The following is a 72,089-nucleotide window of genomic DNA, read 5'->3' on the forward strand; positions in this document are numbered from 1 at the left end:
CGGAGAGTGAGAGAGAGAGAAGGAGACACACACGATGTGGGTGGGGAGACTCAAAAGAGTGAGCAGCCCCCTATACACTTATGCTATGTATAAGGTATACAAGTCAGTGGGCGCCCAGACTCTGGGCGGCCGGGCAAGGCACAGGCGCCTATACCCCAACAACCTCCCACTTAAAGGTGACTGTGCCTTTAAGCAAGGGAACCTAGTCTAAAGACTAGGTTTAGCTCCGTCATATAGAGCAAGACCGCTCTACCTGTCTATCCTGCATAGAAGTATCTCGCACAACTGACTCTCTGCTTTGCTCAGTCACTAGCAAAGCATGCATGTCTGACTCTGTCACCTCTCTGTGTGACTGCTCAAGTTGTGCCCCAACTGTGTGCACAACGAGCTCACTACTCTGCACTCCATGCAAAGTATCCTGCAACCCACAAGCAAAAGAGACTCGCTTGCTCTCTCGCTCTCTACCTGGCTGCGTGATCACAGAGACAACATCGGCTCTCGTGTGATCCACATGCAATGGGTAACGTGTACCACTCCTGGCACCTCTCACAATCACTAGCGAACCCAAATGCATCACAAAATCTCGCTCTCGTAGCGAAATCTGACATCCACTATCCCGTAACTGTCTGACTGAGATCAAATCCCATCTCAGATCTGGCACATAACGCACATGATGCAGGGTAAATCTCATACCAATGGGCAAGGACAAACATACGTCTCCTGCACCCTCAATGTCATACACAGTACCATCAGCCATGTGCACACAACCAAGTCTCCCACTAGAAAACGTGCTAAACCACTCACGATGAGACGTGACATGGAATGTAGCATCAGAATCTAGTAACCAATGTGAAGACAATGTGCAATCCGATATGCAATCTGTAGACATAAGATCTTCTGAAGACAAGCTAGATGTAAATGTGACATCGCCATCACAATCATACTCAGTAACCACCGTACTGATCTCACTAGCATCTGTCATGCCCAAATCTGCATCACGCATCTGTCGCCTCCGTTGTCTCAAACGCCTGAAACATCGACGCCTAATGTGCCCTCTATGTCCACAATGCCAACATGTCAAGTCTCTATGCCGTCGAGACTTGCGTGTGGGATCAATCTCTCCCATGGACATAGAAGTGGGACTAGACCTCCCTGTAGACATGGATGTCGCGTACATAGCATGTAAACTCTGCCATAAAGCATGAGTTGTAGTCTCCCTCGAGACCTGCCAGTAAACAGACTCAACCAGATGCAAACAAATCGTAGACATGGCTAACTCATCAAGATCCTGCCAATCATCATCACGCATAGAATTGGGCTTCGCCGATAAACCACGCAAGGGTTTATCCTGCCCCAAATCCGCCAATGCAACAAGCATATGCTCCTTCCAAGCAACAAAATCTGCACCATCAAACTGTGTCAGACCATAACGCTGGAAGTCAAATGAAAAATCAGCCATAATGCTCGCAAAAGAGCAACCAACAATGAGTAGCAAATGTCAACCAAATCAGCCCTAAACTGGCTCGAATTGCATCAACAAAAGTCTGCAAATATGGCTGCAAATCAGCCCCAAAATTCAGCTCTTAAACAGCTGCATAAACAAGTCACAAACGTGTCCCAGATCAGCCTACAACTGAGCCATACATGGACACCTGCAAAGAGGAAACAATGGCTGAAAATTCAGCGCCCAAATAAGCCCTCAAACCTGCCTGTAAACTTGTAAACCTGTAGCTGAAACCTGCTGAAAAACCTCAATCCATTAGTGCTCGAATCTGGCTACCTAGCTCGTAGCCACACAAGCATACATCACAATACTCACTCCTGTGAGTGTGCCAAGATAACTGTACGCCTGTCAAACCCGTGAGCTAATCACCAAGCCCACAATGTGCGGTATCGATGCATACACACGCACAAATCTCCCACCTGCAGAGAACACCGCACACAAATGCTGAGTGCAACCCGCAATCTCTACCTAGATCGCATAAATGATGCGCATAAAACTCCTGGGAAAATTTCGCCAGAGTTTCGTCAGTAAAACGGCCACAAAACCAGTAACCAAACTGACTGCACGCTCAAAACCATGAGCAACCAAAGCGTGTCAAATCACACTCCAAATGCATGCACCAATCTCCACATTTTGCATACATCATTGCAAGCACCTGCAAATCTAGTACACAAATATCTGCTCTACCTGTGACTGCCAAAAAACATGCTCGACGCATACATTGCCGAGCTCAAAATGCAATCACATTAGTCTCCCTAAGCATCAAACCACATAAGGCATACATCGTATCCTCCCACCTATCACTGTGTGTGTGTGAGAGAGTCGACCCACGCTCCGCATTGCGACTTCAAGTATAGGGAATCAGCTCTTTTGCTTGCATGCTTTTGCTTTTCAAAACATTGTCTCCAAGTGGTGATAAAGAGGATCTTTGGAAGGTTGTTGATACATTTGAAAAGAACCGGACTGTTGATGATGATAACTTGGATAGTGATGCTAGCACATAACAGAAGAGAAATTCCAAAATCAAAGCTCTTCCAGAAAGAAAGACAATGGTGATTTTTCAATGGTTTTGCTTCGAGCACTCAGTACATCAGCAAATGCTACATCATAAAGATCTCCTTCGAGGTTGCAGTACAAGATTTCACAAAGTATTTTACCAGTTCAGTATCATAAGATCTGTTATGTTTTGTCAACACAAATATGTTTTCTAGTCAAAGCCTCTTTTACATTACTTGTTGTCAGTCATTGTCATGCTTGTCAGTTATCATCATTGTACGGGTTATAGACACTGCCATCCATAAATGGTAAGACCTCCCAATTTTTGTCAGTTCTCAGCCTATTTTTTGTCCCACTTCTCGTGAGGTTACTGGGTACACCTTAAACCCAAGGTTTGGCAGTAAACCAAAAACTCCATTTTTGGTAGCTAACTTTTTTGACCTACACCCTATCTGTTCAAGGGGGGGTTATTGATCTAGCACCAGGTTATGGATAAACCAAAAATCCTTGGTTGTGAGAAAACCTAAAACTCACGGTTGACGAGTATACCAAAAACTCGAGGTATCATGAGTCACTTGTCTAGTTCGGGCTTGAGGGGGGGATTGTTGGGTATGCAAGCCCAATTATGGGAATGTCCGGTGTCTAGCTCGTGGGTACAGGCTTTATAGCATGCAGATCAACTTTAGTTGTAAGTCAAGTGGTGCATGGCTTTTTGCCTTTATATGTAAGGCTATACTTCAATAAACAATAGTGTGTGTTTTTCAGGGCCTAATCTCTGCTCTCCCTCTCTTTCTCTCGCTTCTGCAGCTGCATCCATCTCCAAGCTCGCCATGACTCCTCTCAGACGTCACCCGCCATAGCCCTCGTTACAACAGCAAGCCCTCTGGCTGGTGACGCGTGAACCTGGGTGTCCCGGAAGGGGTCTCTAGCGACGTGTCGATGGGGATATGGACGTCAGGTGTCTCCACCGGCGTCTGGGCCCCGAAGCGTGGAGTGTTGAGTGGGGTGGCTCCTGGCGGAGTAGGTAGAGGTGTGTAGCTTCTAGGAACAGTCAGCCGTGCAAAACCTGGAGTAGATGGCGATGCTGTGGCTGGTGTGGGGGCGGGCAAAGAAGGGGAGGGTAAAGATCCTCATCGAACACGAGGCGGTGTCGAGGCATCGGTGGCGGAATCCACACAACAACCGCCACCGCCACCACTAGAGCGCCGGTGTCTAGACGAGTGTGAAGCTCGTCTCGTCGACACCGAAGCTTCGGAGCGCGCCGAATGCTCCGAAAGAGAGGGAGATACGGATGGAGTAGGAACGCGCGATGATGCGCCAGAGCGATGACGCTCCACGTACCACTGTCTCTGCTGCGGTGACAAAGAAGAAAGAAACTCCTCATCATCCATACCTGCATTAAACACACGAATATTTAAACTTAATATTGAATGAATAGAGTAGACAATGACGCAAAGACCATTAAATACAATGACGTAATGACGCATATAAATACAATGACGCAATCAATTGAGTGATAGAAGAGGCAAGTCGAAAACTCAGAATTTTCAATCAAAAGATGTGAGCGCGAGTAGAAAAGAGCGTTATACACCATGGAAGGTACTTAGAGAGCCAGAGCTTTTACAACACGGAGCAAAATTGTTCAAATACAATATTTGTGGCTTTAAGAGATCTCTCTCTCATCCTCGCATAACTCAGCATAACTTCCTATATCTATATAGAGCTCTCCATTTAAACACATATCCTCTGTTTCATTTTGTAGCTCCTCTGCATGCACCCCATATAGAGTAGTAGCATCTTGATGCTCGTCTGGCACCACCGCAGCGGCTTCTGATTGAGCATCTTCTCTGATCTCCTCCATTGATGTCGTGATTGGCACATGGTAGCCTTCATACGTCCTTGCCCTACGAGGGGCTACCTCTATGACATACCACCAGTTTGATGTAGACTTTGTAGGATGAAATATTACCTGCCAGAGCCACATAACTTACATGAGAGCTTTCAAGCACATAACTTGTAAAAGGGGGATGTTAACTATTTACATACTTACTTGTTCACAATGCTCGGGTAGTACGAAAGTGTCTCTTAGGTCAGTCCATTTCTTAGTAGAATCCACCTCAAGAAAACCAGACTCTCCTCTACGCACAGTAGCGTTGCAACCCTCCATGATTATCTTGAACCATTGCACGTCAAACAAGTCGACAAAAAATCCTCTGTAATCGATCCTCAAGATCTCTTGCAGCGTGCCGAAGTAAGTGAGTTCCGCCACAACAGGATTTGCATCAGAGGAACGTCGTCGACTAGACTGTTCAAATTTTGCCATGATTCCACAATCTTGAGTAAAACGCTTTTTGTCGATTCGTTCCACCCTAAAATGTCGACCTTTACACCATGCTACTCGATATCTTTCGGAATCACATTTCGGACACTTCTCCATGTCTATGTATTCCCCTCTGAAAAGAATGCAGTCATTAGGACAAGCGTGGATAGAATTGTAATCCATCCCCAAGTTTCGCAAAATCTTTCTTGCTTCATCTCGAGAATCTGGCATCACATTGTCAGCTGGTAGTATGTGCTCTTTCAGCAATCTACACAACATAAAAATATGATACAGTCGTGTAAAAATCTATCAGATCATTATACATTTAGAGTTCTATTAAAGTAAACTAATTGTAATAGATCACCTAAAAAGCGTTGTGACGCTAGTGTCACTCCATCCAAACTTTGCCTGCATGTTGAGAAGAACCAGGAGTGCTTTCAATCTAGACATACGTGCTCCATTATACAATGGCGTATCGGCTTCACTTTTCATATCATCATAGATAAGCCTTTCTGAATCCATGATCGTCTCGATCATTTCATCAATCTCGGGCTCAAACATTGCCTCCTTGGGAATGTGCTCTGCATGATCATCCCCCGAGCTGTCAGAGGCTACATCTTGTGGCCTCACATATGCTGCTTGACCAAAGCGCCTGCGAACACGTCTATTGGGTTGCAAGATTGCTGCTTGTTGGCCAGCGTCAGAGTCCGATGAGTTATAATTGGCAACAACTCGATCTATAATAGATGGATTGAACTCGCCAAATTCGCGAACGTGCTGCAAAGAAACACGTCTTGTCCGTCGCACAGCATGCTTGCATTGATTACAAGGACATAAGACCCTCGTTGAGAGATAGGTGTTTCGGTTGGACGGTCCCACATCCTCGTCGCTACTCATAATGAGGATAAAAAACTTATAACCTGGACAACAAATTTAATATTCTATTGGCATTCTTCGTCTTATCTCTCTCTCTCTCTCTCTCTCTCTCTCTCTCTCTCTCTCTCTCTTTACCTCACATTCTCTAGTCATTTCCAATCCCCGCACACCTCGGTCTAGAGGTGCACGGAGATCAGAACCACCGGGTTATAATCTCGTCTTTATTGGTCAATACCTATATTTGTGGGTACAAGAAATCTACACACCCACGTCTACATGATACTGCATGTAGTGGACAAAACTCCTTTGCCTCTTCTCTAGCTGTAGCACTTCACAGCATCTTAACATCTTTTCACAGTAGATCTTTTCATTGTTCGTCTAACTCTAAACCCTAAACCGTAAGTAATTCTTGCGTGGACTCGATCTAACGTAAATAAGCGTAAATCTAAATAAACGTAAATCTAACTAAAAATAAAGCTAAATCTAATTTAACGTAAGTCTAATGACTAGAGGTTGTCTAGATGGTCATTGTGTCGAGGATGTAGTGACTCTTGCCGCCCTGAAGATCCACCTTCTTCCCTATCTTCTGAAGACATTTCACCAGTACTTTTGGATCGACGGAGCCCACCATGAGTGAAGGCAGCAATACCCTATATTCCATTGAGGGCTTTCTTCACCCGCTTCATGCAGGCATCGCAGTCTATGGAGACCTCAATCTAATCTAATATAACGTAAATCTAAATCTAGCTTAAATAAACGTAAATCTAGTTAAAAATAAACATAAATCTAATTTAATGTAAGTCTACATATAACCTAATCTTTAACGTCTTTTAAGATAGTTTCCTACGACGTTATAACTCTCTTCTTCTTGTGTGTGTGCGCGTGTGTGGATGTGTGTGCCAATAAAAAGAGATAAATGATATAACCTTTCTATCACCCATGCCAAGTATGATAGATTGATTATGCCATTTCCCTCTTGAATAATAGGTCTTGAGTTCAACTCCTCATCGGCTAGATCTTTAGGTCTTTTAATTTCAATTAGTTTCCTACGACGTTAAATTAGTTTCTCTCTCTTTCTCTCTCAATGTGTGTGCGTTTTTTTGGATCGTATGCATGTTTTCTCTCTCTTTTCCTCTCTCAGTGTGTGCGTTTTTTGTTTATGCATATTCTCTCTCTCTTTTCCTCTCTCAATGCGTGCATTTTTTGTTTATGCATGCTCTCTCTCTCTTTTTCTCTCTCAATGTGTGTGTGCATTCTTTGTTTATGTATGTGTGTGTGCGTTTTTGTTTTTGTTTGTACTCTCTCTCTCTCTCTCTCTCTCTCTCTCTCTCTCTCTCTCTCTCTCTCAAAAACACTATGTGTGTGTGTATGTGTGTGTGAGAGAGAGAGAGAGGGAGAGAGAAAGAGGGGAAGGGAACATGAGAATGAGGAGAGGGAAGGAGCATACCTGGCTCTCCTTCCTCTCCTCGTGTGTGTGTGTGTGTGTGGAGAAGAAAGAGAGAGAGAGAGAGAGAGAGAGTGAGGGAGAGCGTTACCTGTTCCTTGCTTGAGGGCGCCGAAAAACTCAGATCTGAGATCTGAGTTTTTAGGCGCGCTCGGTTAATTTTTTACCCCCTCCGGTGTCGCTATCAGCGTCGCTATGAGCGTCGCAAATTTACAAAGAAATTTGCGACGCTCATAGCGACGCTTATAGCGACGCCGGGAATTTTTTTTTTGAGCGTCGCTATGTGAGCGTCGCTAATATGAAGAGCCTCTTGTAGTGAAAGTCTACATTTTCAAATACCTTTTTTACTCTCAGATGATCTCTCACGGTGTTCATCTCTTGGAATTGTTTCTGGCCCTTGCCCCAATATCCAATCCCGTATGGAATACCCTTGGTATTTGGTTTGTTCTACCTCCTCAAGAGTCATCATAACAAAGTTGTTGTTATAACAATCCCTAAATAGGTAGGTTGGTAGGTCTGTTGATCCCTTATCTTTGATCTTGAAGATATAGATGATCTTCATGGCCGTTAATTTTCCTGGTTTGGCATGAGAAGTCCACAAAAGATCTTTTATGTTTCTATCTTCCCAACAATAGATTCCAATCCTAGGATTATCCGTACTAATCCGTTTCAAAGGCTTCAAGTCTACTTGATCGTATCCCTCGAATTCTAAAGTTGGTGTTCCTTCTTTTGCTGACATATCTGGGATTATAGTATTTACTTCTAACCCCCATTTTTCTATCACATCAGGGTTTTTGACTTGTAAATACTGAGTTCCATTTCGATCCATGTACATTTTTCCTTGTTTGTTTGTCCTAACCTCTTCTTCGAACTCAATACCATGGTCATCATGCGAATAGCATACTCCTCGTTAGGGTCCAAGTAAACCTGGACTCCATGACGGTTAGTCTTGTGAAAAGATAGTATATGCTTATAGCGCACTGTCATTCTGGTTTTCGAGTGAGTCGAGTAAGAAGACATTTCGGATGTTGAATCTGAAAAAGTGTTTGAGACTTCTTCAGGAATTGTGTGCAAGGAATTGCCTTGATTCGCACTTTCTTCGGTAGATACTCTACTAGTGGTTTCTGCGAGTATGCCCTGATTTCCTAGTATACGACCAGATCTAAGGTTCATATAGACTTATGAAGCCCTGGATAGAGTACTCACCTTTGGATTGACTTGTTGTCAATTTCCACTCGATTCAATTGCGACTTTCTGTCAAGCCACTGATTCCTCGTCTGCAACCTGATTCCTGTACAAATTTAATCAAGTTAGCTATTCTTCTATAAAGACAGTAGAGCTCTTGAGAACTCTCGTGATTGGTCTCTCTGTATCACTTCAAATCGAGCTATGGGAGTCAAAATTTGACTTTCAAATTCGACTTTAGCAGAATTCAAAGGTTTGATCTGCAATCTAGAAACTGAGTTTATCTGTACCAATTTTGATCTGATTGAACCCAAAATTGCCCTGTGGCTTTATATTATGTTGTTCTATCACTGTATAAGTTCAAAAGTAAAAAATGATGTCTCTGGATAGCAGAAGTAAATAATTGTGATTATTTACTTTTGTCAGTTTTTTGCACTTTTTTGATAGTTTTGGCAAGTATACAGCTTGTTAGAGTCCTTGGGCAAGTTTGAACAAGTTTGGAGAATTTTTTGTCAAATGGCCATCAATTATCAGTCTGTAGACTAACTTTGCAATTTTAGTCACAAATTTCACTCCAGTGGTCCAAATCTTACCAAACTTGGTTTGTGGGCTTATTACAACATGGTGAAGCTAGTGGTATGCAGGCTTGGTCAAAAAAGTTGAAAAATAGGGCAGATGTAACTAATCGTGATTATTTACTTATGATAAATTTTTGGTCAATTGAGTATATACACATATTTATCACATCAACATAAGCCTATGAAAAAAATTTCAACAAGTTTGAATAAATTTTTCCCAAATTTATACTCAAGATTCAAAAAGTCAATAAAAACTTTAGTTTTTACCCAATTTTTTGTCAGTTTAGTGATCCAAATCTTTTGGGCCTTTACAAAAGTTGTTTGTACACATGCAATGAGTCAATGGTATGAACCTTGGCCAATTTAGAGCACAAAGTTAATAATCGCGATTATTAACTTTAGGCTTGAAATGAGCACTTTTTTGCAATTTTCTCAAAGATAGTCTTTAAATGATGTATTTTAAGCCTATGAATCAAGTCAAAACTTAATTTGGCCTAAAATGTCAAGAAAAAGTAAAGAATTTGAGTTTTGGCCAACTCTTGAAATTTTTACCTCGAAGTGTCTTTGAGCTTATCCACTAGTTCGGACAACTCTTAGGCTTACTCTCCAGTCGGATTGAGTGGATTCGAGTCTTTTCAAACTATTTCTAGCCGTAGACCTGAAATTTTGCAACTTCCAATAACAACTCACACTTGATTCTTTTAGGGATAGCAATGTTCTGAGATCCACCTCGGATCCTACTTACCCTACTCCTAGATTCTCATGCAATAGGGTTGTGGAAAGTGTCCACAACACTCATTTTCTTGTGTTTTTTATGTTTTTCAGAGTCTTGATCTTAAGACTTGTCTCGGCTACCAATCATTCTCCAAATCCTAATCTAAATCTATAATCTTACAGTCCTATTGGTACTCAACAAGTATGATTACTTCCAAGCTACCTCTACACAGCAAAAGACGACAATCTTAAGCTATGCGGTTTCTAAAAGAAAGTTTTGAACTCTAGGCGGACCTAGAGGAAGTTAAAGGACAACTACACAAAACGCTTGTGTTTTTTCCTAGTTTAGGTCTGTTCGATCCCCGGCAGCGGCGCCAAATGTGGGACACATGTCTAACCTCACCATCCTATCTTATTGCAGTATTATCGAGAACCACGATTAATCTCTCAAACCATGGGACGAAGCTGACTTGACTAGTGCATAGAGGCTACAAGAGGTTGTCAATCTCTTAGAAAACAACTAACAACTTGCATATAACTCATGTTACACTCAAGTGACTGAAATCACCAAAAGCCAATCGCTCATCGGCAAGCAAATCACATCCGTTACAGCATCAAATGACATCCAAACGTAAGAAAACTTCTAGGACAAGTTTACAAGACCTAAGCACACATGCCTGTGGTCTCAACCCCACTTTAAGTCAAGTTCCAAAATCGCGATTATTAATAACAGTGGATTTTTGACCTAGTTGTTTTCGACCTAGAATGCATCTAAATGCTTAGCAATGATGCCCCAATACCCCGCCTATGCTTAGTTTTTGATTTAAAAGTGTAAATTCCTAGTTATGATGAAATTAGGCTGCGGGTCGGCGACACCAAAAGCTTCAAAATACTGTGAATGGCTTACGTCAATGCGTAGAGCTCTTACCTGCGGTTGCAATGCAACAAACGCATTCGCAATGTGAGGACCGGAGAGGGAGTAGGAAGCGCGAGAAGGAGAGAAGTGAGCGCCGTTAGCTCACGCTGTGTATTTCTTATCCAAAAACTTAGAAAGAACTTACAAAAATTGTCTTTTATACCTTAGCCAAGGTTTTTGGGTGGTCAAAGCTAATAATCTGGAGTTCTACCAAAGCTGGGAAATGACTCGCTGATACAATCTGGAAGCTTGTAAATCTAGTCTATCCGAGAAAATAGGAGTTACAATATTCCCGAATTATCAAAATAAAAAATGTTTTACAAGGAGAACTCCGAAAAATGGTGCAAAAATAGTGTCCACGTTAGCTTGCTGCTAACAACCACTTGAGAGAGCAGGTGAATGAACCTACTCAATACCTCACCTTTTGAATAAGAGAGACCAATTGCTTGGTCATAGTGGATGGGTGATGGTAAAGACACCAAAGCTTGAACTTTGCTTCGGTCAGCTTCAATACCTTTGGCCGAGACTACGTGGCCAAGAAGAATAACCTTGCTTTCACCAATGTGGCACTTTTCTACATTGAGTTGGCCACCCGAAGCCTATAACCTGGCTAAACCTTCATAAATTTCTCCAAATGAAGAGAGCAGGAGTTATAGATACAAAAGCCATCAATAAAAACACGGACTGATTCTCCGAAGAATGGCTGAAAAACAAATGTCACATAGCGCTGAAAAGTGCTTGGAGCATTTGTGAGATAAAAAGGCATAGCTCTATAAGCAGAACATACCCATGGTGTGATGAAAGTGATCTTCTTTTTATCTTCTTCAGTGATGCTAATCTAAAAGTATCCTAAGTAGTCATCACATGTCATGTAGTGCTCATGTCATACTACCTCATTGAGAATTTCATCTTGGAAAGGGAGAGAAAAATGGTCCCTCTTTGTGGTTGCATTAAGGGACTTGTAATCAACAAAAACCCTCTACTTACCATTCTTCTTTGGTGTGACTACCACTCGACAAACCCACTCTGAGCTTCAACAGGATAGATGGAACCTGCTTCTAACAATTTCATCACCTCCTTGAGCAAGGCCTCTTGTTGAATTACTCATATCCGTCTGAGCTTCTACACTACAGGTTTACTTCCCTCCTTGAGCTTGATGTGATGATGAACTACTGTGATGCCAGGGATTTTATCATATTCACCAATGAACAATGTGGTAAAAACTAGCATCTGAATATAATATTCACGCTCCTTCCCACACAACTCACTAGAGAGCATTCGGTGTAGTTTACTTGCTTCTACCAAAGGTTGTATACCAAAGGTTGTTTATGTTGATGCATCAAGTTACTTCATCGTCTTATGGTCCTTGAGAATGATGCCCATCCCCTCAATGCTATTGTTGCTTTCTTTGGTCATTGTTGACTTCTCGTCTGAAGTGGTTGAAGAGTCACTAGAAAACTCATCCTCGGAGGTTTCCAGATCCATGTTGATTGTTGACCTATCTTCGTGTCGTAAAGTACGTATTGGCTTCCCTTTTTCATCCTTCATCTACATTATACCGATGTCCCGGTCTTTTTTAGCTTTCATAGACATAAGCCAAGGCCTCCCTAGAATGATAGGATAGCCCTCCCTTTTATATATGTGGCATGACAAAGATGTCCACAATCACCTTGGTGTTGAACGCCTTTACCCTAACTGCATTCAAAATGCCAACACACTGAACTTTCACACTATTTGCCATTTTGGCTCGGCATGGTCCCGACCTTCTCACTTCTAAGCCTAAATGGTGCATCATTTTTTCACTCATGATGCATATTTGTGCACCACCATCAATGTAGATATTGGAGATGTGTTGCCCTTTGATATGAGCATCCATCATCGGTAGTCTATCCTCTAGGTTCCTCCAAGAGATAGCCCCAGCTATCTTTGGCTTTCTTCATCTTGTGCTAACCATCTTTGTTTGTTGTCTCCTCACCCTAGGTGCAAGGTGAAGTAGCAGGCCAAGTGATATTTGGGCAGTGCATAGAGAAATCTTGAGCCAAATCATACAGTTTAGAACATTCACTCAAAGAGAAATCTACAATTGTCAATTTTACATCGTGACTTGGACGTCTTTTTTCTAGATTCCCCCTTGGCTTTCATCTTTTCTTCCTTTTGTTTTGTCTCTCTCACTGATGCCCTAGAATTCAATCTAGAGTAAAAAACATACAATGATCTTGCATTAACACACAAAAGAGAGATTATGAGGGACGTAGGTGGAGTAAAAGATGCAAATTCATAGCCACTAGTGCAAGGTTATTTCAAATGAGTTTTATTGTGTGGTTACTTGATTACTTTTGATCCTTAAATGCCATCGCATTTGACATATGTATATATGTATGTGAAAATGTATGTGTGTGTGTGTGTGTGTGTGTGTGTGTGTGTGTGTGTGTGTGTGTGTGTGTGTGTAGGTTACAAGAGACCAAGGCTCTTCATATAGACAACACATGGGAAAAGTAGAACACCATTTTTGGTTTAGGAAAGAAAAATCTTTAATTATTGATCATGATAAAGAGGTATGTCATCAAAAAACCATAGAGATATCATTTTGCAGAAGCATTTAGGGTAAGGGTTTCCTCTATACCTGTCACCATCATAGCCAAAATGAAAAGTATGTTAGTCAGTGGGTGGAAGACAAATGTCACGAAACAAGCCCACATGTTATAGATGTCAACCATAAACACTATGCAAATTAAAATCCATATAGTAAGAAGCTGGAATGAGCAGAGCTCTCCATGGCTACTAGGTTATGCTAGATGTAGGAAAAAGGAACAATAGCTTTTCTGTGAAACCAAGAATTAATATTTCTATCATGCACGAGTACTTGTAGGTAGTATGTCTCCGTTTGCACGAAGTTTGAAAACATTACTTCTTTAAAAGCCATGGCTATGCATGTGAAAGAAGGTGGCAGAGTGGAGCCACGTCCCAAATAGGTAGCACCAAAAGAAGTTTATGTGGGGGCTAGTAATGCCTGCAAGTGATATCATATACTTATATGCTAAATTGGCCAAGTGTCTTCATTATTGCGCCCATATATGATGGCTCCTACACATTTTAGACATGCAAAAGATGATAATTCCTCAAGCCTATCAGGCCTTCTCATATTTTATTAAAGAGAATCCAAATTGTATGAGGAGTATCATATGGAAAAGGAGAATTTATCAAAATAGAGGTGAATAAGCCCGTTGTCATGATGCTCCACGTCGACAAGGTGAAGTTCAGACAAAACACAAGATTTTAGATATTTTCATTCCTCAGGTGGAATCATCATTATTGGGAAGATCTGCTCGGCATGGAAGTAGACAAAATGTATATCAAAGGTGGCATACTATGAGAAGCAGATCAAGTTTCAAAGTACTTTGGGTCATAAAGTATGCCAAGAGAGAGCCATGGGATGAGTTTTTTTTTCACGGACAAAGTGTTTGGAGAGCGTATTGCGACTGTTGTGGCAAGGAAGACCAAATGCGAGGCCTAAAAGCATTGCTCCATTATAGTTATCTATGCTTTCACCTTCACGATTGTGCTTGGTGAAGCTTTGGTTGATATCTGTGCCGAATGATGTGTGCTTAAAGAGCTAAGCTAGAGAAAGGCTATGGTGGTGATATAAATACTTTCTTGTTTGGACTAGTGGTGCTTAGCGATTCTTTGGTAGATATGTTTCCTACTTGGGCATTGCCTTGTTCGATAAGAATGTGTTCAGCATTGCCTTGGTTTTGGTGTATGCCAAATATGGCACAAGTTTGAAAGCAAGGCCATGAGGTGTGTGGGTATGGCCATTTGGGAAAAGCAAGCTATTAATAAGAAGTTAAAAAGGAAATAAAAAGCAGGGTTGTAAAAGCATGCAGAGATGGTCTACAAAAAAGGAGAGCTCTGCGAGCGAGAAGGAATCGAAACGCACTGGCAGTTAAGGGACGACATGCAGGCAAAAGGAGAGCTGCTGCCACCAGGAGTTGCAGCACGAGCTAAAGAGCGCCGAGGGCAGCAGTACAAGGATGAGTTGTGGCAGGGTTTGAGGAGGAAATTGGAGGGGCGTCTGGGTTGTCTTAGAAAAGGATAGCAGCGCAATTGAAGGAGACCAAAGCGGAGCCCCGCCGAGTTGAATGGGAGAAGTGATGGTTGCAGAGAAGGCCAGAGAGGAGAGTCGACGCTACGGAGACGAAGGAAAAAGGATTTTGTAGGGTCGGCGATCGAGGAGAGCAAAGACGAGAGCGAGTGAAGGAGTGGTGGCAGTTGAGGTGGCCAATAAGCAGGAACTGCAGGCGAGTCTGAGGCGTGCAAGGAGACAGGGAGCGTCGTCAATTGCAAAATAAGGAGGCCGAGAGGCAGAGTTGGCGGCAACTAAGGAACATGAGGAGTTGACGGCGAAATAAGGAGGCCAAGAGGTAGACAGCAGAGGAAGACGAGGAGTTGACGGCAACAAGACTTGGAGCCTCTGCGAGGACGTCTGGCATCATTACCCTGGAGGATAGGGTTATGTACCTGGCCTGGCCTGTCACAGTTGATCAACATATCATGTGATCTAGAGGAGTTTGAGATGCTAACAGATTACACGTTTTACAATGATGCAATAACTTTATGGGCTTCTAGATGGTTGTACTTCACAAACACGAATTTTTTGAATTGTCCTTTCGATCCTGGAGGATATAATACAGGTTGGCATAGACTTAGACTGGAGGCTGTGCACGTTCAGAGGTCGTGATGCTCCACGTCCACAAGGTGAAGTTTTGACAAAACACAAGATTTTAGGTATTATAATTATCATTCCTCATGCGGAATCATCGTTATTGGGAAGATATGCTCGGCATGGCACTAGACAAATGTAAATCAAAGGTGGCATACTTTGAGAAGTAGATCAAGTTTCAAAGTACTTTGGGTCATAGAGTATGCCAAGAGAGAGCCATGGGATAAGTTTTGTTTTCACGAACAAAGTGTTTGGAGAGCGTATTGCGACTGTTGTGGCAAGGAAAGACCAAATGCGGAGCCTGAAGGCATTCCTCCATTATAGTTAGCTATGCTTTCACCTTGACGATTGTGCTTGGCGAAGCTTTGGTCGATATTTTTGCCGATATGACGTGTGCTTAAAGAGCTGAGCTAGATCATTTCTACGGTGTTTATATAAATACTTTTTTGTTTGGACTAGCAGTGCTTACCGATTCTTTTGTAGATATGTATGCTACTTGGCATTGCCTTGGTCGATAAGAATGTGTTCGTCATTGCCTTGGTTTCAGTGTTTGCCAAATATGGGAGAAGTTCGAAGGCAAGGCCATGAGGTGTGCGTGAATGGCCACTTGGGAAAAGCAAGCTATTAATAAGAAGTTAAGAAGGAAATAAAAAGCGGTTTTAAAATCATGCGGAGGTGGTCTACAAAAAAGAGAGCTCTGCGAGCGAGAAGGAATCGAAACCACTGGCAGTTAAGGGCCGATAGGCAGGCAAAAGGAGAGCCGTCGTCGCGAGGAGTCGCAGCAGGAGCTAAAGAGGGCCGAGAGCAGCAGTACGAGGACGCTGTGGCAGGGTTTGATGAGGGCATTGCAGAGGAGGAAATTGGAGTAGCCTGCTGGGGATCGAGTCTGGGTTGTCTTACAAAATGATAGCAGTGCAATCCAAAGGGGAGCCATGCCGAATTGAATGGGAGAAGTGATGGTTGCAGAGAAGGCCAAAGAGGAGACTCGACCAAGGAAAAAGGATTCTCTAGAGTTGGCGGCCGAGGAAAGCAAAGACCAGAGTGAGTGGAGGAGCTGTGGCAGTTGAGGCGGCCAATAAGCAGGAACTGCGGGCCAGTCTGAGGCATGTGAGGAGACAGGGAGCGCCGTCAATTGCAAAATAAGGAGGCCAAGAGGCAGACAGCAGAGGAAGACGAGGAGTTGGCGGCAACGAAGGAAGATTTGGAGCATCTGGGAGGACGTCTGGCAGCGTTTTTTTTCTTATTACAAAGCTCAAGGTTCTTTAAAATCAATTGAGCGTTCCCACGGTGAGAGTCAGCTCTACAAGCAGTTAAAGGGTTCTTGGTGATAGGAGACAAACAGATCCAAATAGACCTTTCCGCACGACAATGAAGCATTAACATAAGAGTAAGGGAAGTCGAAAGAACCAGGGATGCTCATGTTAATGAAGAGCAAGACTTCAACCCATGTAGATCGACTTGTTTGATCTATTGAGTATTTTTGCTTTTACTATGTGCATTATGATTACTCTACTATATTGTATTTAATTAAAACTGTTTCATTACTTGAAAGGTGAGCTTGTAATTGGTATTTTCCTGATCAGTTGGACATCTATGTACATAACACCTCACTGTAGAAATATATTTGCATCTTGACCTGGCTGTTTACTTGAATGGAAACATATATGTGGATTATAACAACAATTATTTTCAAAAAAAATCACAATAATTTTTTTTGAAGAAAAATTCAACCATTGTAGATTTTTCCATAGTCTAGGAGTTTATTCTGCTTATTTTTCTTCACTTTCAAATTTTGACTCGGGGGACACTTTGGGAGCTAGTTCTAAGGATGTTAAGGTCCGAATTTGAAAAAGTTTTGTATGTAGGAAAAGTGAAACAAACACACATCCATGTGTTGAGTGGATAACAGCTTGCTTAGAACTCGTAAGTATGTGCATATATGCCTTGTCATCATGGCATAGTAGATGACAATTTGATATTGCGGTTGAAGGAACGATCCTAGGCTGATGTATGGATAGGACAAGCGCTCTCCTTTAAAGAAAAGTGTAGATGGCTATGATTGGTTGGTGGGCTCTCTCATTCTCTCTCTCTCTCTCTCTCTCTCTCTCTCTCTCTCTCTTTAGGGTCTTGAACTTGATTCCATGGAATAGATTTTTGAGATCTCATCGGTAGGATCATTCCTACAACGTTTTAGATTCTCCTCTTAACAAGAGGAGAGAGAAAGAGAGACAGAACCAAAAGAAAAAATAGGAATAACTTTATTCTCACCCAAGTTGTTGGATAGATCTTTGGGATTCACTTCATTTTCTTCTTCTTCTCCCTCTCTCTGGTTGTAGGCACCCTTGCTCCGCCTGTCAAGATTTAGAGAATTTATAGATTTTTTTTGGATGGGGCACAATTTAATTTCTAAAAATTAAAGGGACAAAATATTCAAGGGGGTGCCAATGCCAGGGTTGGTTTTTGTCGGGCATTTTACTCCTTTCAAGGCATTTTGCTTGATTTTTATAGGTGAAATATTAGCCACCCTTTAAAAAACACTTTAATGCAAAACATAATAATATCATGGAAAGTTGAAGGTCAAGGGTATCCTTGGTGAGTAAGGCCCATCCATGGTAAATCAATATGTGTGTGTGTGTGTGTGTGTGTGTGTGTGTGTGTGAGAGAGAGAGAGAGAGAGAGAGAGATACACACACACACACATGATCAATAACATGGATAACAATCCTTTCACTTGCATGTAGGTCCTTAAATCAAACAGCCCCAAGTCAATTCATAGATAATTAAGTCTTCTCCTTTTCTCCACCTCTTTAAAGAAATACAAACTTGCACAAATTTTTCAAAAATATCAATATTGGTTTTGAAAAAAGTCACTTCAAAAGACAAAGCCAAATATATCTTTAGAAACCATATTTTCACTTTTAAAAAGATATTTACCAAACTTATTTTTCTGTTAAGTCCACTTATATTAGTACATTTCTTCTATGTAGGGTATAAATTCATTCGACTTTCCAGTGGCCACAAGCTTTTCGTTTCCTACAACCCTACCCTTTACTTTGGGATTTTAGATGAGATGAATGTGTGGCATGTCCTATGGACTGAAAGAAGGGGGGAGAGAGAGAGAGAGAGAGAGAGAGAGAGAGAGTCTTTTCTTGGCACCCAATCCACTCATGACTCCCTAGGCCATAGCTTCCCTCTCTTTCCAAGGTGCATGAAATATAGTTTAGTTGTTTTGAAAGATTTTCTTTGAATTGAGCCAATGTGTGACATGTGGGAGGTCTCTCCATCCTTGAAATTGTTAAGCTCCTTAATATACATTATAGAATATGGATTATAGATATAGATGGACTTGGAAGGCACCTAGGTAGGATGTAAGTTCCCATTAAGACAAAGGCAGAATCAAGATGTGCAACCTTGGAAAGTCAAGGTCTTCAAGATGGTGTGTGTGAGGCTTAGTTATCAGTTATATATAACTAAGTCAACTATGCCTAGATAGAACATTAAATCTACTAACATACTATGGCGGAAGCCTTCTTATGCCACGTGTCGAGTTCTACGACGTGAAGGCGTGCGACAAAAAAAAATGAAGGCTGCGAATATAGCGTTGGTGGTGGCTCTGGGTAGCTTTGAAGTACGCAGTGAAGTACAACCGCTAGCGGAAGGGAACCTCAATAGCCACTACCTCATTAGCACCTCATGAACGTAGTCTTTCCCTGCTCTGTGTGAAGTACGAAAAAGAGAGAGAGAGAGAGAGAGAGAGAGAGAGAGAGAGAGAGAGAGAGAGAGAGAGAAGAAGAAGAAGAAGAAGAAGACGCAGGAGGCTCGAAGCCAGCTTGGTACGTTTCTCTCTGTCATGCTTTTCATGTCCATCGCTCTCTCTCTCTCTCTCTCTCTCTCTCTCTCTCTCTCTCTCTCTCTCTCTCTCTCTCCCCCCGGCGGCTACGCATGGACTGAGGGTACTAAGCAGTCGGTAGCCAACAGATTCGAGGACGCAAGACTGAGGGTACTAACAAGAAGTCGGCAGCGGAGGGGCCGTAACAGATTCGACGAGGATGCATATGCATGGATTGAGATGACAAGCCCGACTGTAGCCTTCATTCGCGAGGACGAGGAGGGGCCGTGCATGCAGCCAAGGACGAGGAGGTGGTGGCGCCCGTTGCTAGGCCAAAGCCCTCTCTCTTTGAGTAGTCCTTTTTGCCTGCTTCTTTGTCGTCCAGCTGCAGCATGCTGCGTCGGCCCCCCGCCTTGCTCATGCTGTCAACCCCACGCCTTGCTTGTTGCGTCGGCCCCCCGCCTTGCTCATGTTGTGTCAGCCCCACGCCTTGCTTGCGAGTCATTAGCTTGAGCACATGAAGGCCTTCCAGCCGACCAGTGCCTCATATACAGGGGTGTGAGAGAGCCGTTGTATTGCCGGTCGACGGGTAGAACTGCCTCTGCTGGCCAGCTCTTCCACCTCCAAGGTCACGAAGGACTGCCTCTCCTGCCATGCCTCTCTCCAAGGTCCCGAATGACTGCCTCTCCCGACACGGCTGCTGCCTTCATGTGCTCAAGTCTCCCACCATGCCTCTCTCCAAGGTCACGAATGACTGGCTCTCCCCTGGATGGTCGCCAGCCTCATGTGCTAAGTGCAAGAGAGAGAAATGGATTGACCAGCGTGGAGATGGAGAGAGAAAAGGGCAGCCGATTGCAGCATGGACAACGTCGGTACCCTCATCCCTCTCTCTCTCTCTCTCTCTCTCTCCATAGGTTAAAGAACAAACTTGGTGGGGAGTCTTTTACCTTAGTTCAAATTGAAGACAAGTCCTCTCTCTCTCTCAATCGTCCTTAATTTTGCCTGGAAAACATACAATAGGGCGCATCCAAGACAGAAAGGAGTCTCACACTATGTAGCACAGTTCGGCCAGCTGCAATGGGGTTTAGAGTGTAGGGTTTCGCATTTAGGGTTTACAGAGTGCTCTTGCATGCCCTCTGTTGCTTGCATTAGCGCATGATAAAAACAGTAAATATGCGATGAGCTGTTAGGAAATAAGACGTAGCTAAATAGATAATTGAGTAGATTACTTAATGGAGAGAGACAGATTTATATACACGAGATTATAGAGTAGAGAGAGAGAGAGAGAGAGAGAGAGAGAGTACACACGATATACGTGGTTCACCCAATGTGGGCTACGTCCACGGGAAAGCAGCCACTCAATGGCTTTAGTACTTCAAAACAAGAAGTAGTTTACAAAGGGATTATACCCTTAATGGAGCTCCCGCCTTGCTTCACTCTCACCACCTCACACTCACCTTGTTGCATCAACTTCACACTATGAAATGTGTGTAGAAATGGCCTCCTTTTATAGGCCAAAAGGGTTGCCCTCTCTTATGAGAGACAGCCATGTGTAGCCGCCCTTGTGCGAATAAGTCCAAATCGGACCCTCCAATCCGCCCATGTGTGGCCGCCCTTGAGAAGACAAGTCCGCTTTTGAATTCGGCCACCGGCCACCGGCCATTGACTGCCGACCACCGGCCACCGGCCAACCGACCGGTTGCTTTCCGACCACTTTCCGGCCGCCGTCCGGCCATAATATTCCGGCGGAAAAAAAAGTCTCGGGGGCCTCCGCCCCCGAGGCCTTTAAAGTTGCCCCTAATTCTTGTCCGTGAAAATTTTGGTTTCCGGTGAGTGATTTTCCTTCACGCACGATGGCTTCTCCTCATAATGGGGGCCTTACAAATGTGCGCTTTTACCACAGAAAATTACAAGGGTAAATCAGGCTCCATACTTAACATGAGCTCCATGCATTCTCTGATCTCCAAAAATTTAGGAATGTAACTTTCTGTTAAAAGTTAAAACACTCTAAGAAAAACAATACGTCCAAGACAACGCACCTGTACGAAGCATAGAACGCTCAAGTCTGTCAGTTAAACCATACACAAAAGAAGAACAAATAAACACAACAGTTCGTTAGGGTTTTCGAGATCCATTGGGTGTTCAATGCCCATACCACTCACCTAAAGTTATAGACTATCATTACCCCCACTCTCTCATGCTTTTTTTATTGTAGAGATACGCAAGGTTAACGCTGTCGTTTTTATTGTAGAGACAGCAGCGTGTGCAAGCTGAGGCGAGGTGTGAAGCTCAACCAGGTCGCTCATCAGGTAAATATTTTGGTCCAATTTTAATTTTTTTTGGTTAATTTTTTATTTATTATCATTTGTTTTTTCACTCAAAGAGAGAGAGAGAGAGAGAGAGAGAGAGAGAGAGAGAGAGAGAGAAAGAGAGATATATTTTTTGGTTAATGAAATGAAATGAAATCAAATATAACTAGGTTATGAAATGGAATGAATTTAAAAGACCAAAATGAAATGAAATGATCATGATTTGTTAAAATTAATGCTAGGCCAAAATGATCGAGATAGGGAGAAAGAAATGAAATAAAATGAAATGTTCTACTAATTATTACAATTAGGTCAAAAGGGCAAAATAACCTATGAGACCAAACTCTTATAAAAAATGTGAAGAGAGAGAGAGAGAGAGAGAGAGAACGAAGTGGAATGAAAAGAGATGTTATATTGACTTCTTCAAAAGGCTAAAATCAACTATGAGTCCAAACTCTCACAAGACTGTGAATCTGATACCATGTATGGGTGCTAAAAGACTAGAAAATACTACTACTACTACTAGAATCCATCCTCATTTGCACTCTAGATATCGAGAGAGTATGGCATGAAATGTTCTACTAATGTTTCCAAAAGGCCAAAATGATCTATGAGACCAATTTGTTACAAAATTGTGAATGTTTTGACCTAAATCTAGGTACATTAGGTTATATTAACGTCTTCAAAAGGCCAAAATCAAAATTAACATCCAGACTATTACAAAACTGTGAATCTGATACCATGTGTGGGTAAGTTAGGTTAACGTTTTGGGGTAAATTAGGTTGAGGTTAATGAAATAAAATGATTTCTTAGATTAATGCTAGGTAAATTCACAAGAGAGATAAATAAATGAAATGGACCTATGCCGATCAAACTCTTACAAAACTGACGAAAATGACAGAATGAAATGAAATGAAATGATTCGTTAAATTAATGCTAGGCCAAAATGATGGATGAGACCAATTTGTTACAAAATTGTGAATGTTTTGACCTGAACTTAGGTAAATTAGGTAAAAGGCCAAAATAACCTATGAGACCAAACTATTACAAAAAATGTGAAGATACTAGAGAGAGAGAGAGAGAGAGAGAGAGAGAGAGAGAGAGAGAGAGAGAGAGAGAGAACGAAGTCAAATGAAATGAGATGTTCTATTGACGTCTTCAAAAGGCTAAAATCAACTATGAGTCCAAACTATTGCAAAACTGTAAACCTGATACCATGTCACCATGTTTGGGTTCTAAAAGACTCGAAAATATGAAATGGACCTATGCCGACCAAACTCTTACAAAAATGACCAAAATGACATAATGAAATGAAATGAAATGATTTGTTAAATTAATGCTAGGCCAAAATGATGGATGAGACCAATTTGTTACAAAATTGTGAATGTTTTGACCTGAACTTAGGTAAATTAGGTAAAAGGCCAAAATAACCTATGAGACCAAACTATTACAAAAAATGTGAAGATACTAGCGAGAGAGAGAGAGAGAGAGAGAGAGAGAGAGAGAGAGAGAGAGAGAGAGAGAGAGAGAGAGAGAGAGAGAGAGAGAGAACGAAGTCGAATGAAATGAGATGTTATATTGACGTCTTCAAAAGGCTAAAATCAACTATGAGTCCAAACTATTGCAAAACCATAAACCTGATACCATGTCACCATGTCTGGGTGCTAAAAGACTAGAAAGTATGAAATGGACCTATGCCGACCAAACTCTTACAAAAATGACCAAAATGACAGAATGAAATGAAATGATTTGTTAAATTAATGCTAGGCCAAAATGATGGATGAGACCAATTTATTACAAAATTGTGAATGTTTTGACCTGAACTTAGGTAAATTAGGTAAAAGGCCAAAATAACCTATGAGACCAAACTATTACAAAAAATGTGAAGATACTAGAGATAGATAGATAGATAGATAGATAGTTCTATTATCGTCCTGGGAGGTCAAATATGACCTATGGGACCAAATGAACATGTCACGTGGTGTGAGTGGAGTTCATAAGTGACTCTCGATGCTCAAAAATGGCTGAAATGAGCACCGCAATAGAGATTCCACATCGTGGTTGGGAGAGGAAGGTATGTAGGGAGAGATCATGGCTGAATATATGGGGAAAAGAGGACCTAATGTGGTCAAAAGCTGAGCACTCAAGTAGTGTGTGGTACTCACTCTCTCGCACTTGACGAGGGCATAAGGTGCAAAGTCGATGACACTCCTCGCCAGTGCCCCAACGTCCTGTCTCGCAGCGTAGAGAATGGGAGCTAAGACGAATGGAGGCAATGGTGCGGATCGCACTCAACGGGATGGGCTCAAGGATGTAGGCATGGGTTCGGTTACCTCGTTCCGAGAAGAAGAGAGATTTGTAGTTTGGGGCAACGTGTGTGGTGTAATGGCTGAAGCGAGAACCTCCGGATTTCTCCCAAGCCGTGATACATTGGCGTTGTAAGAAGGCCTCATTAACTTGGGAGTCGATCGACGCATCCTTGACCAAGTGACATGCATCCCATCTTCCAAACCATTTCTTGATATCAAGCATCCACCCCGAACTTAGTATTTTGCTCTTGCATGTCTTTTGAACCATTTGACTTGCTTTATATGCGATTCTAGGAAGTCGATGCAAAGGGCTACGTTGTGTCTTACGCATGTACTCCACAACCTTTTGCATGCCCAAGACCTCAATGGGGAGCAATCCGGACTCAAGAAGTAAGAGCATGTAGGGTGTTTGTGTCTTGACTTGGAGAAAGTTGGTGAGAAAACGCTTTTGGACATTCTCAAACTCTTTCCAAGTAGACTTCCCGATGCTTCCACCCCACACCTCCACTCCATAAAGAAGCACCGGTGTCACCAATGTGTCAAAGAGGTACTTTTTGAGAGCCCAAAACTTGATCTCTCCTGCATTGCACATGTTCTCAAATGCATAATAGGCCCTCTTTCCGGCTTCCAAGCGACGCATTGCACAATCCTTCCATTTATGATTGGATGGAACCTCAAGGCCAAGGTACTTAAAGTGATCTACCACTTCAAGTTTCTCATTGTCGTATACAATGCATGGATTTTCATCATTGAGGGTCTTTACAAGCATAACCTTGGTTTTGGATCCATTCACGATCAGCCCGCTATGTAGGCAAAAGCGTTCCAAGACACTCATAAGCTTTTGTGCATCTTCTAAGGTATGTGCCAAGAGCACTACATCATTGTCATAAAGCAAAAGCATGATCACCGCATTTCCGATCTTAACCTCTTCTATGCCTTCTTGCTGCATAAAGTCAAGAACCATGCATTCCAATTCATCAATGAGTAGCCCAAAGAGGGTTGGGGAAAGTGGGCATCCTTGTTTGACACCAATAGTGCTTGCAAAAAATTCTGAAATTCCATCTCCCATAAGTAATCGACATATCACTTTTTGGTAGATGCGAAAGATTGCATGCATAAATTCTCTCGGCACTTGAAGGCTTTGCATACGTCTCCAAAGATTTCCTCGTGGTACCATGTCAAAAGCTTTCTTGAAATCCACAAAGCAACAATACAACTTTTTTCCTTTCAATCGAGACGCTTCCATAAGAACTCGAAGAGTGACAAGGTGATCAATAGTGCTATGATGCTTTCGAAAACCTGCTTGGCCAAGTGCACGTTTGCCATGCTTTTCAGCCCATTCACTTATCTTCATCTCCATGATACATCCAAATAACTTTGCCATCAAAGAACCAACCATTATAGTGCGATAGTTGTTCACATTGTTTACATCTCCTCCTTTGTGCAAAGGTTTGATCCAATTTGCACTCCAATCATGAGGCATGCCATACTGAAGTGCAAGGTTAAACATATCGCATATCCAATATCGTGTTTTCTTGCTTGTCCATTTAATCATTTCAGCCTTGACACCTTGAAGGTCACCTGCCTTGCGAGTAGCAAGTTTCTCAAGCGCGCGGCATACATCTTTAATTCAATGGTAAATAAGGGAGACATAAACGGAAGGGAGCTACAACACTCCATCTTATCAACATTGGGTTGCTCATAGAGGTTCTTACAATGCATATACATATCCTCAAGAGTCAAGTCACCAAAGCTCTCAACGCGCTTGCCTTTTAGATTTTGCCAAAACTTGCCACATGCATGTGCTTTCTCTTGTGCTAAAAGAAGTTGTTTTTCGACTTCCCACCTTCTCCTCTTCTTTTGAACAAGTGCTTTGTATGTGTGTGAACATTCCAAGTAAAATTCCTTGTCTTTGATCGCATCCAATCTTAGCAAGTGTTTTCGGGCTTGACTACATTCCATGTCAAACCATTTCTTCTTGGTGCTACCCTTCTTAGACCTTTTGCAAGACATGTGTTTCACCGAAAAGCATTCCTTCGCACAAGAGAAAATTACTTCTTTGAAAACTTTCCACTTGCATTCTAATGTTGGGCTCTCTTGATGCTCTATCATGCTTAACATTTGGTCCACCATATCAGCATATATAAGTGCTCGTTTGAGGTCTAGACGTAGGTACAAATGATTCACATCATGATTGGAGGCTACATGCTCGGGCCGTTTACCACACTTGAGGTCAATACATAACATCCTATGATCCGATTCCGGATTCCATTCACCAAGTGTAAAGCTTTGTATGCATTCTAGAGTGGCTTCCGAGAACAACATATAGTCAATCACGCTAGCACCGTTGTGCTTTCTACATGTAAAGTCATTGGTTCCTTGCCATAGACATACACCATTTGCAATGAGCATTCCGGTACTATTGCACATATGTAGAAGTGACTTTCCATAGTGATCCACTTCTTTTGCATCATTAGAACTTCGATTATACATGTATGAGTCATCCATTCTTCTTGAGACATGCGGCATGTCTACTTGTTGTGTGTCGTGTTGTAACATATTTGTGCGAGCATTCATGTCTCCAAAAACAATGACTTCACCTTGATCCTTGTAATGAGCAATGTCTTCCTCTAGTTCAACAAAGGGCTGATCTCTGTCCATATTCAAGCAAGCATAAAAGTTGGAGTCATAGTGAGGAATGTAGCAACCGGCCACAAACATGACTTGACCATTTGGTGGGCTGATTTTCAGCCATAAGTAGCGTTTATACTTATCTTCTTTGACAATGGAAACATCTTTCAAACCCTTTTTGGTCATACATGCTACGCCTCCTTGGCCTCTTCGTTGCTTTGCATTTTTGGCCCACATCAAAGAATGCACATCGTATTTGTCAAATCCAAGAATTCGTTCCGCATCATGCTCCCATGTTTCGACAAGAAGTATCACATCGGAGTCATTGGTAAGCTCATCAATGCCAATTCCCACATTCCATGGATACCCGTTACAATTCCAAAAGCTTATTCGCAAGCGTGAGTTGGTCTCATAGATCATGTGTCCCTATTTGTTGGGTGGACTTGCATCCTCCTTAAGTGGCTTTTCTTCTTGAGGTGATACCTTAACCTTCTTGCCTCTTTCCTCATATGCTTTGCGACGTACATTTTGTTGCATAAGAGTGCGATCCTCATATACATTACAACCTGTTCCTTTGAGGTAGATCCAACCATTGTCAAGGATGATCTTTCTCTTTACCTCATCAGCCATGGTACATACAATAGGTCTTTCTCCTGAGCGAGGGACTCCTTGTTTTCCAACTCGATGTGCACCATAAGCCATGATTCCTGACATGCCAAAGTGTGTAGCAAAAAACTCTTCAATAGCAACTGCAAGAGATTGGGGTGTTTCCATGCTTTCCTCCTTGATTTCACGAATGACGATGTTCTTTGAGCGTTTTTGTCGTTCGTGCAATTCTTGAGTGTCCACATTCTCTACATTCTTTGCTTGGACAACGGCTTCCATGATAGGAGATGTAGAAACCACATTATCCTTACATATATCAGCCCATGATTTGGATGCATTTCTTATCTCACATACATCATGTCATATTGTATCTATTGTTTCCTCTTTCAATACATGATCACTCTCAACTTTGCTCAAGCGCTCTTTCAATACATTCATGTCAACAAGAGAGCGTTTACATTCTTGAACTTCATTCTCAAGATGCATCAAGCGTGTTGTTTGCATTTCAAGAACCTTCTTAAGGTGCTCATTCTCCACAACGAGAACTCTTAAAGTACCATTCTCCATTGCAAGTGCGTGCAACTCTTCACCTTGTTTGTTGACGGTTTCTTGTAACGAGATCAAGTAAGCCATGATCATTGCTTCCGTTGTTGTAGATGATGTGGTTGGATTAGCATCCAAATTCCTTGGAGATTTGCATCATTCTCCATGGCGAGTGTGGCTTTTCCACCCTTGCGAGTTTTGTCTGACATTGTCTTCAAGTCGGCAACAAAAACGCAAAGTTTTGACAGTTTTTTCAGTTCTGAGATGCTGTTACAGCAAAGCCTTCCATTACACAGAAAAATTCTGTCTTTACATCAATGCGTAGAGGACTTTGTGCTCTTCGATTGAGAGTGAGAGAGAGAGAGAGAGAGAGAGAGAGAGAGAGAGAGAGAGAGAGAGAGAGAGAGAGAGAGAGAGAGAGAGAGAGAGAGAGAGAACGAAGTCGAATGAAATGAGATGTTATATTGACGTCTTCAAAAGGCTAAAATAAACTATGAGTCCAAACTATTGCAAAACCGTAAACCTGATACCATGTCACCATGTTTGGGTGCTAAAAGACTAGAAAATACTACTACTACTACTACTAGAATCCATCCTCATTTGCACTCTAGATATTGAGAGAGTATGGCATGAAATGTTCTACTAACGTTTCCAAAAGGCCAAAATGATCTATGATCTAGGTAAATTAGGTTATATTAACGTCTTCAAAAGGCCAAAATCAACTATGAGTCCAAACTATTACAAAACTGTGAATCTGATACCATGTGTGGGTGCTAAAAGACTAGATCAAAAATACTACTACTACTACTACTAGAATCCATCCTCATTTGCACTGTAGATATCGAGAGAGTATGGCAAGAGAGCCTTCATACTGAACCAAGATGGTATCTTTGTCTTCACCGTAATAAGGAAGACTTTTTTAGGGTCCTATCTATGGAAGTATTAAAGGATCTATCTAATGATAGGCCCTCCAAATCTGTCTATGCTATTCCAATGATAGTTAACATAACAAGTTTATCACTATCATACGAATAGTTTCAAAAGATCCCAAGGATATTATAAGTGCCCTGTTGTAAGAAATTCAAGAGGGAATTTGGACAATCAACATCTTCTTCTTAACAATAAGATAAAACACTTGATTGTTCTATACATCATGCCGAGTTTGATAATTGTGGGAGGAGATGATGTCCCAAAGAGGCAAGGACTGATCTATTTTCCATATGATGCGAACTGAGGGTTTCTCTCTTAATGCATTTACATATGCATTACAGTTCAAAATAATCCATAGTTTGATCACCAAAAGGTGACCACATGGATAGAAGATCACATGAAACCATTATAGATTTCAGAAAGGGTTGGATAGAGAGAATAACACGTGTGATTGAAAGATCCAGAATGCTTTTAGAACCCTACAAATTTTAGATATAGAGTAAAAGTGAGTGAGTGAGAGAGAGAGAGAGAGAGAGAGAGAGAGAGAGAGAGAGAGGGGGAGGGAGATGGAGAGGGGGAAAGAGGGATGGGAAACATACCTAGAAACATACTTATTTAAAGAGACATATTGTAAAGTCAAGTTTTGTGGATGAAGTCCTAGAGAAACTACACTTACAATGTGTCTCTTTTTTTCTTAGGAACTTTATGGCACCTAGGGTATCTGCTGAATGTTTTGGTCATGGATTGGAAGCGATGGAGATAGTAATGGATCATATAATGATTCACCAATCTCCAAAAAACAAAGCTGACTTCTTTCAAAGCATTGTTCGAGGTTTCTTTCCGGGTGTTACTATAGAAGAAGCTTGGAGAACCTACGACCGCACTTCCATGACTCAAGATGGGACACCCTTTCACCAGGTGTTTGTCAGAATCTAGAATGATCCCAGTCAATGGTTTCGCAACCTACGCCTTTTGCAGATTCGAGTAAAGATGGGATACTCAGATGCCCTCTACCTTGATTCTGAGTTAGGTTGTTCTATATATATCTGAAGTTTATAGCAAAATTAATGCACTAAAGAGCATTATAGGATCTGATAAGATAGAGAATCATAAGGAGCCTATTTTCAAGCGCCCCAGTGCTAAACGCTCTTTTTCCATTTTCAAATGTAGATGGGGTTGATCATGTATTAAGAAAAACTTTTATCTACTAAACAAAAGTGATTCATGAGCATTTTGGTTTGTTTTCCACTTCTCATGCAATCCTTTGTTGTTTTTCACATCTAGATAGAGATGATGTATTTTTTTGATTCTAAAATAGCAAGCACTTAAAAAGTGAATATTCTACAAGGGTTAATTTTTAATTTACAAGCATTCAAACCTTCTCTTTGGTTGTCACATTTCTCTTTGCAACCACTGTAGTTTTTTGTGTACAGTAAAATGGAGATTAGTTGTGGCATCCCATTGGCTATTGCAACCAACGGCTTGATATCTTCTGGGATAGCTCTAAGTGCATCAGCGGGTGAAGAGGAGATACTGTCATCTCTTCCTACTATTCACAATGTGCGTGCAGCAAAGAGAGCAGCTCGAAATGTCAGGAGGAATAGTGCACTTGTTAATGAACGGGAGATACTTTCATCTCTTCGTATTCGAAATGTGCATGCGGCAAAGAGAGCAGCTCAAAATGTTGAGTGGAATTCAAAGAAGCAAATTATTGAAACCCTGCTAGAGATCAAAGCCTCCTACAATAGGATGGAGACAATGCAAACCAATGTCTCGGATGTGGTTGAAACTTTAAGCTCTGCATTGGATATTGAAAGTGGGATACTATGGAAATTGTGAGAAGAGACAAAAGCATCAAACTTGCAGAGATTAGAGAGTGAGGCATACATGAGAGAGAAACTTTCCAAAGTTGAGGATTCTCAAAAGATGATATTGGCATCTATTGAGAATCTTCGAAAAGAGGCTTCGCGGAGTCAACGTGAATCAAAAGGACGAATGCAAGACAATAATCTACGACAAATCGTGCTAGGATTGAGAAGTATTGTCAATAAGCTTGGTGCTTTGACAAAGGTTCAAGGTTCAAGACTTTCAGATATCCGAGCTACCTCAAGTAAATTAAGTGCTTTGGCTAGATTAGTTCGACCAAAGCAGCGTCAAGTTTCTCAACGACCTAATCCTACTAATCCTACTAATGGTAGAAATATGTAATGTTTTGTTGTATCTTCATCAAACTGTTCTTTTTAACTGAGTCAAGCCGTTGTGTCAAATTTAATTGAGTCAAGCCGTTGTGTCAAATGTATTTAGTCCTACTTATGATAGAAATATGTAATGCTATGTTGTATCTTCATCAAACTGTACTTTTTAATTCAGTCACTATCAATGCGTCAAATGTATTTAGGTTAGAGGATATAGTTTGATGTCCCAGTTTATATTGATTTTTATTATGCATAAGGATGTTCGTTCAGTGACAAATCCAAATTATATGAGATCTATTTGCACCTGATTTCATAGATGGTATCTGGACCACGTATATTATCACCTACTCATGCACGACGTAGTCGACTGTGTGATGATTCGTGAAAGGCGAGGCGCCAAATAGCACGAGAGAGAACAAGGAATTCACTACAAAGTACTATTGGAACTTTATTGGAGTGCAATGAAAGGCAAAGCATGCATGATGTACATGAAGGAAACTTTGAAGCCATGAATGTTAGGACAACAATGAACTTAGTAGAGGGAAACTATTCTAAAGTAGAAAAGCACTGTTTGTCCATCCGCTTTGAATATCCAGCGTCTCTCATTTTACATCACAAGTCTATGGCACCAGTTCTATCCAAAAAGTGTGTGTTGCACAACTTCGGAAGCTTAGATTATGTTTGCTCCAAATGTGGAGCAAAGGCCTGGAAGGATGAAGGAAAGACTATCCAAACATTTGTGGGTAAATATTGCTGCTCTGATGGAAAAGTCCAATTACTTCCTTTGAATGAGCCACCAAATGAAATGAAAGATTTGATGAGCTCAACCACAACAAGAAGTAGACAGTTCTTACAAAACATTAGAGGATATAATAATGCATTGGCATTTGTGTCTCTTGGTGCCCATATCAATGAGACTATTAATTATGGTGGGAGAGGTGTATACACTTTTAAGGTTCACGGCTCTGTCTATCATACTATTGGTTCTTTAGCGCCAGCCGAAGGACAAAATGAAGTCCCACGCTTTGCACAATTATATTTTTTTGATACTGAACATGAGCTGAGCAACAGATTGCATCATGTTTCAAATTTAGATCGTAGTATTCTAGAGTGTTTACAGGTGATGATGCATAGAGTAAATCCTTATGCAAATGCTCTACGATCTGTTGCTTCTTTGTCTGGAGATGCTATTGTACCCAATATGAGGATGGTTATTGCGGAGAATCGTTGTGATGGTTGGAAATATCTTGCTCCAAGGGGTTCTGAAGTTGCTGCAATTATGCCAGGACAAGGGGATGATAGAAATATTGGCTATCGCGACATTGTACTGAATTTTTGACACAGGGGTTTGAAAAGAATTTCCAACATGCATCGAGCTTACATGTCCTTATTGTATGTTTTATTATTTCCAAGTGGAGAGGATGGGTGGCATCTTTATTTAAAGACTATTGATGGAAAAAAATTGAGTCAAAAGCAATATTATGTCTTTCGCTTACAAATAAGAGATGATACTGTGGAGTGTCTTCTTCGAGGAGGTAGGCTATTACAACATTATTTCGTGGATGTTTATAGTACTCTAGAGGAGTCACGGCTTTTGTGGATGCGAAATAACCAAAAAACACTCCGTGGTGAAGTGTACCAAGGATTGGTTGACATGGTTGAGGCCAGAGATAGCTTAAAGAGGGCTGAAGGTCAAAATGTTGGCCGTAGTATTGTTTTACCTTCGTCTTTTGTTGGAGGTCCTAGATATATGTGCCAACTATTTCAAGATGCAATGGCAATTGTTCGTAGTAGGGGAAAACCGGATCTCTTCATCACATTCACATGTAATCCATGATGGAAGGAAATAGTTGATACATTACTACCTGGACAAAGTGCTGTTGATCGTCCTGATCTAACTATACGAGTGTTTTATCAGAAGTTCCAAGATATGATGCATTTACTTATCAAGCAAGCCGTATTTGGGGAGGTGATTGGACATGTTTCAGTGATTGAGTTTCAGAAGAGAGGTCTTCCTCATGCACATATATTGTTGATACTTGCATCCAAATATAAACCCATAGATACATTACACTATGAAAAGTTGGTTTGTGCAGAGCTCCCTGACAAGAATGTGTTTCCAGAATTATTTGATGTAGTGATTCGTTGTAATTTTCATGGGCCATGTGGTCCATTGAACCCACTTTCTCCATGTATGGTTGATGGTAACTATAGATTTAAGTTTCCACGAACATTTTCTACTTCTACAAATGTAAACGAAAGTGGATATCCTGTGTATATGAGGAGAGATGATGGAAGGTTTGTTACGTCTAAAAATTACAATTTAGATAATCGTTGGGTTGTTCTCTACAGCCCTCTCTTATCACTAAGATAACAAGCCCATATTAATGTGGAGATTTGCTCAACTATCTCACTGCCGTGAAATATCTTTATAAGGATGTCTACAAGGGACATGCTCGAGCCACTGTTGTCCTTCAAGATGGTGAAGGAGCTACTGATGAGATCAAGAGTTATCTCAATGCACGTTATGTTTCTGGATTTGAGGCTATGTGGAGAATATTTGGCTTTGACATGCATAGTGAAAGGCCAGCTATTCAACGATTGCAAGTACACCTTCCATTGCAGAATATGGTCACATTTCAAGATGGTGATGATGTATCACATTTACTAGATAATGAGCAAAATAGAAAAACTACCTTGACAGAATGGTTTGTTGCAAATCAAAATGATCTTGAAGCAAATAGCTTCACATATATTGACTTTCCAAATGGTTGGGTATGGAATAAAAGTCGAAAGGCATGGTCTCCACGACAACAGGGTGTTTCTATTGGAAGAATGTATAATATTGTCCCTACTGCTGGTGAGGTTTATTACCTACGAATGATTCTCAATATTTGCAAGGGATGTAAGTGTTTTAAAGACTTGCGTATGTATGATGGTTACGTCTATGATACATACAAGGAAGCATGTATAGCTAGAGGATTATTGAAAGATGAGGAAGAATGGTCAATTTGCCTCCAAGAGGCATCTTTTTTCCAAAATGGAATGTAGTTGAAACAATTGTTTGCAATCATATTAGTCTTTTGTGAGCCACTTCATCCGGATGCTCTTTGGGACAGGTTTGTACAGAATTTTGTGAGGACTATGTTTATGCCCTAAGGATGCTTATTTCAGATGCAAGTGTGCGATTTGATGTGGCAAAAAATCAAGCATTGCTTCATATAGAATGCTTTTTGCAACAACATGGCAAGAGGCTTTGCGATTATATGTTGCCTGCAATAGACTCAACATTGGTATCCTTAATTGAAAATGGTGCTATGGCTGAAGAAACAATGTTCAATGTTGATGAACAGTGTAGTATACCAGATTGTATGGAAACTTCCTTAAATGAGGATCAGCGAGATGCTTATCACCAAGTGCTACAAGCTGTTGACACACATTCAGGGAAGGTATTTTTCCTAGATGGTCGTGGTGGCTCAGGAAAAACTTACTTATATAATGCACTTCTTTCACGAGTGCAAGGAAGTTGTAGAGTTTCTCTTGCATGTGCATCCTCGGGTATTGCAGCTTTGCTTTTGAGTAATGGAAGAACTGCTCATTCTAGGTTTAAGATACTGATGGGGGCTTTTCACAAGCCAAGCTCCCATACCCCTCTTCTCTCGTCCCCACCCCATGAAAACCCCCTCTTAGGGAGGGAGTGATAAAAGGCATTGGAAAAAGTAAGAAAAAATAAATTATGATTATGTAAATATATAAGAAAGGTAAAATAGGCCACCTCATGCCTGCGGGGTAGCCCATCCCCACCTTGCCTCCTTTTTCTTCACTATTGCCCCGCCGTGTGTCCCTTTTCCTCTCCTCCACTCAAAAGGTCAACCCCTCTCTCCTCCCCTTGTCCTTTCTCCTTTCTCTCTCCCCTCAAGCTACCCCACCTCTCACCAATAATGCATTATAACTCACCAATAGTGCACCCTAACTCACATGCAACTTACCCTATCTTCCAAAATAGTATACCCCACCCCCTCTTTCTCTCTCCTATCCTATCCCATGACCCAAATACCCCCTCCTCTCTCTAAAGGGCGCCATATCTCTTGTCTTGTAGCTAAATAACCTTCGCCACACTCACACACACTCAGTTTCACTGAAAAAGGTGCCCACAGACCCATCCCCACCCAGTGGTTACCTGATTTTTCTTGTGTTCACACACATCTGCACACAGATTCACCTCTGAACACACTCCCCTCTCTCCCCTCTTGTAATTACTTTATTCTCCATGTCACCTCTCACTTTTTTTCATCAACCCATCTCTCTCTCTTAGTCTCTCTCTCATGAGACTGCTGTTCTGGCACATATACACACAGCCAGACAAGTGGGGCCCACAGTCACATGGCCTATGTAGATAATGATTTCTTCATTTCTAAATTCTAGAATTCCTCCCCCCTCCTCCCCTATATAAAGAGGGGTCACCATCACACTAAATACACACAACATCACCAAAGAACACACTATGCATTGTGTGTGCCTAGTGCACACACACACACCCACACCATCACCATCACCGCAATCACCATGCTTGTCTTGAGCATGACCTCTACACCCTTGGCTATGGAAGATGAAGGGAAACTAAATGAAGAATGATGGCCATAACCCTCGTGGGAGTCTTCACCATCAACTCCCACCTATCCGCCATGCGCTCTACCACTCTCTCCCTTCTCATTCCCCTACCCTATGCTCCCCATTTCATCGCCTTATTCTCTAAATAAAGCTTGAGGTTTTGTGAGTATGTTTTCTTGCAATGTTTTGTTCATGTGAGGTGTGCGGAATCACCACCTAATCTTGTGTTTGGAGTGAGCTTGTGTATGTGTGAAGGGTGTGCGGATTCGCCATCCTTTTGTGATGCCTAAGTACTAAGCTGATATACCCCCTCCCTCACTCTCTCTCTCTCTCTCTCTCTCTCTCTCTCTCTCTAACTTGATCTCATTCCCTTTCCTCTTCATCATTACTCCCAAGCATCCATCTCTCTTGGATGAAAACTTTGTTATGGTGGTGTGTTGTTTGCGTCCTAGCCGCTGAAGCTAGGTGGTGCCCCTGTTTGCTTTACCATGATAGGCTCGAGGCGCTCCATTCGGTCTCCGGTGTTTTAGAGGCCGTCGTGGGTTCGGGGTTTGCTTTGCTCCTGTCATTTGGTGCCCCCACTGAGGATCTTTTCATGAAACCCTTCAGTTTACAAGACTGAAACCCCTAAACTATTGTGAATGGATGAATGGCTAGCAGGATTTGCTAATTGGACGACAAAAGAAGAAGAGCTCCAAGCACAACTAGACGAACTCCGCATCTCCATCAAAGCTCGAGTGCCAGGCGTAACGGTAATTGATTTGCAGTGGGAGAGTCAACCAACACGCCAAACCCAGTGGATATACATAGGCCAAGTGCCAAGAAGAAGAAGGAGAAGGTCGAAACCATGTCCGCAACCTACAACCAACCAACAACAACAAAATGGAAGGAGCTCTGCACAATAGAGAATCAACACTATTCTACTTTGATAATCGCGTAACTCAAGTCACCGAGGTAATTAATACAGTCAGTTTTCAAGTCGCACCTGATGCTGCAGCACAGATAACGGAATCATTGGCTCACACTCTCACTAGAGAAACTAGGGATCTACTGAGTTTGTTTCATGAAAGAACACCACCCTCTCCCACAAGCTTGGACAGTGACTAAGCACCTCTAAGCTTCACATGAATCAGTACAACCTACCTCAAGACAGATCACACATACCAACACGTGTACGCTCAATCAAGGTAATACTGGATTTGAAGGCTCACTACCAGCACGTCATTGACACCATGCTGGGTGGGGAGCAATTTTTTGAGGTTCTGGCATCAGATCAACCATTTGTCTTGTCTTTGGTACAAGGCAATGTACCGTTTGAAGTTTTAATCTATGTCCTAGTATAAGAGGGTATACACGCCTCCTTGTAAAGAAGAAAAAAACTTTTGCAAGTTAAGCAGTGTGTCTTTCTAGCTCTCTCTCAGTCATCATGGCAAGTGTAGCATTTCCAACATTTAAAGGAAAGAAGGGGGAGGATTTGGTAACAGACTTCCTAGATGACTTTGAAGTAGCATGTGTAGTGAGCAACAAAGATACGGATGAATCCCGGGTTAGAATCTTTAAGCATCTCATGAAGCTAGAATCTAGATCATGGTACAATGCACTTCCACAAGCAACCAAGGATGACTGGGAACCCTTAAAAACCTCTTTTAAGAGGCGCTTTGGGGGAGGTACCACTTCAGAAAAGTTGTGGGACAAGTTGAGAGACTTGAAGCAGGAGGGTCTTTTAGAATATGCCACCTATGAGTCCAAATTTGTGGATTTGTGGGAACGGTGGGTTGAGTCACTGGCAAGGGGGGAAGCCACACCCGATTTCCTAAAAAAAGATCGGTTCACGCATGGCTTATGGCCGCTTCTTAAGGAGAAGGTGAAAGGTAGATTCCCGGCTACGTACAAGTTAGCCGTTGAGATTGCTCGCCTTAAGGACAAGAAGCTGCGAATGAAAGCCAAAGAAACCGAGTCAGCAGAAGCAGGAACATCGCATCGACCAGCAACTACGACAACCACCATACCACCACCATCGGCTCTTGGGGTAAGATGACCAACAAGATATGTTGGCCCATATTACTGACCAACTGTAGAATTTGTCTGTCCACTTAATACAGCAAGGGAGGAGTCAAGAAAGAGATCAAGACCCTGGAAGATCACGACGACAAAACAGGGAGTATCATTGCTACAACTGCGGAGAAGACGGTCACGGTATGTACTACTGTCCCAAACCACGACAAAACTATAATAGAGGAGGTAGGAGGAACCAATTGTCACCCCCTAGAGAAAGAATACCCCCACCCCGAGCACCACCCCACCAACACAAATTCTACGTCCACCCCAGACACCACTACAAGCATCCATTCCACCTCTTCCACCAGCCCCACCACCTGATCGCCCTATAAACATCATAAGGCTAGAAGAGAAAGGAAAAGCCGTAGTAGTGGATCCACCCAGAGCAAAGGAGAGGGACAAGGGTAAGGAGAAGGTAACCTTTTTAGAACCACTTGAGGCCATGACTGTGAAAAGAGCTAGGAGGCAGAAGGCTACACAATGAGATGATGAGAGAAGCATGAGAGGAGAAACTAGCAAGAGGCCATCCAGGCCACGACGGAAATTGGGCATCACCGACTTCCAGCTAGGGGAAAGTTCTAAGCCGTATGATCTAACATTGGATGTGGCAGAACAAGGACCGAAGATTACATGGCCACAGTTGCTACATCTTGTACCTAAAGTAAGGCGACAATGGTCTAAAATGGAAAGTACAAGATGCTCCAAAACAAAGGTAGCCGGAGCAATTTCGGGATGCAACATGGATGACATCCTTCCAATTGTCGACGTAAACATAAAAGGAAAGAGGGTTGGAAACACCTACATTGATGGAGGTGCACAAATCTGTGTAATGAGCGAAGCTATGATGCTTCGATTAGGGCTCGAGGTTGACAGGCCTTCTCCATGCAAGGCAAAGATGGCAAACAACGCAAAAGTAAAGTGTGTGGGTGTGGTAAGTGCCGTGAAAATCAAAGCTTTCAACACTGAGGTAGAGGTAGATGTTTTTGTAATGCCTACTAAGGGGGAGGGCTATCCACTAATTTTGGGAAGGCCATGGTTGATGTCCATGAAGGCAAAACAGGACTGGGGTACTGGCCTTCTACGCATGACCGGTAAGAAAGGGGAGACAATCTACTATGACATGAGGATTGGAAAGCAGAAGCAAATGAATCTGGAAACATCGGCAGATGAAACCACTAGCGAATCTTCCAGTTATGAGGAGGAGACCACATCCACCGACAAAAGTGACAGATCCATTGATGTGATGGGTATCATTATGAAGGATCCACAAAGGGTAAGCACAATTGGTGATCCATCACCGAAAGGGCAACCCAATGAAGAGGAGAGCAAATCACCTGGCCTAGGAGGAAGTAGGTTGAAGGGTATGTTGTCAACTGAATTAACACTTGAGGAGAAAGATAGTTTTTTGCAAATGTTGATGGGATTTCCTAACCTGTTCATTGACAACTATGAAAGAATCACAGGCATTACAGTGGTGGAACATCATATTAAGCTGAAGGAAGGGGTAAAACCAGTTGTGCAAAAGCTACGACGACTGGGGGTCATACAAGAAAAGGCACTCTTGGACGAGGTAAGGAAACTGCTAGAGGTGGGATTCATCTATCCTGTAGAAAAGTCAGAATGGGTGTCACCCGTAGTGGTGACACCTAAAAAGAATGGTAAGTGGAGGGTCTGTGTTGACTACAAACCACTAAATGCAGCTACAAAGAGAGACCACTTTCCTCTCCCTTTCTTGGATGAAATTCTGAATGAAGTAGCGGGTTTTGAATGCTATACCGTCCGCGATGGTTATTCTGGATACTTGCAAATACGCATAGCCTTGGAAGATCAGCTAAAAACCACTTTTATCATGCCATGGGGTTGTTTTGCATACAGGGTTATGCCATTTGGTCTCACAAATGCACCTGCCACATTCCAAAGATATGTCACCTATGTTTTTCAACCGTTCTTTGGAACATCCATAAGAGTGTTCATCGATGATTTTTGTATATATAGCTCCCGTATTTCACATTTGGAAAAGGTAACTGAAGGTTTGGCCAGGTTGCAGAGCCTAGGTGGGCAATTAAATGTGGATAAATGTCACATTGGGGATAGTAAAGTCATTCTACTAGGCCATGAAATTTCAGCAAGAGGTATCAACGCCGACCCAAGTAAGGTGTCCGCATTCATAGCCCTACCTTCACCAACGACCGCACGTCAACTGGTCTCTTTTCTACAGAAGGTGAGGTACTTAAGTAGATTCATACATCTACTATCACAACTTGTTCTAACACTGCAACAACTCACTCAAAGATCAACTTTCACTTGGAACGAGGAAAGCGAACATCACTACAACAAGGTAAAGGAGGTCTTAGCCACTCTGCCAACTATCTCACCACCTAAGTGGGATGAAAAATTCTATGTCACCTCAAGTGTTGGTGATGACTCATTGGGGGCTGTGCTACTCCAAAAGGATACGACGACATCTTTCATGAGGCCAATCTACTTCTCTAGTTGAATGATGACAGCAGGAGAGAAAGGTTTCACCCATGTGGAACACTTAGTCCTAGCTCTTAGATTTGCAACTACAAAGTTTAGGTCATATTTGCTACCTAAGCAATTTGTGATTCTAACCACGGATGAAATATTTCCCTATGTTTTACAACACATGGATGTGTCTGCTAGGATTACTAAATGGCTAGTTCGTCTGCAAGAGTTCAACTACACGGTACAGGTAGAAAGCAAGACAAGGGCAAGTTTGGGGGGACTCATGACCTACCAAATCTTTGAAATGGAGGAGAAGAAATCTAAGGAAGGAGAAGTCCGATTACCTCCAGTACCACCGATGGTAGAAGGAGCATACTCTCTCTACTTTGATGGAGCCTACAAGCGAGCGTCCGACAAAGCAGCTGCAGGCATAGTGGTCTTTGATGACAAAGGGACAAAGGTATTTTCGTTGGGCCAATTGTTAGATTCACATTCTAACAGTGAAGCTGAGTATGCAGCACTAACCAAGGGTCTACGATGGTGCGTCTCGCAAGGTGTACAACGCCTTAATGTATTTGGGGATGCTCTACTTCTGGTAAGGCAAGTAAATGGAGCATGGACATGCAAGAATCCTAGTTTAAGGACTCACTTAAGTGGTGTAAAAACCTTGTTGGGTAAGTTTGAAGAAGTTCAAATACACCATATCCCAAGGGCTCAAAAACAAGAAGCAGATGACATAGCAAGTGAAAGACTACAGGAAGTGGTGGTTGGAGCAATAAAACTAAAGCTCCCTCTATTTCAAGGCAGTGATGCCTTGCCTGACATCATGCATTTTTTGGAAACAGGAGAATGCCCATCAGATTTAACATAGGGACAAAAGCAATGGCTGACGCGGAAGGCCACAAGGTATCGACTCATCAATGACGGTTTGTATTGTAAGGGTAAGGACCAAATACTCAGGAAGGTCCCTCTCTCTCAGGAAATCACGGGAGTAATTGCTAGCTGTCACGACGGGGTTTGTGGTGGTCACTTTGCCCTAGACATAACAAGTAGGAAAATCTTGCAAGCAGGCTTCATATGGCCTAGCCTCAACCGTGATGTACACCACTGGTGCAAAACATGTAAGTTGTGTCAAAAGGCCGGCACTAGATCACTTATGCCTGAACCACAGACACCTATTCTCTCATATGGCCCATTTGAAAACTGGGATATCGACGCCATTGGGCCATTACCTAGGGCCAACTCAGGAAAAATCTACATTATCATGGGGGTCGACTACATGACTAGATGGGCAGAGGCTACATCCACCACTAGAATCACAGCGGTAGAGGTAGCTAAATTTATCTACGAGCACATATGCTGTAGGTTTGGCACACCTTTAGAGATCATCTGTGATAGAGGGCCAGGTTTCAGAGCAGACTTGGTAGGAGAATTAATGCAGAAACTAGGCATTACAAGGAGGCACTCTTCACCATATTACCCTCAATGTAATGGCCTAGTTGAAAAGGTAAATAGAATGGTTTCTAAAATTATTACCAAGTAGGTAAACAATCATCCTGGAGACTGGGATAAGTATCTACTACCAGCTTTATGGGCCTACAAAACTTCATTTTGTACATCCTTGGGATTCACACCGTATCATCTAGTATTTGGTAAGGAAGCAATATTGCCCATTGAAGTGCAACTACAAAGTCTCAGAGTAATGGCAAGCCAGCTTTAACAGCCCAACATGCATTTGAGAGATCAGATCATCAACTTGGAAAGAGTGCAGCTGGACAGAGAAGAAGCAATAAATTATTATGCAGCACAAGCAGAGCATAGACGGCTTAGCTTTAACGAGCATCTCCGGAAAAAAGAATTGAATAAAGGAATGTTGGTGCTCCGCTACGACAATCGCTTCGACACGCGCAAGGATAAGAAACTCCTACTCCGATGGGAAGGTCCTTTCATCGTCAGGAAAAAGTATGCCAATGGAAGCTACCAGCTTATGGAGGCTGATGGAAAACTTCATAAAACCAGGGTAAATGGTTGGCGAATTAAACCTTATTTTCTTCGATTTGACCAGGCTCCACCAATTGACATTCCAGATGAGGACACACCATCAGCCGCCATCTCCAACGATAATGATCAAACAGATGAGCTAGAGACATGAATGCCTCTAGCCAAAAGGGGAGGGCTAATGATGGGGGCTTTTTACAAGCCAAGCTCCCATACCCCTCTTCTCTCGTCCCCACCCCATGAAAACCCCTTCTTAGGGAGGGAGTGATAAAAGGCATTGGAAAAAGTAAGAAAAAATAAAGTATGATTATGTAAATATATAAGAAAGGTAAAATAGGCCACCTCATGCCTGCGGGGTAGCCCATCCCCACCTTGCCTCCTTTTTCTTCACTATTGCCCCGCCGTGTGTCCCTTTTCCTCTCCTCCACTCAAAAGGTCAACCCCCTCTCTCTTCCCCTTGTCCTTTCTCCTTTCTCTCTCCCCTCAAGCTACGCCACCTCTCACCAATAATGCACCCTAACTCACATGCAACTTACCCTATCTTCCAAAATAGTATACCCCACTCCCTCTTTCTCTCTCCTATCATATCCCATGACCCAAATACCCTCCTCTCTCTCTCTAAAGGGCGCCATATCTCTTGTCTTGTAGCTAAATAACCTTCCCCACACTCACACACACTCAGTTTCACTGAAAAAGGTGTCCACAGACCCATCCCCACCCAGTGGTTACCTGATTTTTCTTGTGTTCACACACATCTGTACACAGATTCACCTCTGAACACACTTCCCTCTCTCCCCTCTTGTAATTACTTTATTCTCCATGTCACCTCTCACTTTTTTTCATCAACCCATCTCTCTCTCTTAGTCTCTCTCTCATGAGACTGCTGTTCTGGCACATATACACACAGCCAGACAAGTGGGGCCCACAGTCACATGGCCTATGTAGATAATGATTTCTTCATTTCTAAATTCTAGAATTCCTCCCCCCTCCTCCCCTATATAAAGAGGGGTCACCATCACACTAAATACACACAACATCACCAAAGAACACACTATGCATTGTGTGTGCCTAGTGCACACACACACACCCACACCATCACCATCACCGCAATCACCATGCTTGTCTTGAGCATGACCTCTACACCCTTGGCTATGGAAGATGAAGGGCAACTAAATGAAGAATGATGGCCATAACCCTCGTGCGAGTCTTCGTCATCAACACTCACCTATCCGCCATGTGCTCTACCACTCTCTCCCTTCTCATTCCCCTACCCTATGCTCCCCATTTCATCGCCTTATTCTCTAAATAAAGCTTGAGGTTTTGTGAGTATGTTTTCTTGCAATGTTTTGCCCATGTGAGGTGTGCGAAATCGCCACCTAATCTTGTGTTTGGAGTGAGCTTGTGTATGTGTGAAGGGTGTGCGGATTCGCCATCCTTTTGTGATGCCTAAGTACTAAGCTGCTATACCCCCTCCCTCACTCTCTCTCTCTCTCTCTCTCTCTCTCACTTGATCTCATTCCCTTTCCCCTTCATCATTACTCCCAAGCATCCATCTCTCTTGGATGAAAACTTTGTTATGGTGGTGTGTTGTTTGCGTCCTAGCCGCTGAAGATAGGTGGTGCCACTGTTTGCTTTACCATGACAGGCTCGAGGTGCTCCATTCGATCCCCGTTGTTTTAGAGGCCGTCGGGGGTTCGGGGTTCGCTTTTCTCCCGTCAATACCTTTGGAGCTTCACTCTGAAGCAACTTGCAATATAAAGGTAAATAGTCAACTTGCAGAACTTCTAAGAAATTCAACTTTACTTATATGGGATGAAGCTCCCATGACACATCGCTATGCGTTTGAAGCAGTGGACAGAACTTTAAGAGATATTATGCAACGAGATACTTTGTTTAGTGGAAAAGTCGTTTTACTTGGAGGTGACTTTCAACAAATACTACCTGTTGTACCAAAAGGTAGTCATACAGACATTGTAAATGCTTCGTTGTGTCATTCTCACATATGGAAATACACGAAGATACTGAGGATTTCCAAAAATATGCGTATAGTTGATTGCGGCTCAAATTCACTTCAACAAAGTTTTTCCCGTTGGGTGCTTGATATTGGCAATGGGGTTATGGATGACGGAGGAGACTTAGACAAAGTCAAAATACCTTCACACATGTTGCTTCCAGGAAATAGTTTGGTAGATCTCCTAAGCTTTATATATGGAGATTTGTGTCATTTGCAAGATCACGAAACTTTTTTCAGAGATCGAGCAATACTTGCTCCACGGAATAAAGAGGTGGATTTAATTAATGACTATGCATTGCAAAGAATGCATGGAGATTGCAAAGAGTATTTGAGTGCAAATTCAATTTGTATGTCAGAGGAAAACACACATTTGTACACAATTGAATATCTGAATAGCCTTACTCTTGGTGGTGGTTTTCCACCTCATACTTTAGTCTTGAAAGAAAATGCTCCTATCATGTTGCTACACAATTTGGATCCAAGACATGGATTATGCAATGGAACTAGATTGATATGCAAGCAATTTCATCATAAGGTAATTGAGGCAGAGATAGTTACAAGATCAAATATTGGAGAGAGAGTTTTTCTTCCAAGGATTGACTTTATTATTGGAAGCCATCAGGGGCTTCCATTTCAAATGAAGCGTCGTCAATTTCCAATCAGGCTTGCTTTTGGGATGACTATCAACAAAGCACAAGGGCAAACACTTGGAATTCTTGGTCTATATCTTGAGTCTTCGATCTTCTCTCATGGACAGTGGTATGTTGCAATGTCACGTGTACGAAGTGCAGCTTCTATGAGGATTGTTGTCAATACTGAAAACACTCAAGCGGAGTGTTACTACACTCTAAACATTGTATTTAAGGAAGTATTACAACTAGCGAGCTCATAACAATAAGTTCAAATTGACATTGTGGCTCTCACTTAAAGTCAGACACACTTGATGTTAAATTTTATTCATATCTCTTAGATCAAAGTATTTCCCATAGATGGATCCTCGACACAGTGTCTCCTATGTAGTGGGTCACATCACTGAATTCATTCGAGGTATTTATCTTCTTTATAAAATTAGTTTATTATTAACTTGACCTATTATTTTCTTGAGAAGATTGTCTTATACATTGACTTACTCTGTTGAAGATCCACCGCAATGGAGGGGAAGAGTTCCTGCTATGTTTTTGGTGATCTTCTTTGATCAAACTCATATTATATTGTAAGAGTTTTTATATATGATATATTTGCAGTTTTAAGCTTTTATTGCTCTACATAATTCATGGATTCCTTTGCAGAGATCACTCCCATCGAGGTTTTATCATCGTAGGTGTTTATGAAATGCTATACTTAGGTAGAGATATGTCCATGGAAGTTCTTGGATATTACCATGTTGCGTTTTCTTCGAACCACGAGCATCGTCAAATTCAAGTTAATATTTGGTTTGTGAGTGATGAGAGGCCAGTCATCAATGCACAACAGGTGGGGGTTGCTGGAGACCGCACTACACCATATCGATTGAGGATATTTACTCAAGTTGAAACACCACTTCGTATCTTGCAAAATGTATACAACATAGGTCCTTGGACTTATAGAATCCCTAACGTGGTCTCTCGAAGGCTACACTTTGAATAACTATTTTGTATTGTCTCTCTGTGAAGTTGTGAAATTTCAAAGTCTTTTGAATTGCTTTCATCTCTCTCTCTCTCTCTCTCTCTCTCTCTCTCTCTCTCTCTCTCTCTCTCTCTCTCTCTCTCTTAAATCCTTCACTAAAACAAAAGAAAGAAGGACATGATTCTCTACGGCATGATCGTCAACTATACTTTTTAATCTATTTCATATTTGTTCCTCTTAAACTTCCAAATCTATGCTGTTAGAGCAAATAAAGAATGGCATGATACATCATGGTTTCGTACACCCTCAATGATGTACCTACTTATATTAGAGGTGTGTAAATGTAAAATCTTATCTTTGTTACTTAATTTTACCATGAATGAGAATTTATTTGCCTTTATTTGTATGTTTACACGTATAACATTTTTTCTAGATCCTCCATTGTGGAGGGGTCCTGCACATGCTGAGGATATTGTTCGTATTGTTGAGGATTTTGAGATCCTTCGGTGCGTATAGCTTGAACTTGAATCCATATGACGTTAAATGTGTTGTTACTTTTTATGTCTGAATGGTTGGTTGTTAGTTTCATTGCAGGCTTCAATATTATTGCAGACATTCTGTCTTGGCATTATATGAAGCACGATATTTTAGAAGTGTTGTAGGTTATTATCACATAGAGTTTGATATAGATGATATGCGAATAACTGTACGAGAGTTAGGTATACAACGCCCTCTCAATTGCAACTTTTCATACGGTCCCTATGGAGTGAATGAATGGATGTTTAGAATCTATTCTTTGGATGAATCACCTCGATGCCTCGGTCACAGTGTTCGACGTGTCGGACCTTGGATCTTGAGAGTTCCAAGTAGAGTGTGTCGTAGGGTCAACTTCTCTAGATGATCGAACACTTTGATCCATTGTTTATGCATTCTAAGTACCATATTTGTTTAGTTACTGTTGGCTCAATCAAGTGGGTTTTTATCTACTACATAGGTTAATGTGTGTGTGTGTGTGTGTGTAAGAGAGAGAGAGAGAGAGAGAGAGAGAGAGAGAGAGAGAGAGAGAGAGATTTGCGAATTGCTAATGTAGGTTAACATGGGTCATTATGTATTGGCTATTCTCCCAATACATATAAGGATGCTTATATATTTGAAAGTTAAGGAAGAGTACATTTGTCAAGGATATGGTACATGGTGTTGGTGGCATCATTGGGTGTATTCGTATGCTGATGGGTGGTATGGAAATTGTGGACGGTTAATCATTACACTATGCAAAGTGTCACAAATATTGAGCGAAATAAAATTGATGAGACTCCTACAAGAACTACAAATGGTTGATATTTATTACATCAATGTTTGTGGTTGTGATGTTCAATTGCGAAAGATATATCACAATCACAAATCTTACATTTCGGATGAAGAGTTTCAAATTTTGAAACTAATTGTGAAGTTTATCAATGTGGTATATTGGAGTGATCCTCATCCATCCAGTTATAGAGTAGAATATGAGTCGTTGTAAACAAAAAATTTGAGGTTGTTGTAAAGACTTTGAACTAATGAACCTCTTGACACTTTTTGGCATGACAATTAGTAATTGAAGTGTTCGTATTGTGCTTATACCTTTTTAAAGTGTTTAAGTGACCATGTTGATCATATCTCTCTCTCTCTCTCTCTCTCTCTCTCTCTCTCTCTCTCTCTCTCTCATTTTAAGCTTTGAGTACTAATGTTGTCTTCTTTTCTTGCAACCAATTAAATGGCCCACGAAATTGTGAATATTTTTCCAAGTGTAAAAAAAATTATTGTTGATGCCTTTGAAGAAAATTTGTTACCTGTTGAATGGGGATGGCAATGGGCATGGGAAGTGATTGAGAAAAACTACACTATTTGGGGATCATATGTAGATGAAGAGTTGGACACGATTTACATCAAGTTGCTTGATCCCTATTTCTTTCCCAACATTAGGCTCATGCTCTTAAAGCAAGAGCTTGGGTTGATTCGTCATTACAAGATTTACTTGAGCTGGGTTCAAAAAATAGATTTAAGAGAAGTTTGTAGAGCTCTATCGCAATATCTTGATCCTGTTGAAATAGCACGACTTAGAGTGCTATGTAGATATGTTCCTGAGCCTTTTTGGTAATAATGTAAACTGTTTTTTTTTTTTTTAATATGTCTCTTCAATCATGTGCTTTTATGTGATCTCTCTCTCTCTCTCTCTCTCTCTCTCTCTCTATATATATATATATATATATATATATATATATATATATATATATATATATATATATAAATGAAAAATGGGTTAAATGTACCAGGAGTAGTTTAAAGGGGCCAAAGATAGAAAGTGTCGATCGTGTGACTGTCGATCGTGTGTGTCATTGAGAAATGTATAAAGATGCACACACACAAACACATATAGAGTGAGGTGGTAAGAGTGAGCGAGGCCCACCGGTAGGCGGGGCGCGCGAGCTAGTGAATAACTAAACCTCTTGCATGATCAAGCGAGGCTTAGTTATTCATTTATCCTTCCAACTAAGCCTTGAATCTCACAACTATGCCAAAATCGGCATAGTTACAAAGGGTGGGCATAGTTATTCATTTAGTGCTCCTTTTTGCATGTGACCAAGAATGAGGCTTAGTTATTTGTTCAAATATCTGATAACTAAGCTTTGCATGACCATAAAATTAGCCTAGAGCTGGTTCAAAATCAAGAATAGCCAGTTTGGAACCAGGGAAAAGGGAAGGAAAACCTGTAAAAAATACAACGAAATAGTCCAAAAATCCTTACAAATTCCGGTTTTGGATCTTGAGGGGGAGGAAACATGGTAAAAAGACTTTCCCGAACACAGGTGTGTGAGTGTGTGTGTGTGTGTGAGAGAGAGAGAGAGAGAGAGAGAGAGAGAGAGAGAGGGGGAGAGAGATATCTTACAAAGAATTTGAGAGATGCCACTTTGGGAAATATCCCAAAGGACACAAAGGAAAATCCCAGTTTGTAAGAGGGGCCAGTACAAAATAGAGGCGGCTTCATTGTGAAAGAAATAAAAGAGTATGCAACAAGAAAAGGACTCCCGTATTTTGGCAGTTCTGGGCGATGCCATGCAGTTCTGCTGCCTGCAGAGCCCGCAAGCTCAACAGCATCTTGTCGACAAGGGCACCCTGGAGTTAATGCATGACTGCCTAATGGGGCTGGTGGATGATGTGAACGACCTTGCAGTCGAGTATGCAGACGCCCAGTTCTTCATTTCACAACTGAAGGCTGAGATTGATAGACTATAGGTCTTTATTATATATGATGATCCCTCATGGAGCCCTCATGGAGGACTATCAGATTGTGTATCAATGTATGTTCTATCTTTCTGCCCCTTCCTTGGGCACGAGATGTAATGTTTTTGGACTCTTCTAATTAATTCACTGCGAGTACTTGGTTTTTTTTTTTTTTTTAAAGGACTCCCGTATTTGAATGAGCAAGGAATTTGGAAAGGACACAAGCGACTAAAGTCACAGCATGCTCCCTTCTTGACTTGACAAGGAGAAAGTACACTAGAGCATTCCTCCCCATCAAGCCCATATTTAGCTTATATATTAGTCCCATACATGGCTTGCCCAGCCCATATTTTGGGTTTCCTCAAACAGTGTTACTACCTTAATCTAGTGCTAATTAGCGCTCATCATCACATTCCTTGCGTTCATCCCTTCGAAGTTTACCTTCTTTGCCTATACTCCTAACAAGAGCTCTCCTTGGTTGGCTTCAGATACAACATCCCAGTATAGGCCAAAAAATGCAGCATACAACAACCTCCACACTTGTTGCCGATCACCTTTCTCCATACCGCGAGGATGACATTAATCACAGCAACCTCCTAGCTCCTTTGGAGCTTGGAAACATTCATCTCTCCCACAGGTAATGGCTTCTTTGATATTGAGTAATCCACCAACCTGCACTTTGTGTTTATTATATTAAGCATGTATTTTCTCAACTCGGCTGACTTGACAACCAAACAGGGTTGTATTAGCACCCCTCACACGTTACCTATTGGCAAATAAACAAATACGTAACTTCAGATTAACAATTATAAATGTGAATCGTCACATGATGACCGAGGGGTCGTCTATTGTACATATGAACCAACGTGCACCTTAATAAAACATAACCGTTCGTACCTGCTTCTGGTTTTACTGTCTGTGTACTCTCTCTCTCTCTCTTTGTGTTCTATACAGTAGCTGTCTACATGGTATCATTCGCTGACAACTACTAATCCTCTAGAGTACTAGCGCCCTCACGCTTCTCCCTGCATGCTCTGATTCTTGGTTTGATCCGGACTCATCAAGAAGCATGGCTGCAGCGAGCACTTCATCCACCGTGTCCAAATTCTACCAGATCGAAAAGCTTCAGGGCTCGAATTACCTTCCCTGGAGCCTTAGAATAAAGATGGTCCTGGAAAAGGCTAGAAACTGGGGCGTGACAAATGGTGCTGAACCTGACCCTGCACAACAACCTGTTGCTGCTGGTGCAGCACCACCTACTGCGGATGAAATTGCAGCCTGGAAAAAGAAAGACCTCGAAGCCCGAACAGAAATTGTGCTGCATCTTGGTGATCGCCAACTCCAATTGGTTAGAACGTTGGAAACTGTTGAGGAGATGTGGACATTTTTGAAGACACAGTACCAACAGACAAATGTCGTATCCCGAGTTCTCCTGCACAAGCAACTGAATGAGATCCAAATGGAATCCTATGCCACGACTGAGGCTTTTCTTGAAGCATGGCAGGCTGCGAATGACAACCTTTTAATTGTTGGACTCACCCTCCCCGAGGAGGTTCAAGTAAATGTGCTGTTGAATGCTTTACCTGATTCATGGCAGTCTTTCGTTTCTCAACATTCTAATACACCTAATTTGAAGCTAATAACTCTGCTGGCTAATATAAGACAGGAAGATCAAATTCAAAATCGGCGGACCAATACACTATTGACACCTTCCAGCACATCTTCCACCACTCCCCTAGCTATGCTTGCAGGAGGTTCTAGAACACACACCCGTTTCCGACCTAGACAATTTCGATCCAGTCAATCTCACTTGCTTAGGCAATCTAGTTCAAATCCAGGATCTTCCTTCTCTAGACAATCAGGACCAACCTTTAGTCAAACACCTTACACTCTTCGCTTTCGTAACAGTTTTAGATCTTCCACCTCTGCTTCAGTTGTACCCACATGTAATTTTTGTCATCGTAGAGGTCATACAGAGCGTCAATGCCGCACAAAGAGGCGTCAGCTTCGCTTTTCCAACACTCGGATGAATGCAAACATAGCCTATGGGACTGATGACCTGAGTGAAGATGTAAACACAATGCATCTCTATGCTGCCATTGCCACTTCCACTTCTCATGCTGAGGACTGGTACCTTGATACTGGCGCTACACATCATATGACAGGAACACAAGCCTGGCTGCATGATTACCAACCTGTCACCTCTTCATTGGAGGTTCGACTTGGTGATGACGCTCTCTATAACGCTGCCGGAAAAGGATCCCTCCATTTGAGGCTACCAAATGGCACACTACTATGGTCCTTGACATATATTATGTTCCCGGCTTAACAAAGAACCTTCTCTCGGTTAATGAGCTAACCAGCCATGGTACTAGTGTGGAGTTCCAATATAATTATTGTGTCATCAAGACGCCTTGTAGTTCTGGTGTTCCAACAAACTTAATCTGTTCCAAACGGGGCAAGTTATACCCTCGTGGCCTTGAGGTGATACCGCCAAGCATGGAAGCTTATTCAGCCCATGGCTCTCAGGATGAGGAGACCTTATTGTGGCATTACCGCTTGGGACATCCTCATGTCCAAGCGATGCGTACTATCCAGACTCATGGGATGGTTACAGGGTTTACACCTACCTTGAGCCGCATTTCTTTATGCGAAGCATGCATCTTTGGCAAGATGACACGGACCAAATTCCCAAGGTCCACAAGTAAGACCAAAGACCTCTTGGAGCTGGTCCACTCAGATCTGTGTGGCCCAATGCCTACAATCTCTCTTACAGGCTCTTCATACATCCTTACTTTTATTGATGATTGGTCGAAGTACACGGTGCTGTACTTCCTCAAGCAGAAATCTGAAGTGCTTACTCATTTTCAGCACTACAAGACATTTGTGGAACGCCAATTAAATAAGTCCCTTTGTAATCTCCGCACAGATAATGGCAGTGAGTATGTTTCCAATGTTTTCAAGGACTATTGTATGCAAGAGGGCCTCTTTCATCAGCTTACGGTGCCCTACTCTCCTCAACAAAACGGCGTGGCTGAAAGAAAAAATCGCACCTTGCTGAATGCGGTGCGTGCCATGATCCTCATTGCTGGTGTCTCCCAATCCTTTTGGGAAGAAGCTGCTACTACAGCTTTCTATGTACAAAATCGGCTGCCTACACGCACTCTTCCAAACAAAACTCCTTATGAACTGTGGGCTGGCGAGAAACCCAATATCTCGCATCTACGCATATTTGGGTCACCTTGCTATACTCTCATCCCAGCAGACAAGCGTGATAAGCTCTCTTCTCATGCCAAGAGAGGCATTCTCGTTGGCTATGGTGATCATTTTGGAATCAAAGGATATCGCGTCTATCATCCTACGACTCGTACCTTCTCCTTTAGTCGTGATCTCTTCTTTCAAGAGCATGCGCTGATCGCGACTCCTTCCTCTACTACTGAGCCTTCCTCGAGCTCCATTTCTGCAAATATTTTAGCTTCTTCCAACACTACGGCAGGTTCTGGCCCTTCTTGGCTCTCTCTCTTTCTCTCTCTCTCTCTCTCTCTCCTATCTCTCTTTCTCTCCCTCTCCCCCGTCTTTCTCTTTCTCTATTCTCTCTCTCCTTCTCTTTGCCTCTATTCTCTCTCCCTCTCTTTTTTTCTCTACTTCTATTATTCTCTCTCTCCCTCTCTTTCTCTCTATGTCTCCCTCCCTCTCTCTCTCTCTCTCTCTCTCTCTCTCTCTCTCTCTCTCTCTCTCTCAATTTCTATTCTTTCTCTCTATATCTCCCTATCTTACTCATTTTCTCTCTCTATCTCTCTCTCTTTCTCTATTCTCTCTATCCCTCTCTTTCTCTATTTCTCTCTATCTCTCCCTGTCTTTCTCTATTCTCTCTCCCTCTCTTTCTCAAGTTTTTCCTATTTTATTTACTTTAACCTATTTTTTTAAATGTTTCTCCACAATCCATTTTCCAACAAATCTACCTCTTACATCCATTTGCAAACAAGTTTTGCAAGAACGTGCAAGAAGATTGCATCTACTTCACTAAGCAACCTACCTCAAAAAATCGTTAACGATACTCCGTATTGCATCAATCGGTCAAATGAATGACGTAAATGCTCTTTTTAATATCCTATTGTTTCTATCTTTATGCATGTAACTGTGTGTGTGGAGTAGAATACAAAAGGGAAAGAGGAGGGAGAGAGATGTTTTGTGATTACCTTGAGTTGTAGATATGGTTGACCGTAAGGTTGAGCGTCCTATGACAATCATGGTAAGCCCCCTTCAAACGAACCAAAACTCCTTCACAAACGAATCGAAGCTCCTTCGCAAACAAATCAAAAATGTGTGTGTGTGACGAAGAAGGTGGAGAGAGATGCACAAGGGAGAGAGAGGTAGAGGGTGTGGGAGGTGGAGTAGGGAGGAGGGGACTTGGTGCAGGTGCAATGGTGGAGAAGAAGAGGGCAGAGTAGGCATACTCTCTCCTTTCTTTTTAAGGCGCCATTGATTATCGCAGCTATTACTGCGGGTATTTCCGCGTCTATTACTGCATCTATTATCACGTTTAACATCATTTCAAACGGATACAAATGTATCCGAGGTAGTAGGGGGGGTACAAGCCACCCCCCTCTACCCTTAGATTTCAACTTAGATATAAATAATATCATTTTTAGCCTTTTGAATTTTTTAATGAGTACTTGTTTTTGTAAGATTTATAGATTTTTTTAAATTGCATTTTTTAACCTTTTTGAAACATTTGTGATTAAAAAATTAAACCATTTAGTCAAAGTACTGATTGCACTTTATTTTAAACAACTAGTAGCAGTAATTGCACTTTATTCTCTTTGAATTTTTAGTCATCTCAATTTTTTTATTGAAACATGTAATTGATACTATTTTCTCTAATTACTCATTTATTTTTTAGGACACATATGACTAAATATAATTTTTTTGATTCAATATTCTCTCTATTTTCCGCGTGTGTAGGACGTTGACTGGGACGATCGTGGCCCTCTGAACGGTCGTGAACGTGATCGGTGGCTCAAGGACAAACTCCCTTTTCCTTGTGCCAAGTGCAAGAGGGCAATCGCTCGCTTGAGATGCATTGAACTTGAGCATGTGGAGAATGAAGGGCTTTGGCATCCTCAAAAAAGCACTCAAAGAGATGAGAGCTCCACTTACCCCTCACTTGAGGAGGTGCCCCATTGGTCTGTGTTCGATGGTAGTGCGTCGACGTGCAAGGCCGAACGACAGAGACAAGAGCTATTGGACGAATTGGGCGCACCGCATGGTGATTCTTCCACTAGTTCTACTTTGACAGCTCCTCCTTTGGCGTCTCAATCGCACTTTGAGGTAGAGGATGAGCACATGTTCGACACTTGAGGCTTCGGTTAGTAAGTGATGGTGTCAACCCCTTCGGCACTAAGTCTAATTCATGAAGTACTTGGCCTGTGGTGATCGTCAACTACAATGGGAGACAACCAAGAAGGAAAATATACTTCTTTCCTTGCTTGTGCCAGGGAAGTACAAAGTGTCAAATATTAACGTCTACCTCGAGTCCCTCATCAAGAAGTTATGGAGAGGCATCCCTGTTGTAGATGTCTCACTTGCAAGGAGGGGGGGGGGGGGGGGGGGGGGTGTGAAGCCATTGTGAGAGGAATCCTTATGTGGACTAGGCACGACCTCAGGGGGTTCACTATGTGTAAAACTATCATATCACGTGCGTTCAAGACATATTTGTAAAACCCCTTATCTGTGAATTTTGTTAAGAATATAATGTACCCTTTTCTTTAAAAATCTGTAAGTTTTTTTCAAATTTGAAAAAATAATACCCTTTTGTATATATATTTATGTAAGTTTCAAGAACTTTATATACCCTTCTGTTGAACTCACGTGATAGGTTACATTTTTACTAGGTGACCTCCCCGGGTGCACGACTATCCTAGGCTTGGAGAGATTTTTGGTATCTCCCTTCTCCTTCTCTCTCTATTCTCTCTCCCTTCAGTTTAAAGATTCTCTCTAATGATATGATATGTATGCAGGGTTTTCCACATCGGGTCACAATGCATGTCCTACTTGCGGGCCATCATTGGTGGCAGAGAGGCCGTATCCCTTGCGCAAGGTAATCTATCCAAACAACCATCGTTTCTTAACCCAAGCTCATAGCAAGCACAAGGCTCCAACAAATGGGAAGACACCTCTAAAGCTCATGATGGAAAACTAGGCAACCATTTGGGAAGAGCACTACAACAATAATCCAGCTCTGAGTACTCCACCAAAAGGTATGTCAAGGTATTCCATATTTTTAAGGCTTCCATATCGGAAGGACTCAAAAATACAACACCTCTTGGATCCCATGCACATATTTAAAAATGTAGCCCGCATCTTGTGGGACCATATTATTGGCAAGAAGGACTCATTGGGGGCGAGAGAGGATTTGAGGGTCTTGAAACATCTCCCTGCCTCTGCTACCCCACGTCGTGTCCCCAATGGGAAGATCGTGCTCCCTAAAGCGTCATGGATGCTAGCCAAAGAAGAATTAGACAAAGTGAAGGGTACCATTGCATCTATTCGCACACCAACATGATACATGAGGTTCCTAAAGGGAGCTTTCACAAAAGCAAAGAAAGGTGGAAGTGTTCAATTGTATGGGTTGAAGTCCCATGATTGGCAAAGATGCTTTATGTAATCTCCCTTTCTCTATTCTATATATTGTTTGTGTGTATGACTTTCTCTCACTTTCCCTTCCCCTAATATACATTGTAGTTCATTTTGCTAGTGAGTATGTCTATATGTTGGGACAAGAAAGTCAGGGATGCTATTTTTAAACTTGAAGAGCTAGTAAGGTACACCACAAAACTACACTCAGCTGCACTTTTTTTATGTATACAATAACCTCAACCTAGCACTTAGTGTATTCTTGTGTGTTTTCTTGCAGATTTGTGAGCTTCAAGGAAATTGAAATAGATGCTATCCTTGCTGCTCAAACACTTGCAACAAAAATTGTGTGTGTCATTGAGGATGCATTTCGTCGATTGGTCGTTCTTAGTCAAAATCACCTCTTGGTTCACGTGGTGGAGGACTAGTGCACGCACGATGGATGTTCCTTTTAGAGAGGCTTTTAAAGACTCTCAAAGATTTTGTGTGGCTATGGTCTCAACCAGAGGCATGTATGGCTGAAGGGTGGATCATGCTAGAGGCATTTGTTTACATCTCAGAGTATTTGGCACAAGTTGATCCTCCGGGGATCACCATTCAATACCCCTCTATATAACTTGCGTTCATGGGGTATTAAGAAAACCCCTCTTTTAACATGTCTAAATGAATAAAATGACCTCTTATTTTAGGAAAAATTTCCAAAATTGAATATAAAAACCCCTTGTTTTAATATATCTATTTTAAGTTGCCTAAAAGTTTTTGCATTTTAAAACCCCTCCTTTTGATCTCACGTTGTACATTAACATGATTACATAGTGCACCCCCCGAGAGTTGATCCTTGAATGCCTAGCATGTGGTCAGACAAGGAAGATGCAAGGATGACTTTACACATGCCAAGTGGAAAGGTAAATTATTTAACATGGATATGAATCTATTCGGAGTGGTCAATGACTTTTTTATTGTCAATGCAAAGGTTATGACCAAGTGGGTGGACTTGTGGACAATGGCAAAGGCAAGGCGTTTGAAAGAGAGAGAAGCATGGAAACAAGTACATGGAGAAGGAGGGCACCCCAGTGCCTAGAAACCTTGCATGTTTCCCATAGCTCATTAGTGCAGAGAGGATTCATGAGAGAATGACCGAAGCAAACGCCCATGGAAAAGACATCACCAACAAAGAATGGGAGGATATATGCACAAGGCTGCGTACAATGATAGTGATTAGTTTAGCTGTAATCAAGTGTAATCCCACATAGCTAACTATTGTTCCATGTTTTCACATCTCTTTTTTTTAAACTTGAAAATTCCATATATTGTTCTTTAATTTTTATTAAGAGGAGGGAAACTACAAAGTTTGAGAGGGGGGGGAGGGGAAATGTTTAAGACAAAATTTGAGTTTAGGCGCTATATTTCTCTTTGGAAATAAACGCGGTAATATTAGTGGCAATATTAGAGGCAATTTTTGCGATAATAGTTGCAAAAATAATCATGATAATATTTGAAATGCAAAAAAAAACCCCGCCCTCCTCTCTCTTCCCTCTCCGGTTGATTTTGAACCTTCTCTCTAAAAACATGGTAAAAGATCGCGGTAAACAATTAGGGATTTTCATAGTGGTAACACACGAAGACGATGATGGGATCTGAAGCTTGTGGCTCACTACATCATTGACATGAGAAGCTAGGCTTTGAAAGAGGTGTTGTTGCTTCGAGCTTCCCTCTGTTGACCTCGGTGCTCGGATGGCCAATGGGATGAGGGAAAGCAAGTGCATTGCTCGGAAACAGATTGGGTAGCCCCCCATGACGTGATCCTCAGCCGAGTCCTCAACTAGCTGCATTCGCAAACACGGCCAATAGAAGAGATGCCTGCATATGATCTTCATCGCCTCTCTTCTAGTGCACAAGCCGTACATGCATTGAACGATCGATAATCATCAATATGCCATGCACTTATTGGAAATGCTTTACAGTCTGATATGCATGGAGGGGTCCACATTGGTGGAGGTTTTGAAATTATAAATGTAAGGCAAGGGAAGCTAGAGCTAGAGAGTCCACCACCCAACCACCCATTATATAAGCAAGCCCATGGCCCTTTGCCCTAGTTGGACTCCCTGTTCCACACCGTGCCAGGTGTGCGTATGGATGCAGCAGGGTGACAACTATGCACTGCGAGGTTAGTTTTTGGCCTGTTCGGGGTCCGTTTGAGGTCATCTAAAAGGCCAAGGGTGCCCAAATAATAAAGGTAAGTGTGGGAACTGAAAAAACTAAGAGAAGATCAGAGAAAACGTGGAGAAGAGAGGAGGAACAGCCGCAGGTGTGTTTTTGCTCATTTTGGAGCTTGTTTTGGCTGTAAACTGCTCATCCGAGGTCGGATTTGAGCACTTTGACATTGTAGACTGGGGTTTTGGTCCGTTCCGGACGCGATGGCGCTGTCCATTTTGCCAAATTCCTCACTCTTTTTTTGCTGTTTTTCTGTGTAAGTTTCTCCTATGAGCGGAGTTTCTGCTCTAGTTTGTGATTGTATCTGGCTTATTTTACCCATACTGTGTAAACTATTTGCTCCATTGGTATTGGGCTGAGATTCATTGTATCTAAACATCAGAAATTCTCCTCTTTTGAGCTGAGTTTTTTGGGTGTGTGTGTGTGTGTGTTTGTGTGGAGTGGGCAAGTGGATAGTCTCTCTCCTCTCACTCCATAGGTGTGTTCCCTGTCTCGGCTAGGTGTGTTGTGTAAGCCGAGTGGTGCCCCATAGTGTGTGTGTTTGTGTATCCTTCCAAGAGTGTTTGTCGGGTAGTTATAGAGGTTCTATGTGTGTTTTCATCCCGCTCACATTCTTTTGGCGACCCCACGGAGGATCTTCTTCGAGTACCTTCTGCTTCGAGCTTCAAGCTTCAAGATACAGGTTACAGGTTACAGGGACAGGTACATGTGATTTACATAGGTACAGGTAGCTGGAGTACAGTGATATAATAGCAGTGATGTCACTTGCAGTTGTTGTGGGTATGCATCACTTGGCGCCTATTTGAGCGCATTGTCTGCTGGATTGTACGTTTCTTGTGGAAACTGCCATTGTACGCATTTGTGGAGCCATAATTGGTTTTATTTGGCAGTCCCAGCCATTTCTGAGACTTGGTCTGGAAGATAGTCATTTCTCAGACTTGACTATACGCGATTTGCATTATCCTTTGTGTGAGGGTCGATAGTGTGAGGTTTTTATTGAGCTGGGGGATTCTCAAATGTAGAGATCCTTTCGGTGATACAGGTAGCTGGAGCACCCTTTTTGTGACCTTGCCATAGGCTATGTACTAGTGAGTCCTACTTGATGCTCGAGTTCTATTGTTGGCAGTTTATGCATACATATACAGTCTATATTTTGGGTTCCTACTGCTCTACTTATGGGGAAACTCTGTCAAAATTTTTCCAATTTATGATGGCTGGTTTCTTGGTCTTTTGAGCCATTTATGCTGTTATGCTGCTGAAATTTTGGCAAAATCAGAGGTTAAATCAGGTGTGCCTTCTTGGGAGTTTCATGGTTGGCTTTAATGGATGATCAAAATGGCCCTCAATTCACTCCATTTCATTTAACTCAAAGAATCCAGATAAATGTTCATGTGTCCAGGAAGATTTTTTTTCAGCAGCCCATAGTCTTTATGTTCGGGCCAAGAAGATTACGAGAGATCTTGGAATGTCCTTTGCCTGTTGTAATTCCCATGATCAACTATGAAAACTCATTTGATATGCATGTGTTTGTCCTTATCTAAAGTTGAGCTCCATTGAAGTTTCTGGGGATTGGGTAGTCAAAAGTTTTGGGTTCTTGCACGTGTGTTCAAAGGGGTTCTCAAAGCATTGAAACTTGGGTAGCCATGGATTTCTCTTATCCGGAGTTTCATGGAAGAAGTGATGAAGATGTGGAAGAATTTTTGGAAAAGATGGAGATTGCCTACATTAGCAACCAGATTCATGACCCTGCGCAGATGTTACGTCTTCTCCAAATTTGTTTGAAGAGTGATGCACGAGTTTGGTCCAAAGCTTTTGAAGAGGAGTTGCGTGTGGCTGATCCACCCGTAAGATTAAGTTGGGAGAATCCAAGGCATGGATTGGAAGTGGAGTTTGTGAAGATAGAAGATCCTGACAAAGTGTGGCAAGAAGTACAAGGTTTGGTGCAGAAGGAAGGTGAGCCAGTAGATGCGTACATACTTAAGTTTTCATTGGCATGGGAGCGAATGTGCAAGGCCTTAGCACCACAGGTACCCCCGCCTGACAAGATGAAGAAGGACAGGTTCTTGGCTGGTCTTTGGGAGAATATACGTTGGAGAGTGGAGCTAAAGAAGCCTAGGACATATGAAGATGCACTAGAGGTAGCAGGGAACAAAGAGTGGAAGTTGAGGAAAATGAGCCAGTTAGGGGTGGAGTCTTTGCCCATGAGGTATGAATTTCAGCCTGTAGAGTCTTTATAAGGTCGCATGTCAGGGGTTCATCATGAACCAGTGGTTCCTGTTACTACTCAGGTTATGCCAGCAGTGGTCACTACATCGGTGCAAGATGATGGGCTAAGGCAAGACATGAGGCAAGTGGTAGATTTGATGAAGAATCTTAGCCTGAACATGCTAGGTCAAGTGGGAAATAATCGAGGTCGAGGGAGGTATGCAAATCAGCCAGGAGGTGAAGAAAGACCTAGGAATGGTGTTGGAAAAAGCAATGGTAGGTACTGGAGGCAGACGCCCACATGTTATAATTGTGGAGAGTTGGGTCACATCAGCCCGCAATGTGATAAGACACCAAGGATGGGGGGAGACATGTATCCATTGCCAAGACAGGTGCTAACTAGGTCAAATGATTATGGCATCGAAATTAAGGGAGACGAAGGAACCAGTGGACTGACCTAGGAGGAAAAGGGAAAGACAAAAGTGCTAAGTGTAGTCACTTTGGAGAAGGCATCAAAGCTAGAGGATACATTAGTGATGCCTATTGGGAAGAGGACCACAGAGGATAAGGAAGGAAGAAGTGCCCCCGGTCCTAGTAAGAAGAAAGGAAAGAGCTATGAAGGCGAGGATGTCAAGGCCAAGAGGAAAAGAAGAGCTCGTCGAAAGTTTCATGTTTCAGATTTTCCACTAGGGGATGGGAAATCAAGCTATGATTTGAAGGAGGATCTGACAAGCAGGAAGGAAGATGCTACTTTTGGGCAGCTTATATGGTGCCTAAGCTAAAGTGACAGTGGAAGAGGATGGTTAACCCAATGGAGAAAGAGCCAGAGAGAGGTTCAGTAAAGGTGTTGGCAATGGATGAGCTACGAGACATTTGTCCAATAGTAGATGTGTGGCATAAAATATGTGTCATAACACACTCATGCGTTGAGAAGATGGGTCTCACAGTGGCTAGGGTGTCAGGTTTTCGGATCAGATTAGCAAACCATCAAAAAGTAAAATGCTTGGGTGTTGTAAAGAGCTTATAAGTGGAGGCATATGATGCAAAGGCAGTGGTTGATTTTCATGTGATGCCAACAGGGTTGGGAGCATATCCTATTATACTGGGCGGACCATGGTTACATGCAGTGGGAGCTATTCAAGATTGGCGACATGGTACGATTAGCCTCTATGGAAAGACAGGTACCAAGAAGCTTTATAATATGGACACAAGGAAATGATTAGAGGAGCTTTATGAAGATGAGGATGAGTCTAGTGATGAAGACTCTTCCACGGTGACAAATGAGGATAGTGATAGCACTACCAGCAGTGATGAGGATGATGATGTTGCATTTCTTTTGATGGACAAAGAAATACAGGAGTTTGGTTTAGTTGCATTTGCGAATGAGGTTGAAGATGAAAGTGAAGGGCCTTATGAAGTGATTGAAGGGCTGATGCAAACCAAGGTTGAGTTGTCAAAGAAGCAGGAATTGATGACACAAATGATCAGTGGAGACCTCTCAGCTATGGAGAAGGATATATATTTGCACATGCTGGCTAGTTTTCCTGATTCGTTCATTACTTCATATGAAGAGATCAGAGGGTTCAAGGGCGAAGAGATGCATATAGAGCTGAAAGAAGGTGCTAAGCCAGTGCGGCAAAGGCTAAGAAGGATGGGTCAAGAGAAAATGGAAGCCTTGCGAGAAGAGGTGGACAAGTTGTTGAAGACAGGGTTCGTAGTCCCTGTGGAGACCACAGAATGGGTGAGTCCAGTAGTAGTCACTCCAAAGAAGGATGGGAAGTGGAGGATTTGTGTAGATTTTAAGCCCTTAAACGTAGCCACTAAGAAGAACCCATATCCTCTTCCATTCATCGATCAGATCTTGGATTCAGTGGAAGGTTATGAGAGGTACAGTGTGTGTGATGGTTTTTCAGGCTATTTTCAATTGAAGATTGCTCTTAAAGACTTCACAAAGACCACTTTTATTACGCCATGGGGCTGTTATTGCTACACAATATTGCCATTTGGGTTGTCAAATGGACCTTCCTTCTATCAAGAGAGAGCGAATTGGGTGTATTAACCATTCATTCGTAGTTGTGTTAAAGCTTTTATGGATGACTTCTGTGTTTATAGCAGGAGGGCTGAACACCATGAGAAGCTGCAGATGGTATTGGCTCGATATGATGAATGTGGAGGACAACTAAATCCAAAGAAATGTCATCTAGCATAGCCAAGGGTGAAGTTATTGGGCCACATGGTGTCAGAAAATGGCATTGAGGTTGATCCAGACAAGGTTAAGTCTATTATTCTTCTTCCATCACCTACGAGTACGAAGCAATTGGCAACCTTTATACACAAAGTGAAGTACATGGCAAGGTTTATTCCATTGTCTTCTCAGATTCTTTATCCATTACAACAAGTGGCAAAGCATGATCCATTGCAATGGGATGACAAGTGTGAAGAAGTGTTTCAAGAGGTGAAAGAGGTGTTAGGGGGGTTGTCACCATGCAGGCTCCTGATTGGGAGAAAGTGTTTTATGTAAATCCATCAGTAGGGGATGATGCCATTGGAGCCATGCTATTGCAAAAGGGGAAGGGCAGCCACTATATGAGGCCAGTGTATTGTGCAAGCCGAGTGAAGTTGGTAGCTGAAAGAAAGTTCTCGGAAGTAGAGCTAGTGATGGCCAGTGTAATATTTGCTTGTTGACGATTTCGTCATTACTTGCTACCACGACCTTTTGTTTTCTTGACGAGTTATGCCTTAGTTGGTACAGATTCTTTTGAAAGTGACAGAGCACCAAGGAAAGAATTGGGATTTGGAATTGCCTAGTGCATTATGGGCTTACCGTACTTCGGTGAAGACGGGTACTGGGTTTACTCCATTTCATTTGGTGTATGGAAAGGAGGCACTATTGCCTGTGGAGGTAGAGTTGCCTGTGGTCAAGATGTTAGAGAAGTTGCTTGGGCCGCCTAGTGATGCATTCAAAGAGAGGCTCTTGCAGTTACAAGAGGTCCAGTTGGATAGTGACGGGAGCAAAGCGAACCTCGAACCCCCGACCGCCTCTAAAACACCGAGGACCGAATGGAGCTCCTCGAGCCTATCATGGTAAAGCAAACAGGGGCACCACCTAGCTTCAGCGGCTAGGACGCAAACAACACACCACCATAACAAATTTTTCATCCAAGAGAGATGGATGCTTGGGAGTAATGATGAAGAGGAAAGGGAATGAGATCAAGAGAGAGAGAGAGAGAGAGAGAGAGAGAGGGTATAACGTCTTAGTACTTAGGCATCACAAAAGGATGGCGAATCCGTACACCCTTCACACATACACAAGCTCACTCCAAACACAAGATTAGGTGGCGATTCCGCACACCTCACATGGGAAAAACATTGCAAGAAAAAATACTCACAAAAACTCAAGCTTTATTTAGAGAATAAGGCGATGAAATGGGGAGCATAGGGTAGGGGAATGAGAAGGGAGAGAGTGGTAGAGCACATGGCGGATAGGTGGGAGTTGATGGAGAAGACTCGCACGAGGGTTATGGCCATCATTCTTCATTTAGTTGCCCTTCATCTTCCATAGCCCAAGGGTGTAGAGGTCATGCTCAAGACGAGCATGGTGATTGCGGTGATGGTGATGGTGTGGGTGTGTGTGTGTGCACTAGGCACACACAATGCATAGTGTGTTCTTTGGTGATATTGTGTGTGTATTTAGTGTGATGGTGACCCCTCTTTATATAGGGGAGGAGGGGGGAGTAATTCTAGAATTTAGAAATGAAGAAATCATTATCTATATAGGCCATGTGACTGTGGGCCCCACTTGTCTGGCTGTGTGTATATGTGCCAGAAGAGCTGTCTCATGAGAGAGAGACTAAGAGAGAGAGATGGGTTGATGAAAAAAAGTGAGAGGTGACATGGAGAATTAAGTAATTACAAGAGGGGAGAAAGGGGAGTGTGTTCAGAGGTGAATCTGTGTGCAGATGTGTGTGAACACAAGAAAAATCAGGTAACCACTGGGTGGGGATGGGTCTGTGGGCACCTTTTTCAGTGAAACTGAGTGTGTGTGAGTGTGGGGAAGGTTATTTAGCTACAAGACAAGAGATATGGCGCCCTTTAGAGAGAGAGGGGGGTATTTGGGTCATGGGATATGATAGAAGAGAGAAAGAGGGGGTGGGGTATACTATTTTGGAAGATAGGGTAAGTTGCATGTGAGTTAGGGTGCATTATTGGTGAGTTATAATGCATTATTGGTGAGAGGTTGGGTAGCTTGAGGGGAGAGAGAAAGGAGAAAGGACAAGGGGAAGAGAGAGGGGGTTGACCTTTCAAGTGGAGGAGAGGAAAAGGGACACACGGAGGGGCAACAGTGAAGAAAAAGGAGGCAAGGTGGGGATGGGCTACCCCGCAGGCATGAGGTGGCCTATTTTACCTTTCTTCTATATTTACATAATCATACTTTATTTTTTCTTACTTTTTCCAATTCCTTTTATCACTCCCTCCCTAAGAGGGGGTTTTCATGGGGTGGGGATGAGAGAAGAGGGGTATGGGAGCTTGGCTTGTGAAAACCCCCCATCATTAGGATGAGCGCATTGGAGCATTATGGGCAGATGCAGGATAAGGCTTTGGCAAAGATAAATGAAAAGGTCAAAAGTAAGGGTATCAAGAAACATGACTTTGTTTTGCGCTACAACAGTAAGCTAGACACCACCTTCCAAAAGAAGTTTCAAATTAAGTGGGAAGGCCCTTTCAAGGTAGTGGAGTGTTTTCCAAATGGCACATATCAGCTGGCTAACCTGGATGGTGTTCTACATAAGTCAAGGGTAAATGGATTGCTAATTAAATTGTATCATGCTAGATTGATGATGGTGGAGCAAGATGAGTTGTCTGTGGATCAAGCAGTGTTGGTGAGGGATGAGGAGAACTGTGATGCGGGGAGTCTCATATCTCTCTTTGCTATTGCTGATCATGAATGATCTAGCAGGCTAGGGGATGAGCAAATTATGTAAGGAGTTTTTTGGAGCAAGGGATTGTGCATATGTACATATACATGCATGGTGCATCAAATAAAGAATTGCCCATTTTTGAGAGCCAGGTGGTTACGTGGGGCCCACATGTGTACAGGTAGGACAGGGTGTACATAGTGCATCAATTTTCACTATTACCAGTACCATTGTGTTTTTTCTACAATAAGGAGGAGTTGGTAGTCGTAAAACCTCTCGAGGAAGCTATCCGCGGGCCGACAACATGAGGTAAGCAGGTGCGTCAGATGGCATCTAGTGGCGTCAGGAGGGCGAATGGGGTCACTACTTGCACGCGGAGAAGTACGAACACAAAGTCGGTGTTTTCTTATGATAATTATGTAAAAGGTCATCATGAGGACCATTTTTTGGGGATACTCCACGTGGTGGCAGGATGCATTATTGAAAAAAGTCGAGTGCCAGGTGTGCGTATGGATGCAGCAGGCTGACAACTATGCACTGCGAGGTGAGTTTTTTGCCTGTTCAGGGTCCGTTTGAGGTCATCTAAAAGGCCAAGGGTGCCCAAATAATATAGCTAAGTGTGGGAACTGAAAAAACTGAGAGAAGATCAGAAAAAACATGGAGAAGAGAGGACGAACAGCCGCAGGTGTGTTTTTGCTCATTTTGGAGCTTGTTTTGGCCGTAAACTGCTCATCCGAGGTCGGATTTGAGCACTTTGACATTGTAGACTGTGGTTTTGGGCCGTTCCAGACGCGATAGCGCTGTCCATTTTTCCAAATTCCTCACTCTTTTTTTGCTGTTTTTCTGTGTAAGTTTCTCCTATGAGTGAAGTTTCTGCTCTAGTTTGTGATTGTATCTGGCTTATTTTACCCATACTGTGTAAACTATTTTCCCCATTGGTATTGGGCTGAGATTCATTGTATCTAAACATTAGAAATTCTCCTCTTTTGAGCTGAGTTTTTTGGGTGTGTGTGTGTGTGTGTGTTTGTGTGGAGTAGGCAAGTGGATAGTCTCTCTCCTCTCACTCCATAGGTGTGTTCCCTGTCTCGGCCAGGTGTGTTGTGTAAGCCGAGTGGTGCCCCATAGTGTGTGTGTGTATCCTTCCAAGAGTGTGTGTTGGGTAGTTATAGAGGCGTATGTGTGTTTTCATCCCGCTCACAACGTCAATGAAATCCCTACCTACCTTTACTAACACAGGTCTTGCTGCCTTTTCACTTGTTTCAATCCCAAATTTAGAAAACAATTCCCCAAATTCTTTGTCTAGATTCACCTTCACTGCTTCCAGAGACTCCTTCGCTAAAATCTTGTAGAAACCAAATTTCGCACATCCTTTGTCATATGCAAGCTTTTTTGTTCCTGATGCAACTTTTGTCTTTTTTGCTTCCTTTGTGCAGATCATGAATCTTAAATTAATTCTCCTAAACCTAGAAAAATTTTACCCTACAAAATGCTATTTTTGTTCACATACTAAAGAGCTATTGCCAAATATGACCCAAACTTTGTAGATTTATCCTTTCTCTTCTCCTTGGTGCAAATCTCAAATTTGATTCTATCACAGGAGGATATTGGCCCATCCAATTTGTCTACCACCTTAATATGCTAGAAGTATAGCATACTTTTCCCTACTAATGTACTCTGATTTGACCAACAAGAACACCCTTTCAATAAGCCATCTGACCTACTGCAATCTGACCTGATAGTCAATCTGACCTAATAGCAATCTGACCTACTGCAATCTGACCTGATAGTTTCAAGTTTCCAGGTCTATGTCCCAGCTTGCTATTGTAAACCATCACCCAATCTCCAACAGAGAATATTTTAAACTTTATGTTCCTGTTGATCCAAGCTTTCCTTCTTTGTTGGATAACCTCTACAATATACATGCTTTGAATTCTATCCTCCTCTAGTTTGAGTAATGCTTCCTTTCTGCAGTTTATTGACTCTTTAGGAGACATTTTTTTCTGAATTGCAACCCTTAAACTTGGTACTAAAAATTCCATAGGAACTACTGCTTCCAATCCATACACCAACTTGAATGGTGTCATGCATGTTGTCACTTTAAATGTTGTCCTAAAAGCCCAAAGTGTTGAATCCAACTTTTCATCCCAATCTATCTTGTTCTGATTGATCAACTTCTTGATTATCCTAATCAAAATCTTATTAGTACTTTTTGCTTCTCCATTTGCCTGAGGATAGTATACATTTGATTTCTTATGCAGGATCATATATCGTTCAATCAGTTTATTTATCACTTTGTTAATGAAATGTCATTCCTGATCGAAAACCAACTCAATAAGGCATACAAACCTGGTCATAATATTTGTATACAAAAAATCTCAAAGCCACAGCTTCTACCCATTTTGTGCAATAATCAGTTGCAACCAAGATGTACCTATTCTGTGTAAACCTTGTAGGTCTCTTGATGGGAACAAAAAAATGTAATCTCCACTTTTGAAATGGTTCCAAAGGTAGTATAGGCTGCAAGGGCATCCTGTCTACATTCAATGGCCTGCCCTGCCCTCTCTTTGACATAACAAACAATTCTTAGTTATTACATTCCTGGGCATCCTTTATAACAATTGGCCACAAACATCCTGCTTGAAATATTACTCTTGTAGTAATATCTCCTGGAAAATGTCCTCTTGAATTACCTGCATGAGCTTCTACTAGTACTGGTGCTCTTTGTTCAAACTGAGGGACACGTCTCTTGATCACTTGATAAGTTCCTCTTTTGTACAAAACCCTTGCAAAAACTATATAAGGTTTTCTTCTTACTGCTAATCTCTTTCGTTGATCATTAGTCATTGTTTCAAGTAACACCCCTTCAGTCAAAAACTGAAGCATGTCTTTATACCAATCCTTTGACTAGTGAGTCACCTGAACTAGAAACAACTCTGCATCAAGATGTTGATTAGATACACCTCTAGAATCTTCCTCTCCTGTTTCTAATCTGCTCAAATAATCAGCCAATACATGAAGTCCTATTGGAGTATGTATTACTACATAATCAAATTCTTACAATAGCAGTATCCATCTTGCCAACCTCCCTGAAAGGTGTGTTTTATTCACCAAGTAGATCAATTCCTAGTGATCTATATAAAAAATTATCATATTTGCCAATAGGTAATGTCTAAAATTTTGCAATGCATAAATCATTCCCAAGCACTCCCTCTTGAAACAATGTAATTCTTCTCTGCAGGTGTTAATACCCTTCTTGCATAGTAAATAGGTATGAACCAGCCTTTACTGGTTTCTTGCATTAATGCTACACCCACTGCTACATGAGATGCATCCACAAAGATGTGAAATGGTAACTTCCAATCAGAAACAATCAACATGCGTGCTACAGTCAACATGTTCTTCAAAATCTTGAATGCCTTGCTTTGATGTTCTCCCCATTCAAATATAGTATCCTTCCTTGTAAGCTTTGCTACTAGTGTGCAAAAACATGAGCCAAGTACCTCAAGAATCTATTATGCCACTTGAAGTGTCCCAAAAATCTTCTCAATTGTTTAGCTATTCTTGGTTCCGGTGCCTTTCTAATCACTTCCACCTTCCTTGGATCAATAGAAACCCCTTCTTCAAAAATCACATGCCCTAAAAGAACTCGGATTTTCATTACAAAAGCACATTTGGCTGGATTTAATGACAACCTGAACTCCCTGCATTTTTGAAAACACAACCTCAAGTGTTCAAGATGCTCCTACTTCTTTCCAAAAACACTAAAATCATCCAAGAAAACCCTCATAAAGGGAATTTAAAAAACACATAGTTGTACTACTTGCAAAAATGCCGGTGGAGCATTTTTCAAGCCAAATGTCATCACATTGCTAGCATAAAGTCCCCATTCAATCACAAAAGCAATTTTTTTCCTATCTTCAAATGCCATTGAAATTTGGTTGTAGCCACTAAAACCATCCAAAAAACTATAAATCTCATGTCCAACTATTGCATCCAGTGGTGTATCACAAAAAGATATGGGAAATGATCAGTTACTGTAGCAGCATGCAATTTTCTATAATCCACACACACCCTGATCTTTCCATTCTTCTTTGGAACTACAACAATTGGTGACAACCAAGTAACTTCCTCCAAAGGATAAATGAAACCAATAGACAATAGTTTGTCAATCTCTTTAACATGTTTGACATACTTAGGATTCATCATGTACCTTTGTTCTATAGTTGGAACTGCATTTGCTTTCAAATTAATTTTGTGTTGACAGAAGCTAGCATATACTCCTTTCATATCTGTGTATTTCCATGCAAAAAAATCTTTTAATTCTGACAACAATTCCTTCAGTTTCAATTTAAACTCCTCATCCATATCTACTGATACCTTCACTATTTGTGGTTCCTCTTGAGTATGCAGGTATAGTTCGTGCAGTTCATCCTGAGTCACTCTAGTATTTCTTTTCATTTGATGTTCAAAGTCTCTCTCTGCTTGCTTCATTGCTTCAATAGCTTCCTCCTCTTCTCTATTTTCAATCTTTAGGTTCTTTGACAATTGATTGCCCATCTTGTTATTCGATTGTTTACTCCCCTGACTAATTATTGCTTTTTGAGTTCTTAGTTGTATTCCATTATCTTCTGGCCGTAGCACATATTTGGTTGCTATCTTCTACACATCCACTTTAAAAATAGGTACAATTAATGAATTAGTTCTGAGAAATTCTTCTTCTGCATCCTCTCCAATTTCTTCTACCATACTTAGTCCTTCTGCATGCAGTGCCCTGAAACCAGGCGGTGTCAACTTTTTTGCATCCATTTGCATTGTCACTTTCTTCTTTCCTCTTTTGATAAATGTAGAGTCTGCTCCCCATACCTGCTTTACTCTTGCTACTCTTAACCGGGGCCTCCCCAATATCATTGGATAAGAGTAAGTAGATTCTTCCAACCTAGAAATCACAAAGTTGGCCACAAACTGTAGTCCCCCAATTGAGATTTGCAAATCCACAGAATTCCCAAAGGCTGAACCCGTCTTTGGTATGCCATCTTCACCTAAAAAGATGCTAGATGCCACTTTAAGAGATTCAGATGTTTGCATGTTGACTCTCGGAGAATATTAACTCTTGAACCACCATCCAAGAAAACTCCTGGAACATACAACTTTCCAATAGATGTCCCCACTACTAGTACCTTGTAATCCACATCCATTGGTAGGACTTTACATGCTTCTCCACAAAAAATTTCTTTACTTTCCCTGACTATTGCATGATTTGTACTTTCTACTTCATTAGTTAATCTTTTCAACAACTGTTGGGAAAATGCAAGTACCAACCTCAACATCTATTTTACAATAAATGCTATTAGAACTGACAACAAAGCTTCATAAAATTCATCACCACTGTTCTGCTCTTTCAGTGCAGTCTTACTTTTATTCAATGTAATTTTCCCCCTGATCAACCAAGGATCTTGCAACAAAATCCCATTCTTCAGATAACATTATCCCACCTTGGGACTCTCGTACTTTCTTGAGTGTGTCTGCTCTCACTTTCTTTAGCTCCTTCCAATTTATTGTGCCATGATCTTCTTTTTCCTGCACGAATTCCTTTCTTAGCTTTTATTTTGATATTGTTACAACCATGATATCAGTGCACCCACTGCTTTCAAGAATATCCTCAATTTGGATACATGCTGCAAAATGGCAATTGTAATGCTTACTCATTCCCTGAGTATACTGACAATCTTGTACTGTCTCAACAAGTCTCTGCTTCTCTTGATGGAACTATACCTTGTCCTGAATCCATTCTTCCTCAATCCATTCTTCTTCAATCCATTCCTCTAGCACTACAAAATTAGCCTCACCGGGAGCTCTCTATTGTTGTTGAGGTGGAGGTTGTTGACTGTGTTCCTGATGGCTGTTAATATTGTTGTTATTGTTATTGTTGTACAAGATGATAGGAATACCTCTATCATTTTTGTGTCTACACCACAATTCACAATGAGGACCTTGTCTATGTCTTACTGCTCCACAATAGTTATATTGCAAGTGTTGCATATGATTTTGACCTCTATTCTAGTATCCCTAATTATTTTGGTTTTGAAACCTTTTTAAGGTGTAGGTCCCTGATATCTTCTGTTAGGACCCTAAGGAGCTACCACATTTGCAGTTGCCTCCCTCATTTTCTGAGTAATATACTTAGGTCTTCTTCCCATGAAATCTGGATTATAATAACAATTTTCATATGACCAAATATTTGACAAACCTGACAATATGGTTTTCCTGACATTCCAAACTGGCTCATTCCAACTGTCTGCAATTTTTCCTAAATGATTTTGTTGACTACATCTGTAGTTACTACTTCCTTTCCCTCCTTCTTTTTATTCTTTTGCTTACCCTTATCTTTCTTCTACTTCTTCTTTTCCTGCATCTTCTTCTTTTTCTTCTTGTTTTCTGACCAATCTTCATCATCAGTATCAGCTTCCTCATAAGAATCATGATTTGAATCTTCATCTTCATCTTTTGACTCTGAGTCTGAATCCTCAGTCTTCTTCTTCTTCTTTTCCTTTAGTTCTACCTTACCTCCATATCTTCTTTTTGCTCTTGTAGGTGGTTCCACCAAATCAGTAAAATCCTGTGCATTTTATAATGGAGGTCTCCCTGCTACTGCACTTATGAACTCCTTTTTGAACCCTTACAAAAGTAGTCTCCCAATTGCTCCATAGAAGGCTGTTGTGCTACCTCCAGTCTATTATTCAAATTCCTAAATTTTTGTGCATACTCTTCAATCAACAAATCTTTTTGCTTAAATTTCCTCAACTTCTTCAAAATGTCTTCAGGTGTTTTATCCTCCCTGAACCTTAATAAGAATCTTTGCCTCAAATCATTATAATCAACAAAAGGTGCCATGCCATACTACAAGTATCAATCCATGGCCTTACCCTGCAGTGTTGCTGCAAAATGCTCTTTCTTGACTACATCCACATGTAACACCTCATAACCACTTGCAGATCACCTTGTTTGAAATTGACCAACGTGGCTGTCAGCATCTTTGACTTTTTTCCGTTAAACTTTGCCACATCTACTTTGGGATTTTGTGCAGTCATTGGAGGTATTGAAAGTGTTTTGAGTACTCTTACCGAGAGTGGATTGAAAGGTAGAGTATCTATCCTTGATGATACAAACTGCAATTTCTTCTTGCCCTTAAGATTGTTTGAGTTAGCAATACATTAGCCAATTGTCCTAAAAGTGGGTCTAATGTGGGAGGAGTTGTTTGTTGGCCTCCTTGGTTTGCAGGTGGGGTCTCCATCATCCTGTGTTCAAGATATTGCAGTAGATTCCCCGTCCCAATAGTTTCTTCTCCTCCAACAAGCCCCCTTATAAGTTCTTCTTGGTCTACCCAAATCTTCTTCATGTCTTCCCCTTGCAACACACTCTCTTCTCAAGTTAAACCGTGTGCCATATGAGTGTTGTGGTAAATTGGATCCTTGCCCTAACCCACTCAAACATTGTTTCTTC

The 72,089-nt window shown here is 41.8% G+C and overlaps 1 protein-coding gene across 1 annotated transcript; it reads left to right on the top strand.

The window, feature by feature from the left end:
* The first annotated feature begins 19,757 nt into the window (after positions 1-19,757).
* Positions 19,758-46,019, top strand: LOC147435758 (uncharacterized). The gene is made up of 7 exons (XM_086487778.1): positions 19,758-19,792; positions 21,334-21,391; positions 44,742-44,799; positions 44,893-44,965; positions 45,621-45,690; positions 45,791-45,863; positions 45,952-46,019. The coding sequence occupies exons 1-7, from the start codon at positions 19,758-19,760 to the stop codon at positions 46,017-46,019; spliced, it is 435 nt and encodes a 144-aa protein (XP_086343904.1).
* Positions 46,020-72,089: the final 26,070 nt, after the last annotated feature.

This window comes from Adiantum capillus-veneris, chromosome 18 (genome assembly GCF_014529385.1).
Source record: "Adiantum capillus-veneris isolate H3 chromosome 18, ASM1452938v2, whole genome shotgun sequence".
In the NCBI taxonomy this organism is placed as follows: domain Eukaryota; kingdom Viridiplantae; phylum Streptophyta; class Polypodiopsida; order Polypodiales; family Pteridaceae; genus Adiantum; species Adiantum capillus-veneris.

Bases quoted from the DNA above. Each gene is read 5' to 3' on its own strand.
- LOC147435758 (XM_086487778.1), top strand. From the start codon at position 19,758: ATGACTGCCTCTCCCGACACGGCTGCTGCCTTCAT. The intron at 21,392-44,741 runs GTAAATATTTTG...TATTTCCCATAG, and splicing joins TCAACCAGGTCGCTCATCAG to ATGGATCCTCGACACAGTGT. The intron at 44,800-44,892 runs GTATTTATCTTC...ACTCTGTTGAAG, and splicing joins CATCACTGAATTCATTCGAG to ATCCACCGCAATGGAGGGGA.